General features: G+C 46.4%; 3 protein-coding genes and 1 long non-coding RNA gene across 10 annotated transcripts; 3 read left to right on the top strand and 1 right to left on the bottom strand.

Annotated features, from left to right (window-relative positions):
• The first annotated feature begins 3152 nt into the window (after nucleotides 1–3152).
• LOC114064180 lies at nucleotides 3153–5189 on the top strand. The gene is made up of 4 exons (XR_003572701.1): nucleotides 3153–3280; nucleotides 3809–3936; nucleotides 4393–4689; nucleotides 5155–5189. It is a non-coding gene; the product is annotated as an uncharacterized LOC114064180 (long non-coding RNA).
• A 13479-nt stretch (nucleotides 5190–18668) lies between these two features.
• On the top strand, nucleotides 18669–30587 carry SLC25A48 (solute carrier family 25 member 48). Of its 4 annotated transcripts, none has more exons than XM_027896986.1 (8): nucleotides 18671–18770; nucleotides 20124–20167; nucleotides 23828–23899; nucleotides 24497–24749; nucleotides 25713–25958; nucleotides 26832–26965; nucleotides 29214–29343; nucleotides 29901–30587. In XM_027896986.1, the coding sequence occupies exons 1-7, from the start codon at nucleotides 18725–18727 to the stop codon at nucleotides 29334–29336; spliced, it is 918 nt and encodes a 305-aa protein (XP_027752787.1). In that variant the 5' UTR covers nucleotides 18671–18724; the 3' UTR covers nucleotides 29337–29343; nucleotides 29901–30587. The 4 variants fall into 4 exon arrangements, with proteins under 4 accessions (XP_027752788.1, XP_027752787.1, XP_027752786.1 ...); XM_027896985.1 differs by having other exon boundaries at nucleotides 25710–25958; nucleotides 29898–30587; XM_027896984.1 differs by having other exon boundaries at nucleotides 18672–18770; nucleotides 25710–25958.
• A 21012-nt stretch (nucleotides 30588–51599) lies between these two features.
• LOC114064179 (F-box/LRR-repeat protein 21-like) lies at nucleotides 51600–63363 on the top strand. 3 transcript variants are annotated; one of them, XM_027896980.1, is made up of 7 exons: nucleotides 51600–51688; nucleotides 54904–54999; nucleotides 56394–56533; nucleotides 58921–59370; nucleotides 60031–60153; nucleotides 60482–60653; nucleotides 61455–63363. In XM_027896980.1, exons 3-7 carry the CDS (start codon nucleotides 56477–56479, stop codon nucleotides 62096–62098), a joined length of 1446 nt encoding a protein of 481 aa, XP_027752781.1. In that variant the 5' UTR covers nucleotides 51600–51688; nucleotides 54904–54999; nucleotides 56394–56476; the 3' UTR covers nucleotides 62099–63363. The 3 variants fall into 3 exon arrangements, with proteins under 3 accessions (XP_027752781.1, XP_027752782.1, XP_027752783.1); XM_027896981.1 differs by lacking the exon at nucleotides 51600–51688 and having other exon boundaries at nucleotides 54580–54999; XM_027896982.1 differs by lacking the exons at nucleotides 51600–51688; nucleotides 54904–54999; nucleotides 56394–56533 and adding an exon at nucleotides 57809–58162.
• A 415-nt stretch (nucleotides 63364–63778) lies between these two features.
• LECT2 (leukocyte cell derived chemotaxin 2) lies at nucleotides 63779–67624 on the bottom strand. Of its 2 annotated transcripts, none has more exons than XM_027896978.1 (7): nucleotides 67537–67624; nucleotides 66840–66972; nucleotides 66059–66210; nucleotides 65385–65555; nucleotides 64961–65078; nucleotides 64364–64515; nucleotides 63779–63999 (listed from the first exon to the last, which is right to left on the bottom strand). In XM_027896978.1, exons 1-7 carry the CDS (start codon nucleotides 67580–67582, stop codon nucleotides 63809–63811), a joined length of 963 nt encoding a protein of 320 aa, XP_027752779.1. In that variant the 5' UTR covers nucleotides 67583–67624; the 3' UTR covers nucleotides 63779–63808. The 2 variants fall into 2 exon arrangements, with proteins under 2 accessions (XP_027752779.1, XP_027752780.1); XM_027896979.1 differs by having other exon boundaries at nucleotides 66059–66204; nucleotides 67537–67621.
• Nucleotides 67625–69297: the final 1673 nt, after the last annotated feature.

Raw genomic sequence — 69297 nt, 5'->3', positions numbered from 1 at the left:
TAGAAAAACCCCTGGAAAGAAGCTGTGGAATTGCAGAGCCCCGTTCTCACAGGCCAAAGCAGCACAGCAGCACTTACTAACTGAGAAACAGTGGGAAATAAGAAACTGGAAGCCTTTAATGGAGCCCCAAAAGATTTTCTTTTCATGGTTCTTTATCTGGATATTGGTCTTCCACTTCAGATGTTACTCATTTTTCTGGCCCGTTATTACACCAAGTCCACCGTCAATACGAATGCAAACAAGCCACGGTCCATTAACCTGGACACCTCTTTGCAATTCTAAAGGGTCTGAAACACTTGGAAACAACCCACAAGCTTTTTACTGTTCCCCAGTTCAGGCCTGATCCCACAGAACCCCCTGAACTGTAATTCCAGCCGAGCTGCACCCCGGAGGGGGGATCCACATTTAGGAGCAGGTCCCCATTTTGGAGCACCTCATTAACAGCACCCAGAAGGGCTGTGGTGCACAGACTTTGCAGGTCTGTTCTGCAGAGCATGAACAATTAGGAGAAAGGGGGACAGCGAGTCCCACAGGCGTCCCCAGACGTGCTGTCGTGAGTGGCTGGACAAATTCTGCTCGGGGAAGGATTTATTTCCACTCATTTTGGTCTTGAGGCTGTGAGAGGCTTGTGAAACCTTTCACCTTCTTTCCCTGGAGTCATATATGTTTTATGAGAAATTTAAGAATTACCTCTTATTAAAATGGGGATAGTGTAATTACCAATAAGAAGCAGATGTTGTGGCATGACTAATGCTTGAAAATGTGTGTGCAGCAAGCGCAGCGTCCCGGCACATCCAGGCTTTTCACTGAGATAATAAACCTTGTTGGAACGGGCTGGCCGAGTCTCAGAGGTCTGAAGTCGCAGGGAAATGGCTGTGGAAAATGCTGAAAGGTTCCCCTAAAGGGCAGCTCTGCTCCCACTGATCCCAGCACCAAAATGTAACTCCAGAAGGCTGAGTGGGGGGGGACTCCCCATCCCTGTTCACCTCGACCGTGTCGGGAGGTGTCCTGCGAACGCTCCCTGACTGTGCTGAGAGCATCCTTCCCCTACAGGCTGCGATGGGCCATAATCAGTGAGCTCCCTGACACCTCCAGCGCCTCTCAAGGGTCCACAACCCACCTGCAACAGTCAAGATCATTCCCTTGGATCCCTCCCAAGGATTTTGGCAAGGCGTGCCGGGAGCGATCCGCGTAGGCTGACTTTTGAAACAGGAACGTGCAAATAGCACGTCAGTGGAGTTCAACAAATCTGCTCAGGCAATCCCAGGGTTCACAAACTTCTGCTCAGCTCAAAACTTCCTCTCTCTTCCTTTCCTGAAAATTGCACTTACTGCTCTCTACATCTACCTGAGAGGAGGTTGTGGCAAGCTGAGGGTCGGACTCTTCTCCTGGGGAAATGGCCTGCACCAGGGGAGGTTCAGGTTGGATAGCTGGAAAAAATTCTTCACTGAAAGAGTGGTTAAACACTGGAACAGGCTGCCCAGGGAAGTTTGGTGGAGTCACCATCCCTGGATGTGCTCCAAAACCAAGCAGACAAGTCCCTTTGCAGTGTGGTTCAGTGGGCCTGGGGGCGTTCAGTCGTAAATTGGACTTGATGATCTCCGAGGTCTTTTCCAGCCTTAACAATCCTATGACTCTGTTACTTCTTGGCATAAAAGAATCTTAAAAGACACGCTCGGTTTGCAAAAGGACCTTTGCATCTCAGGAGGAGTGTTTGGACGTCAGGGTGTGGGTGTAAATTTGGGGACACAGGGAGGATCTGTGCCTTGGATGGGAGAGGCTGCAGGGGCAGCAGGAGGGCCTGGGACACCACAACAGCCATGGGCTGGTGCTCAACCCTGCCTTCTCATCTTCAGATCCCAAGTTTTGGAGCCTTTGGGTCCTCCTCTGTCCCAAAAAGCCATTCCCTGCCCACAGCCTGGTGATTCAGGGTGTGCTGGAGGCAGTAGACACCCCACCACCACCATTTTTTCCTTAAATCCCTCCCACCCTGCCATTCTGTGGAATGAAACTGAGACCTGTGCATGAGCAGCCTTGACAGCAATTAGTGCTGGCAGACTCTCTGTGGCAATGAATTTCAATGATGCCGGGGTTTGGGGTGCCTGAACACTTCATTAGCTGCTGGTATATCACACTGATGCAGCTGAGAAATCACATTACAATAAACCACTTCTTACTGCAGGCAGCAACCAGGAGAATAAATGGGATGAATAATAATAATATAGTCCATTCAAAATTGTTCCTGTGCTTTAGAGCTCTGGAATTTCAGTAAATAGATCAAATACTATGCAGGAATGAATCTTATTCTGATATGATATTTATGAGCATTTTTAATGTATTGTCAGAGGAGCTGCTCCAATCTATTGCACTTGCCAGTTAAACTCTGAAACACATACATGTTGAGGCAGTAATAAGAAAAATTCTCCTTTGATTTAGCAAAAAAATTAAGTCTAAATAGAGGAAAACATGATGACTATTTCAGTGTGAAATATCACTGAGTCTGTTTCTATATATTTACAGGATACATTCTTTTTTTTTTAGAATGTGGAAAGACATTATTTAGAAAGCAACTTAAAAAGCACAACAATGCATCCCTTAAAAATACCTTAAAAGGCACAACTGAGGCATTCTCATGCTTTCTTCTATTTTTATAAACCAGAAATGCACTATTACACGGGCAGATAGTGGGACAGCAACTTCTTGCACAGGTTGATAGTGATAGGACAAGGGGGAATGGTGTTGAACAAAAAAAGGAGACATTTAGATCAGATGTTAGGAAGAAGTTGTTTGCTCAGAGGGTGGGGAGACCCTGGCACAGGTTGCCCAGAGAAGCTGTGGCTGCCCCTGGATCCCTGGAAGTGTCCAAGGCCAGGTTGGACGGGGCTTGGAGCAACCTGAGATAGAGGAAGGTGTCCCTGCCCATGGCAGGGGTGGAACTGGGTGATATTTAAGGTCCCTTCCAACCCAAACCATTCTGTGATTCTATGATTATGTCACAGTAAAATGGAGTGTTCCTTATCACTGTATTTGCAGGGATTAGTATGAAAATGAGAAAAAAACCATAAATCTGATGCTGTTTCTGTTAAAATCCCTCCTTTGGAATGTGCCCCTTTGGCTGCTGGTTGCTTGGTTGGGAGTCCATCTAACAGGGAGCTGGGGGGTGGGTGGGGTGTTCCCCCTTTGTGATGCTACCCCAGAACCCCATCCCCATGGCAGCCAGAGACATGGGATTATACTCTCCCCGCTGGCTTTCCCTCCTTGGATTCTTCTTGAGTGTTTGGTAACTATAAAAATGTCTTTTTTCTCACCCTGGTGTACGGGTGGGAGGCTGTTATCTCACCCAGTGGGGAGATTCAGGCCCATTTGAATGATATCCTTTAAATGCAAAAAAAAACCCCTTAGAGACAGGGTTTTAGATAAGGAAAAAAAAAAAAAAGCAGAAAAAAATAAATGTGGATGGGGAATTAACAGCACCAGAGTGGCAAACAGCCAAGAGCAGATGAATTTTCTAGTACAAAAATATTTGTGTGTGTTTATCTCCAACAGCAAGATGACCTTTTCTTCCCCAGTGAAATAGTGTCTTACAGCAGTGATGATCTGATAAATTAGCCTTTCAAATAAAGACAGACATAAAACTGGAGCTGATTTGGAACACCAAGTTCAAACTCTTTCAAAGACCTGAACTGCATCTTCCTGTTTTGGTTGTATGAAAAATCAAAAAAGAATATATCTGGAGGAGAGGAGGATTCTACAGATAATTTTTTTTTTTTCAGGCTTTACCCAAATTTTAATGCTCTTCCATTTCCAGAATGTTCACAAGCACTGCTGATCCACCAAGATTTTTCAGGAGACCATAAATCACCCTAAATAGCCCAAGCCTGTGGGAGTTCCTTGTCTTTGGCCTGGAATCTGCCAAGGCAGCTCATGAAAGCTGATGTAAGTTTAACCTCAAATGAGGTACGAACACTGTCTCTGTGGCCCGTGGTTTCATGCGGTGCCAAACTGGTAGTCTGGGGAAAATCAGGTAGCAGGGCATGGAGACTTTGTTTCTCAAGCTTTATTCTTGCTGCTTTTCATTAACACAGAGAAAAAACTTCAAATTCCCCAATTTTCCTGGCGTGAGCTACTTGAAGGAACAGGAACTGATTTGGTATTTACATTTAATTAAAACCCCTGCATGAGGAAACATTTTTAAGACTGAAGAAGAAAGGGATGAAATGTGAAATCCCTGTGATTCTTCTAAGTGGCCTTGTTCTCCCTCAGCAGTGGCTGAGGTGCCAGGCCCTGGGTGTAGAGCAGGACAGATTAACACTGGTGGTTGATTTTTCTTGTGGCTCTCACCCGTTGATAGCACCATTTTATCGTGCTTGATTAAACACAAACTCGTTTCAGGACCTTCCAGGAGATGCGGGGACAGAGGATAAAACCACGTCCCCGTCACCCAGCCCAGGAGCCTCAGAGCACGTCCTGCTGAGCACAGACAGCCCTGAAAGCTTCGGTGCCAACCCCCTGCTCTGCAATGAGCAGCCACTCCCAGATTCCCTGGTGCTGGATCTCGCATACCTGCCCTACTACAGAACACCTCACGTCTGTCTCAGCCCACCTTCCCGCCCTGCATCCTCACACACCCTCACAGGGGCAGAAGGAAGCACCAGGGAAGGCAAGGCTGACACCAAGCAGGATGAGAAAGTGAGTTATTCAGCCGCCTCCACGGGATGTTTTCTGTGCTGCAGAACATATGAGGAGCTTCTGGGCCAACCACCCACATGTGGATTACCTGTGTGGTTAAATCGGGTTAAATACCTGCAAACTGGGGGAGGTGAGCTCCCCTTTAATGTTTCTCAAGGGGGTAGGAAGGGAGGAGGAGAGGCAGGCACATCTCACACCACGCTGTTCCTCAAACTCAGGGCCTGGGGAACAAAGGGGTATCTTGTGCTCTGAAAACACGATGCAGGAGCAGAGCCATCTGCAAGGAGGAGACACCTAAGGCAGTCCCTGTCCCTTGAAGCAACCTGTGGACCCCCAGCCTCGTGCTGTGTGGGACGCTGCTGCTGTGATGGGACCTGTCCCCCTGCTGTGTCCCCAGGGGACACAGTGCAGTCCCCACCGTTGTGAGCCCTGAGCTCTTGGTCCTCTACCTATTTTTTTTTTCAGAGTGTCCCACCGAGGCTGGAGCTGAGCAAGAGGACAACCCATGAAAAGAAAGCATCCCCCCTGCTCCTGGGAGCCAGCAGCTCTGAGCTCTGCCTGCCCTGCACCCCCAGCAGGCTCCTACCCCTGAGCCAGCCCCTTCCCCACGGAGGGTACTTTCCTTACTACAGGACAGAGGGAGATCTGCACCAGCCAGCTCAGGGAAATGAGTCCTTCGCTGGCAGACAAGGTCTGGAGAGCAAAGACAGAAGGCAAAGGGGAGGAACGGGTTTTTGGGCTCTCAGTGCCCTCTGCTTGGTGTGCTGAGAGGAAAGCAGGGCGGTTGTGAATGCAGGTGTGAAGGAGGAGCTCTGGAAACTTATGACAGCGTGAAAATCTGCGTGAATATGAAATAGGAATATTCATAGATTGGATACGAAATAAATATATTCGTTCTCTCAAACAAAGCAACAAGGGATAAGCCAGACTGTGTAATGACAACAGAGCAGAGCAGGAACTGACTGATCTGGGGAAATCCAAATAAATTTGCTCTAGAGGTGAGGAAGAGAAGTGTTTTTCTGTGGCTAATCCCAAAGGAGAGACGCTCACTCAGGGGATGTGCAGTTCTTGGAAATGGCCAATGGGGGGGGGGGAAAGAAGAAAGAAAAGAATTATTTAAATCTAAGCTGCTTGGAGGAATTAAGCAGAGACATAATTTCCAGTAGGGATTGGGAAACACATTTCCTTTCCTCCTCACTACAATCCTTCCATTGTTTTACTGGCATCTGCTAGACCTGGTTACTGTGCACAACAGCCATACACAGGAGAAAAGAAACCCAAAACATTTTTATTTAAATTCTTTGTCAATAAGATTTTTTTGAACACATTTCCATTATGTCTGTCTTCATTTCACTTGCACAGTCAGTAATGAAAATCCTCCTGATTACTTTAATATGTGCAAACTATGAGCTTCTATAAACATCAGCTTTTGACTCTGGAAAACTGGGAAACAGCATCCAGAAACGATTTGGCTTTGGTAAATCTTGACTGATTTACACCAGATGAGGATCTGACCAAAAAAAGTTCAGCTTGGTGTTTCCTTTGCAGTTGTGAAATCTTGCAACATCCTCTCCTTGCTGCCAACTATGTCACCTCCTCGAGACACCACACCAGTTGATGAAACACGGCCCTTTCCCTTCCCTGTGCTGTGCACAGTCCATTTCTGCTCAAAATAGAGGAGTTTATTCCAACCATTCAGGAAATCTTGGAGTGCTGCTGTAAGGATTACACTGGTGTGATGGTGTGTGGATAGGCTGGATCTGAATGTACCAGCATCACTTACTCTCTCTTAAGGATCAGAGGAACAAAACTCATCCTATTTAGTTACTTCACATCTCCATAGTAAGACCAGTTTTCCCTGTGCTGAGAGTGACACTGAGACCAGGAATCCTACAGTACATGATGGTTGGAATAATAATTTCTGCCCACACTGCTCTTTTGTGGGTTTTGACCAGCTGGAAAGGGATTTTGGCTGGATGCTAAAAACCAGCAGAGCTCCCAGAGTGGAGCTTTGATCCCAGTCTCTCTGGGACTGCTCAGGATGAAGTGGTGCCTCACCTCCAGGTTTTAAAAAAACCTGGGTTCAGCCAAACTGGTGAAAATTCATCCCAGTGTCCTCACGAGATGCCCCAGCTGGAAATGGGAATGCCTTCTGCATCCCTGCATCCCCACAGCAGCTCAGCATCACCCTGCCACCTTCTCACTGGAAAACAGTCTGACTCTGGATGAAATCAGTCAGACTGTATGAAACAGCTTCTGGTTTTAAGCACAAAGAAAACTGACGTCTTGGGTGCGTTGTAAGAAAGCCATGCAAAATAGAGGGAGATTATCCAAACTCAAGGGATCAGGCAGAGGAGGGAAGGAATTCTGTCTGAAAAGCAGGTGCGGTTTGTTCTGAGAATATTAAATTCAGCATTTCCATAAATTGGGCATATTAAAATAGTTTCAGCTCCGTAGCATCAAATCCACAAATCTGCCTAACTTCTAGTAGATGGAAAATAGCTGCTTTCTATTGGCTGTACTTGATAATTTATGGGGACAGTGAACATCAGAAATCAAGGATTTGGGAGATGAGTATTACAAGCTTTGCGCTTATGGATCAGAGGAGCATAATTTTAATCAAAAGCCGGCAAAGTTCATATCATCTGTTGCCATCTTGAAGTTGAAGCCGAACAAAACTCACGACTTTAATACGTTTTCCATGCAGCCTCGCTCAGAGGTAAAAAGGAAAGGATGGAGGGCAGCGTTGGAAGCTCCTGGGTTTCTCTCTAAGGTTTATGCTGCTTTATTACTTTTCCACACAGTTAACATCCTGCACACAGGCAGCAAAGGATTTTTTGTCAAACTGCTGTGTGGCTCAGGTTGCTGCCTCAGTCAGGACATGGTGTACCCTCCCTCCAAGAGAGCTCCTCGTCAGCCCAAAGGGACAAACAGCTTGGTTCGGCCCCTTGTACTGATAATTTATTTCCTTTCATCTCTCTATTTGAAAAATCCATAATTATTGCTCTAAACCCTCAGTACTTCAATACCAGCAGCCCTCTGGAGTTCGAAAAACAATCTGCAATTACTTTGATGCCTGCTGTGTAGTCGTCATTGATCCCGTTTAAGCTTTTAATCTCATGAATTCACAAACTTAATTCATAAAACAAACCAAACAAACCACAGCAAAATATCCCCTTTAACAACAAAACTGGTGGGGATTGGAGATGTCTCTGGGGATTTCTTTTTAGGCAGGTTCTTCTTTCTCCACAGCTGACGTCAGATTGGAAAGGGGGGAAAGGACTTAGTCACACTGTTTGGTAATCTGTGTACCCCTAAGGAAAAGCCTACTTTAAAGTAAATAAAAAGACTCACAGAGACATGGCAGAGCATAGAATTTGTCTCTGAAATCACACAGAAGATACCTTCTTTAGCAAAGCTCTTCAGGCCTTAAGATCCAGACCCTGAGATTCCTAAAATCAGTAAGAAACCTCTTTCAGACTCAGCAAAGTGGATCTTGGGGCTCCAATCTCCCTATCTTGGATAGAGCAGCTGGCTGAAATACTCCTTTTATAAACCTGAACCCCAGCAAACGCTGTTTTAGGGAGAAAACAAGCTCCCCAATATTTCAATGTATTGGTGTGCACCCCAGGACTGTGGTTGGCTGAGCTCTCCTTTCTCTCCCAAATCCTCATTGCGTCAGTGTATTAATTAATAACTTTACTTTGAACTCTTGGAAACTAGAAATGAAGCTTTTGGCAAGTAGAGTTTATCTCAGAGCAGCAGAACTCAGCATTAAACAAAGAAGCTTAAACAGGTCCCTGCCCAGCAGCAGGATGGGGGGGGATGGAAGTGAGTCAATAATGTGAAACCACTCGGCTTCCTTTCAGGCCTGTGTTTATGGGGAGTGATTAGAGAATACCTTGAACATAAACCTCCATGCAGATTGCAGCACACACACAGGCCTGGGTAAGCCCCAGGGAGGGGGGAACCACAGGGCTCTCCTGCTGGGACAGCCTCATCCAGGATTCTGGGCTTTGCCAGTGCAATTTAGGAACCACATCAGGAACGAGGAACCGCGTTCTGCAGAGCAGGGATGGGTTGAAGGTAGTGCCTGAGGGCTGTGCTGAATGCTAATCATGAGCAGGAACACATGGAGATGCAAAGGCATGAAGAAGCAAGGGCTGCAAGCTCCAGGGATCCATGGGGAAGCTGCTGCAACAGGAGGGAAGCAGCTGTGCTTCTGCCACACCTGGACCCTGGAAGGGATCTGATTGTCTGTCCTGACACACAGACAGATACCTGGATCTACCTAGAGCTGTATCCTGATTAATGTGTTTGGAGCACAAGTGAGGCACCTGCCCAGGACAAATGACCCCCAAAACACGAAGGAAAGGGCTGGGCTGGGACAGGCTGGACCCATGTGAAATCCTTCCTTGGGTACAGGTGGGAAGGGATGATGAGAAAGCAAACAGCCCTCTGACCTCCACAGTCCCCCATAAACCCATCTGTCCCCACCCCAGTGCTACCAGTTCTCATCAGCTCCCTCCAGGTTCCCAGGCTGCTGGGGACACTCCTGCCTTTCCCAGGAAGGCGAGTGATGGGATTTGCAGGCGTGGGCAAGGCAGAAACGCCAGCACCTGATCCAAGTCATGCAGTCTTTGACTTCTGCAGCAGTCATTAGAGTCTCACACATGGAAAAATGCACGTGCTGTGTGTTTTAGTCAGCAGCCTTTTATCGAGGCTGGTGTCCTTGGGCTAGTTCCTGCTACTGGTGGATGTAAAGAGGGAAATGCATTTCCCCAGCACATCAGCTGTACACGAGGATCACCTGAGCTGTGCACTCCTCCAGAACCATGTTTGGAACACACACACTGTGCAGGGGGATGGCTGTGCTTCTGCTTTTCTGAGCACCCACTTCTGTGCAGGAGGAAGAACTTCTGTACTGGGAGGGTGGCTGAGAACTGGAACAGTGCTGGAAATACCCAAAGCCTCCTGGACACAGCCCTGGGAAATGTGGTCTAGGGGGTCCTGCTTGAGCAGGGAGGGTGGACTAGATGAGTTCCAGTGGTCCTTTCTGAGATTCTTGTGTTCCAGTCACTGCACCACCACCCCCTGTCCTCTGGGGGGAAACTGGGGCACCTTCTGCTCTTATTAGCAGAGAAAAAGAAGATGCCAAAGCCTAGGGGGGCACACAGCAGCTTCTGCTGCAACTGCATGGAGGAACAAGCACACTCCATGATGGCTTGCAGTGAGTAAAGTTAACAAAGGCAAGCACATAAAATGGAAATTCCTGTTGGAGCAAGACCTGAAGGAAACTGGTGACATGAGCAGTGCAAAGGGAGAGTGGGGGAGAGCGAGGAGTTAGGGGTGCCTGGCTGACCAGAGCTGTGAAAAGAGACACCAACCTGCCTGGGAGAGGAGGTAGTGGCCTCTTTCCAACTCCAAAGCTCTGCAATGGCTGAGACATCAAACCCCCAACACAATATAAAGCTGAACAATGGGGTCTGACAGCTGCAGAGTGTTTGAACAGCGCCTCAGATGGGGAAGCTCCTGAAATCCTCTGTACCCCACCAGAGCACGGGAGCTGCAGCTTTCCCTGGTTCCTGTGGCTTGTATATTCCCTGGACAGCAGAGTTACTGGCAGTGTGGGGGTGAGCTGGGTCCCATCAGCAGAGGGAAATCACCCAGCAACACCGAGACAGCAGCTGCACCTCCACCTCCTTAAACCAGAGATCTGCTCCTCCCTGGTCCCATCACGTCCTTCCAGGCACCCAACACACACCCACAGCCACCAAGCTCTGGGTTTGCCCCCTCAGCATGTCCCTCTGGCAGCAGGGTGCTGACTGCTCCCTTTGAAGAGCTCCTTCTCTCCTGGCATCCCTCACACACGGGGCCTCACTCCGAGCAGCTGCCCCGTGAGCACCTGAGGCTGCCTAATAATAATGATTAATGAATCTTAATCTTCCCATCACAACTCCCTTTCATTAATATTTATATCTGGCAGATGTACCCCCAAGGGGGAACTTGAGCTGCTAAGTATCAGCCTGCTCTGTACAGATGGTATTTTCTCCAGAAACTTTGAGGACATTCTTCTAAAGAGCGTATTATGTGCGATTTTACTCCCAATTGTTAATGCTGTCACATGTCAGCATAGAGAAGAATGTTTATTTTAGGCCTCCTCATCTGATAAAGTGAAAAAAACCCCTCTCTTAAATACCAACATTTTCAGGAAAAAAGAATCTGATGTAAAGGAATGATTACACACAAAAACCCAGGCATTATCAGGGGTCAAGCTCAGCTATGGATGCACCACTGAGCCTCCTAATTAAAGCAGGGTGTAATTTAAGGCATCTTATTCAATGATTTTAAACGTGTGCCATTTGCCAGTTAGATGTATGTGTTCAGCTGCTAAAAAAAAACTCTTGGGAAGCACTTTTGGAAGCAAAAACATTCAATTAAATGATCTGGTTGAGTCCTGATAATTGGGCTGAAGTCTGTTTATAACCAATTCATAACACAGCATCATTAGCCCAATGATTAATTGGTAATTACTCTATGAAAACAAATTAATCACAGTGTTTCCCCAGTCATGATCGTCTCTTTACACTGTTGCAACCACTTGGCTCTGGTCTATGATTGCCTTGATTTATTTCTAGTTATCCATCTACGTCCTGGTTATTAAATTTGCAGGAATCTCCTCCCAGCTCTCAGCAATGCACTGTCAGCTGCAGCAACAGGCAGCATCAAAACCATTTTCCTTCTGGTTTTTTTTTTTTTTTTTTTTGACCCTTTTATTACCCTCCCCAGACATGCCTGAACCTTGGCTGGCTGGCTGGGATTTCTTTGATGGAGCTCCCACTTGAAAGTAGGAACGTGAATCTCGAGGTTATGTTCGTGTAAAGACTAAGAAAATCAGCAGATGAGGATGTGAAATACAGGCAGAAACATTCCTCAGCCCACAGAGGCTTCAACCTTGGAGTCAGGAGTTTCCAAAATGATTTGTTAAACCGTCTGGGAGCAGGGAAAGCACGAGCAGGTTGTATCCAAAAAAAAAAAAAAAAAAAAAAAAAGGATCAAATAGCTGCCTCCACAGTTGGGAGTTTTCTTCAGGAACTGGTGGAAATGCCTCAGGAGCTGGGGAAATAGGGCTGGCTCCCCATGGGCAGCTTCTTCTGTCACTGGGAACGTTTTTCTCCCTCCTGTCTTTCTTTTCTGCTTTTTTACAATCAAAGTGCTGTGGTTTGAGAGGCAGGGCTGATGGGCTGGGTGCCACATGCCCTGTTGGAAAGGTGCTGAGCCTGGAAACAACAGCTTTCCCAGCCTGCCCTGGGCAGGATCCTCTCTCTCCAGTACCTCTTTCTCCCAACATCCTCACACAGAGCAGCATCAAAAGTTCCATCAGCTTTGGACTGACTCCTCTGATGTTACTCCTCCTGATAGAAAGCCAGAAAAATGATGCTGAAACTATTATTAAAAATAAAAACAAAAATAAAAACAAAAATAAAAATAAAGATAAAAATAAAAATAAAAATAAAAATAAAAATAAAAATAAAAATAAAAATAAAAATAAAATCCTGAGCAGGTAAAAATATTCCATCTGTAAAAATGCCTCAGCTCTAAAGGGCACCATCACCCTTGGCCTGTTCAGACCAGTCTGTTGGCTGCATCTGTCACCTGGCACCAGTGAGTTCTCACTGAATGGAAAATAATTGCAAAGGTGCTGAGCCAAACGCTGAAAATCACAGTCCTGAAGGTGGTCTGGAGGTGTGGGAGAGCTGCCACTAGAGAGGCAGGATTAGAGGGAACCCAAGAGTAGCCAGGAGCAAAACCCTGGCAGGAATTTCAAGGGAAGAAACCAGCTTTTAAAACCATTGTGTAGATGATGATGATGAGCAAGGCATATGCATTTAATGCCGAAATGAAGTGGATTTAAAAGCTATCAAGAAAAAATGATGTCAGCTGCTGAGTGCTGTGAAAGCTCCTCGTGGCTGGGGAGGGCACAAAGTCCCCACCATCACCTGCCACACACGCCCATGTCCTCATCTCTACCCCATCCTGGTGTCCCCTGCAAGCACCACAGTGCCTGAACTGACATCCTAGCAGGAAAATCCTTTAATATCCCCCTCTGAACAGCACAGGTTCTCTCCTGCTCTGCAGAGACCCGAGTACTGCAGGTGAACAGCACCCTCTGCAGCCACCCCGGCAACCAGGGCTGGGAAGAAACCCTGGGAAGCAGCATTTGAATCCATCATCCCCTGTCCAGGAAGACTCTTAGTTTTGGCTTCCCTTTAATTTAGGAGGACCGTGCAGTTGTGATATCACCCTGACATGAACCATGTCAGACATGGAGTCCTGACAGATCCAGGCTTCAGCTGGATCTCATCCAGGATGAGACCAGGATGCTCCAGCAGCTGTGGCCAGAGCCTGGCCCTGGCCCAGGACCAGAGCATCCTGGAGCAAAGGCAGCTACAGCAATCAGTACTGTAAAGATACAGGTAAACTCTAAAATGTTGGGGGTTTTTTTGTTTTTTTTTTCCCCTTTGGTAATGCCTGCTTGGAAACAAACTGATAAAAGTATTCCAAATAACCACAAGCAAATAAAGTGTTGTTTTGCAGGGTATAGGGAATATGTTATCCTAAAACAAAGAATACGATTTCTCTGTGTGAATTTAGCATTCAAGTAATTTTATAAGATTGCATAGAGCTGGAAAAATCTTCAGGTGCCAGGCTAAAAGAGACTCTACCTCAGCTGAAGGACTCAAACACTCATTTCTCTTCCCCAGTGCCTTAGGAGGGCGGTGGGTGCTTCAGATAGAGAAGGATGCACCGAGAGGGGAGTAAAGCAGAGATCTGGAGGAAGGACAGGCAGAGAACTGCTCCAAAAACACCGGCAAGAAGCATTTCGAGGCTGGGTAGTTTATCCCGTTTCCTTTTGGTGGCACTGTCTGCCCAAATATTACCACTCATCAGCTGCGGGTTGAAATCCCTCCTTGGTCTGGCTTCCAAAATCCTGCTCTTGCTGCCGGGAGAAATAAATTGTAGCAAATTGTTTCTGCTGCTCTGATTGTCCCTTTTCTGCAGCATCTTTGCTTTCCCTGTTGATCCAGGGGATGGACAACCCTTAATTGCACAGCCCCTCCCTGAGCACCAGGGCAGGTCCCACTCGTGTCCGAGGGAAGGGGCCACGTCAGTTCTGGAGGCGTTTCTCATCTTCAGCAGCTCGTGGAGCCAAAATGCACAAGGATACATCCAGCCCCAGCTGAAGGAGCAGCATTTTCCCCTCACTGGCCTCCAAGGAGCCTCCAGAAGGACCTTCCCAGGGTCCTGTCCATAATGTCAGGTAATTCCCATGCAGAGGTTTGCAAAAGGGTAAACTCCCAACCACCAACCAGCACACCCACACTCTGCTCCCCATTTTCCAGTCTTCACTCTGACGGTTTTTCCCATCCCAACCCTTCTCAGCTGCTGTCTTGTTTTTTATTCCCTTCACTACAGCGATGCTGTAGAGTCCTTCCAGCAAGGATGGACACAAAATTCTTCCTTATGGACTCCACAGCGAGTTAATGGAGCTTAAACAGGACATTGTGAGCAGGGCATGAGTGAGACTGAGCACGAACAAAAGATGCTCCTCCATCAGCACAAATGAGGAACTGCCTCGCTGTGCCCTTTAATCAAATCGTTGCCCACAAAGCAGTGGTGTTTGCTTCTCTCATGTAAATTTGCCTGCAGCTTTCAAGCACCCTGATTAGTATTTGTAGCTTCGAAGGTCTCCACTTAACTGTCCTGTTTGCCATTCTTCCTCCTGGTGTTCCTTGATGGTAGAGATGTTTCCATGTCAACAGGGTGATCACCTTGAAAAATTAACCACTGCCTGAGAAATAAAAACACAGAGAGCCTGGTGAACTTCCAAGGGTATTTTACAAGGACCTTTTTCCCATCAGGAGGTCACTGTCAGGGTGATAACATGTGATGGTCAGATTTGAAGCATTTTGAGGTTCAGAAAGAGAGTTTGGGCAGCCTGGGCAGAGGTTTTGCTTTCCATGACAGGCAGATTCGAGGGCAGCAAAGGCACCGCCTCCCCTGCAGGGCTCTGGTGGGGCTGTTCCAGATGCTTTGCTGATGGACTGTGGAGCTCCCTGAGCTTGCAACTTGCTTGTATCCTCCAGAGACATTCATGTTTAACCATGAAGAAACTCTTTTCACATTCTCCAGTTCCCTCTGTGAGAGTGTGGAGGGTTTTCCCATGACCATCACGTTGCTGTTTCAGCAGCACACCTTGGACTGTTAAATTCTGCTCTGGTTGAACATCAACCCGTCCCTTTGGCAGCTCTCACTGTTCTCTGCCTGTAATAAAACTAATATTCGATGGTGGTGCTGGTGAAAATGTCCCTGAAGTGTTCCTACAGAGAGCCTGCAAGAGAGATGGAGAGAAACTTCTTACAAGGGTGTGTTTTACGTGAGAATGACAGGATAGGTGAGGATGGCTTCAAACTGAGAGAGTGCAGCCTTAGATTATGTGTTAAGATGTTTTTTACCGTGAGGGTGGTGAGGCACTGGAACACATTGCCCAGAGAAATTGTGGCTGCACCATCCCTGGGAGTGTTCAAGGATGGAGCTCTGAGCAACCTGGGCTAGTGGAAGGTGTCCCTGCCCACATCAGGGGGTTGGCACTGGATGATCTTTAAGGTCCCTTCCAGCCCAAACCATTCTGCGATTCTGTGATATGACCACGAAGTCTGGTGGGGCTGAGCTGAGCACTGGGGGCTGGTGGCTCTTGATGGAACAGTCACAAGCTCAGAAACCTGTTCATGGCTTTGAGCAAAGTGCTCCACTCAGGCTCACTGGCACGTTTTACTCACCCAGCTGCCTCTGCCAGGGAAAATTATATTAAAAATATAGATAGACATGATAAAGATAGATACAGATTAGATATAGATGTAGATTAGATACAGATATAGATAAATAGATATGAAAAGACCGGAGGGTTCCCTTCACTGCCTAATTCTTCCTGGAATGCTGCTCCTCCAGTAAAACCTACCCAGGTCCTGGGCAAGGAAGGGCAAAGAGGAGCTTTTCAGCAGTTCATAGTGGGGCTCTCCAGGCCTGTTTCTGTTTCTCTAATTCATCTTCCCCACACATTCCTGCAGAGCAGCACTCACGTGTTGCTGCCCACAGAAACAGGCTGCTTTGGTAGCTCCTGGAGGGGAAAACTATTTCTGCTATGTGGCCCCTGACATGTCTTCCCACAGCCTGGGTGGATCTGTCTCTTTGCTGTAGCCATGAAGTTGACCTCTTATCACCACTCACCCATTGCTTCAGGCTGTTTGTACACTGCTTTTTAATTTATTGGGCTCTGCTCGTGTGACTCAGCCCCTCAAAGAGACACCAAGCATCAGACCCTGATGACCAGTGGCTCTGGCTGCAGCAGTGAGGTTTAATGTCCTTTTATTTGTCTCTTGTACAGCAGCTCAACCCATTATATGTCACTAACAGGTTAATATTTAAAGGAATTTTATCCCTGGATCAGCTGTATTTCCAGTGAAATGCATCCTAGCCCAGAAATCGTTTACATATGGGTAAGAAATTCATAACTCCTTTTTATCTCTAACATACTCTGTCCCTGCTGAGTTGATTCTTTAACTCCCAGAGTGGTTAATTGGGAATCTACCACGAGTTCCTGAGCCTGCCCCAATTCCTGTGTCGCAGTGATCTCCCAGAGAAAATGTAAAGCTCTTGGGGAATTTCTTCCCTCTTCTCAATAGCATTAAAAAACCTGTTGTGGGAAGGACGTAAATTGGTGAAAGGAGTGTGGTGCTGTGAAAAACAATGGGTTTCTTGGAGTGGAGGAGGCAGAACCAGGAGGGTCCAGAATGACACTATCTCCCTGTTCCCCTTCTTGGCAGGAGGAAGAGGATTCCTCATCCATAATCGAAACCACACTCATCTCCCTCTGACCAGCACTTGCGAGTGGCTGCAAGCCCAGGCTGGGATTCAGAGCAGCAGAAGGGATGGATCCCTTCCCAGCTGTCCATATGGCGCTGCTGCCTGATCCCCTGTCAGCTGGGAGGTGGAGGTGTTTGCACAGGTCTCCGCAAACAGCACTGACCTGACGGTGCCAGGTGGAGACGAGAGCCACGAGCCCCTCAGCCCGTGGGCAGGACGTGGCACGGGGCTGGAAACTGCTTTTGAGTGCAGAGATGCTCCTGCTTGTGCCACCGCCCCGAAGTAGCTTTGCTTTAGCGGTCCCAGCTCACTGCAGTGAAACAGCAGCTCGGTAAAATCACGTCCGGCATTCCCCCTGACTCGGCAGATGTTGGAATTTGGCATGGAAATGTGTTACTCCCAGTTAAAGAGAATGCATATGATTCACGGTTAATGCTGCTATCTGAAGAATTACCTCATTCAGACAGCTTTTCTTTGGGCTTTGCAAGAAAACGTGCATGAAAAATGAGCACATCCTTTCTCTGTGCCACTCTATGTGTGGAATAACATTTCTTCTAAAAAGGAGAAAGCGATTTTATTCAGGAAAACAAATGACTGACAAGTTTCCACGGTGCTTGTGCACACATGTTCTCTCCAACATTTATCCAGGACCACAGTCTCCCCCCCTCTCCCAAAATCCATTAGAGATCTGGTGCTTGAGGAAAACTCCCCCCATACGGAGAATGCACATTGTTGTATGCATTGAAAAATCTAAAGTTTCAGGTGTAGATTATCTGAGCTGATAGCCATGCAGGCAATATCAAATTTCTATAAGCAATTTCGAGACAAAAGCTCCCTTCAGCCAGCTCGGTGATCGGGTTTCCTGTGTGTTAAGTGCACGCACACAATGGAACATTGTTTTAAGGTCTTTTTGTGCAGCATATTAACTTATCAATGGAAATTAAAATACCAATTTTAAAATCTCAAATTTGAAGGAAAAAAATTAAATATTTATGTCTGCAACCAGTATTATGGCATTCAGGATTTCTTGCTCATGAACTAACCTTTTCTGTAGAAATGCATTTGAAATACATTTCCACAAAACCCAGTCAAGACGACTTTTCTGGAACTGGTGAGCACAAGGATATCCAGTTAAGGACCAGAAGGATGTTCTGCATGGAGTGACTGGGTGTTATCAAGGTATAAACCATTAGATTTGCTAATTAGAAAGTGCCACATAGGAGGCACAGCAGCCAAGCTGGGCTCAAGATCAGGTATTCACCAAGCCCAGCCTTCAGTGTCAATCAGAAAGGTGTGGTAGCAATTCCCAGAAAAGGGTTTGAGATCAAAACTGAAAGTGTATTTATGCTGCTGAGTGTCTGGTTCTTCCCTGTCACTTGTTGTCCTGGCTGTGCAGTTCAAAGACTTTACACAAAAATAATTGAGGAGGGTGAAAAGAAGCATCTTGCATGAAAGGGGAATAAAACAGAATTGGGGTCTTGACTCTGGGAAAGACAGGACAGAGGGAGAAGCAGGTAACAGATGTATAAGAAAATTGTGAATGCTACGTAGAGGTAATGGGGTGGGGGCAACTCTTCACTGCTTGCCAAAAAAAAAAAAAAATAAATGGGGGGGATCTCCTGAAATGAGAACAGAAATTGGGAGCATGTCCTGAAATGATGAAGCAGTGACTTCAACAAAGCAAACAGAGATGTTTTTCAGTTGATTACGGCTGTTACACTCTTTACCTCTGGACTTAACATCTTTAATTTGCGAGTTTGCACCGCAATCCTTGTGTGTTTTTCACACTGAACCCTCCCCGTCCCCCGCTGCCGGCCCGCGGAGCGATGCTGCCCCTGGGTGCGACCACCCCCGGAGGGACGAGCATCCCTCTCTGTGCCCTCATCCCTCTCTGCCCCCCCATCCCTCTCTGCCCCCGTTCCCGGCGCTGCCCCGCGGCCCCCCCGGGGCAGAGCGGTCCCTCCCCGCCCCGGCCGGGCGGTGTCTCCGCGTTGCCTTTAACTGCGCTCGGTGATGTCACAGCGGTGGAAGCCCCGGGCGGGCGCGGAGCTGCGGGACCGCGGGGATCCCGCACGGCGGAGACACCGCCGGGGACCCCCCCGAGCGCAGCATGGGCAGCCTCCAGCTGCAGGACTTCGTGGCCGGCTTGGTGGGCGGTGAGTGATGCCGCGGGCTCGGGGGTGCGGGCAGAGCGGGGGCACGGCGGTCGTGCCAAGGGATGCAGCCCCCCCGTGTCACCTACGGGCTGTGCCTTCTCCGCCCGGGGTCTCCCGCCCTTTGCTTTGCTTTGCTTTACTTTGCTTTGCTTTGCTTTGCTTTGCTTTGGCTCAGAAGCGCCGTTTTCGTCCCGTTTCCACGGGCGGGATACTTAAAATTGAATTTTCCGAGAGCGTGGTGCTGCGGTGCGGGGGCGACTTCCAGAGCCCCCCGCACACCCCCAGCCCCGGGAGGCTCTCCCGTCCGTGTCCCGTGTCACGGGTGAGCTGCCAGTCGAGGTTAATAAGTGAGCTGTCTCTGAAAAACCCAGAACCTCTGCCAAAGGCTTAGGTGAGCAGCTGATTTTTTCTTTTTTGGATCTCTGTGGCCTGTGTCAGTCTGCCCCACTGACCTGTGCTGTTGCTGCACATCCCCAGGAGTGGGACAGGATGTCCTGGGGGTTGAACAGCCACCAGCGCTCAGCAGTGGTGGCAGCTGACAGTTTTCATGTGTAGCACTGAACCACAGGTGGTCTCAGATCCAGGAGGAGAGGGGACATTTTAGAACAGATTTTTGAGTAAATCCATAATGTATTGAGTAAGGACATGATGCTCCTTTCAGTACTAGTCCAGTATGGGTGAGAATTTTCATGTAGTCTCCAAAGCACTCGTGGGCACTGGTTTGCACAGAGACTTGCTGATGAGGAAGCATCACAAATTACCCACCATCTCCACAAACCCTACAAACTGCCAGTGCTGTTTGCAATCATTCCCTGGGGAATGAGGCTGGATGGGACTCTAGGGATCTATACAGAGCAAGATCCTCTTTGTTTGAATCATTCCTGACAGATACCTCTACAAGCTTCTCTTAAAACAGCAAAGGAGGAGGGAGGGGCTCACAGGTCCCATTAGCAGTCAGCTCCAGGACATCTCTCTCTGAGCCAGGAGAAAGCATTTCCTTGTGTCTAACCAGAATCTCACCGTTCTGAGGCTAAAAATCTGTGTGAGCCTACAGGAATGCAAGAGGGGCTGGTCATGGGCAGGACAGACAAACACAACACCCCCTTCTCTTTCTCAGATGCCTTTGAGATGTAAAGCTGATGGAGTCCAGGAGAGTGGACACAGAAGGATGTGGAAGTGCCTCTGCTCTGCTTTTACCTGTTGTCAGGGACAGGGCACTCTGCTGGTCATTGCCCTGGTTGGGCCCCTTGCAGCTGTGCCCATGGAAATCTCTTCTGCAATAAACCCATCACAGCCTGTCCTGTCACAAAAGATTCTTCAGTGTTTTGTGTAATGCTTTGTTTCCATCCCCAGGAATCGCCAGTGTGGTTGTGGGCCATCCCCTGGACACGGTCAAGGTAAAACACTTTGAGCTGGGCTCTCCCCTCACCACTCACTCACTCTATCTCTAGATGATGCTTCCAAGGACCTTCCCTTACCCCAAGGGGGAGTTTTTAGCCAGGGTAGAAATGTTTTCATAGACTTTCCTCCTCTCCAGTGCTCATTTTGGAATGAGAAACTAAAAGAACTGGCTGATATGGGCGAGTTCCTGCGTGGAGGATTAGTGCTGAAAATTAAACCTGGCCCCACTTAATGTGTGGTTCACTGAACAGTTCTGCCAATGTTTTATTGAACTTTGCCACAGACAACCATTCAAAGGGCAATGAGGGAACTGTATTTGTTTTGCTGCAGGCCTGTTTTTGTGTGTTTTCCTGGTGCTGGCAACGCTGGAAGGAGGGAGTGCTGAAATTCTTATCCCAGGGCTGTGGCACAGTATTTACAATTCCTACAAGACAAGCCCATGCACACACCAGTGCATCATGACTCAACCACGCTGACCATCCCTACTGACACAGAGATAGAGAGGAAGATCCTGTTCCTTTCTTGTTTTGTACAGGCATTTCTGGGCAGCTTTCATCAATTCAGCTGCTCTGCCCATGTTCAGCCTGGGGAATAAAGAGATCTTATTGTGGCCTTCCAGTACTTGCAGGGGGCCTACAAGAAGGACACTTTTCAGCAGGGCATGTTGTGATAGGACAAGGGGTAATGCTTTTAAACTGAAAGAGGAAGGCTTTAGGTTATATATGAGGAAGGAGTTTTATACAGTGAGGGTTTTAAGACACTGGCACAGGTTGCCCTGAAAGGTGAGTGGATGCCCCACCCCTGGAAACATTCAAGGGCAGGTGGGACGGGGCTCTCAGTAACCTGGTCTGGTTGGAGATGTCCCTGCTCAGGCAGGGAGGTTGGACTAGATGACCTGAAAAGGTCCCTTCCACCCCCAGCTACTCTAGGGCTCCCTGATTCTCTATGCCCTGACCTGTTCCAGCCTGGTTGATGGCACCAGGCAGGGCTGCCAGCTGTGGCAAACCCAAAACCCACTTTTGGACCTCAAAGCCCTTTGGAGGGTGATGGGGACGAGGCAAGGTCCAGCACAGCCCACCCCACATCCCTTCCCCAGCCACCCCAGCCATCCCCTTGCACACAGCTGGCTCTCCTCGGGTCAGCTGGCCAGCCCTCCCTCCTTCCTGAGCTTTTAAGGTGACCCCAGCCCCAGGAGCATCCCTGTGCACAGATGGGTGCACAGACCCCACCCAGGAGGAGCCCTGAGGCTGCTCACACACCCCAGGCATGGGCAGGGCACAGGCAGCACAGGCAGGCTCTGCCCAGGGCTGCCAAGGCAATGCCCAGCTCAGGCTGGTGGTCAGGGGGTCATTGCCAGGTCTGGGGGAGTTTGACAACAAAGATCTTTCTGGGAAACACCGAGTTTCTGCGTGCCAAGAAAGAGCAAGCCCATCCTTCAAGTGCTTATAAAGGCAACTGTCAGGCTGCCCCCACCCCCTCGTCGCTTTGCCCTGGGAATACCAAGCAGGCAGACTTGCTGTCTTTCCAAATTTGAGGGAAGGAAAGTGGAAAGGAGAGTTTTTACACAGCACTAAGCCAGCAAAGGGACTGCTCAGTTGCATCTGCAGCCTCCAGGGGATGTGGGGGGTCCTTCCCCACCTGGGAGAGGAGGCAAGGCTAAATGTGAGGCTGGGTGGGGTACGTGGTACCCACACCAGTTCCCATCCAGCAGGCTTCCTCCTTCAGCCTCCCCTTCCCAGCTTTGCAGCTTCCATCAAACTCCAGGAGCTGTTTTTTCCCACAGTCTCACAACTTTCTGCAGCTTCTGGGTGTCAACCAAGAGCTCTATCAAATCAAATCTAAACATAACAAAAAGGAGAATTTTCCAGAGGAATATCTGTTCTGGTAGCAGTTGAGTTTATCAGAGATGCCAGCAGGGATTTCAGCACCGGGTGTTAACAGATTAGCTAAGGAGTTTGTGTGCAAGAAGCAGATTGTGAGGACACTCAGTTGCCCTCAGTTACTCAAAAAATATATTAACTTGAACCTCGAAATACCTGGTTACTGTGTAAGAGAAAAAAAAAACCAAGCCCATGGAGGCAAAATGGAAATGTCTAGGCTGAGCGTTCAGGTGAAGCCAGGATGGAGTTCAGGTCTGGGCACTTCAGTCACTCTGTCCTGGGCTGCCTGGGCTGCAGCCCCTCCCCACTGTTCCCCCCATCCCCCTAAACCCCCGTGTGAGTCACAGAGTGCACATTCTGCACCCGTGGCCTGGGCCTGCCTGTGTTGCACAACGTGTGCTGTGTGAGCTGGAGCAGCATCTTCATGTACCAGCTTGTTCCTGGGGGCTCAGAAAATACCCTGCTGCCTTCCCCGTGGCCTCTGGCCTTGCAGGAGCAGAGCAGTGATGCCCCACGTGTGCAAACAGCTGCATGGAACCACCCCAGGGTGAGGAGTCACCTCAGCCTCGTGTCCCTCCTGCTCCTGCCAGGGCCCCACCTCTGGCAGGGCTCTGGGCCAGATGACTGTGCCATTCAACCTGCTATTTGGCATGCAAAAGGTCTCCCCAGGCATGGACTCTGGAGGACACACTCTCCTTTGGGCTTTAAATTCCCTGATGATAATTTCCTGCTTCACCCTGGTGTAAGTCAGGGCTGAGGGGAATGGGCACTGTCCCTCCAGATTTCATCTCAGCATTGCAATTCTGATAGACATGGTCAGAAATGCTGTCCCCACTCCCTAAAAACATTCCTGACATAGCACTTGTGAGTGTCTTCCTATAAAAAATGAGCTCTGGCCTCAACCAAGATGAGTTGCTGAAGCCCCAGGTGCTGTGAAGTGAACAGTATTTCCATTTCCTTGCACACCTCTAAGGCCAAAAGATGCATCCTTCATTAGGATGTTTTCAGTGCAAACTTGGGAGCAGCTTAAAGGGAAGATGATCTAAATATATATATGTGTGTATATATATAAATATATATAAAAATATAAATAAATGTATATAAATATATAAATATAAATATAAATATATAAATATGTATGAGTATGAGGAGGGGAAAGTCTGTCAAATCCTTCAGGCTTTGGCCATTTCTTCCAGCTCTGGGAAGGCACATAACCAAACTGCTTTCCAGAAACAAGATGTCTTTGTTGGGAATGATATGGAAATGCATTTTTCGAGTGAAGCATGGAGAATTCCTGAGATGATGCTGAGTTATTTTGGCTCCATTTAGTATTTCGATGCCTTAAAATCCACCTTGGGCCAGAAGGGCCCCAGGGCTCTTCCAGTTGCTCTTCAGCAACACATGCCAGCCTTCCCTGAGAGCCTCCAAACGGAGGAGACCACCCCACTCTCCAATTTCCACATAAATCAGGCCCTTGCCAGTGACAGCCCTGCACACCAGCAGCCTGCTGTGCTGGCTCAGGGTGGCTGCTCCATTTGACAGTCATCGATTCCAGATGTTGCCGAGAGCTTCAGACCTGGGAGACCCCGCTTTAGCCTGGCTTCTGGCAAAGTTCAGGGGGGTTAATGCACATATATCTGATTTTATTGCTCTGTTCTCTTTATGACTAAGGAAGGACTTGCTCTCAAAGCAAAGTACACATTGTTTACAGAGCACGAGCTCTTGTTGGGCTGGAAACGGGGGATTTTAATGGCCTTTTATGAATGTCTTTTGCAGACTCGTTTGCAAGCTGGACAAGGATATGGAAATACACTCAAGTGTTTTCTCACTGTGTACAGAAATGAGTCTGTAAGTGCTTTATCTTACTTTAAATGTGCTGGTAGAAAGTGCAAGTCAATAAACAGATAAATACATAAAGCAATTACACAAAATCGCTGTTGGCACCAGCGAGTATGTGAAGACCAATAAAGTTGGTGCCATCGAGCCTGCAAATCCCTGCAGCCTTCTCTTGCTTAACTCTAAAGTAACCCTCTTGGATACTCCTATAGGGAAAAGACAGACCCCTGGCATGGCATGATCAGTGTCTCCACATGGATTTAACATGTGGATTTAAGTGGCTCTTTGGCCTGATCCTGCTGGAAAAGGTCTCCCAGAGGGATTTTGCTGACTCTGGTGAAGCCAGGACAAGAAGCTGTCCGTGAGAGGGACTTTTACATGGGTTCCTGTGCTGTCACCATATCCTGTATTCTGCACAATCTTCATAGGTCTTTAGCAGCATGAACTAATCTCCTTTGCCCAGCAAAGTTGGTTCCAGGAGACATCTGCTGCTTGGATATGCATTTCAGCCCCATCCACGCCAGGGGTTGGGAACGAGGCGACCTTCAAGGCCCCTTCCAACCCAAGCTGTTCCACGATTCCCTAAGCCCTGCTCCTTTCCCTGGCTAGGTGACTGGCTTCTTCAAGGGCATGTCCTTCCCCATGGCCACCACAGGGCTGTACAGCTCGGTGGTGTTCGGGGTGTTCAGCAGCACGCAGCGGTTCCTGAGCCAGCTCCGTCACGGGGACGCGGCCGCCGCGCCCTCGCTCGCCGACATGACCGTGGCCAGCTCGGTGGCAGGGTTCGTCTCCGTGGCCATTGGAACTCCCGTGGACCTGGTAAAGATAAGGCTACAGATGCAAACACAGCCCTACAGCAAAGGTAGGAAGCAGGAGTTTCCCCTTCCTTTCGCTGCCGGTCCGTGGTGCTTTGGGATGGCTTTGCTCCAGGGCCCGGCTCTCTGCGGTCCTTGGGCTGATGCGACCGGGCTAAAAATTCCCCCTTTTGTCTCTCATCCTGTTCACCTCAAGGTGAACAGGGGTATTTTTTTATATCAGTGGCATTTCCAGGAACGTGGGGCAGGTTTGCTCAGGACCAGGAGCCGCAGGAACTGTGAGTGCCTGGGCTGTCGGGTGCCCTGGAGGTGCCAGCAGTAATGCCAGCTCCCCAGCTGGGCATGCTCTCAGTCTCATAAACCCACAAACCCCTCCCTGGTACTCCACCTCAACAGCAAAATTTCCCCATGTGCATTTGCAAACCCCTGACTTTTTCGAGGCAGGGTGCCAGGCAGCCCAGGCGTGGGCAGGATGGGTCAGGAGGGGACACTAGTAGGATGGCAGGGGGTGGCTCTACCCTGTCCACCAGCTGCAGGCAGAAGGAGCTGATTCTGCTCTAGACAGCAGCTGAATACCACTGCAGGATGGAATGTCCATTTTTAAAGCCTCCATGCAGCTTAGCAACCCAGTGCCTTTTACAGAAGCAACTTGCTCTGCCTGGGAAGGGCCAGACTCTGAAGATATCAAGGCTTTCAGTGAGGCAACCTGGCATCAGGTGTGGTTAAAATCCATGGAAAAAGGGCACATAGTCTTAAAATAATTTGGAACTCTCTCTGGGCACATACCTATGCCACACATCTGAGAAAAATCTGACCTGAGGTGTCCAAACACCTTTTGAAAATGGACTTAAGTACTCTTCCCAAAAACTTTTTTCCTGTGCTACACATTGATCCCAGGATTAAAAAATGGGATGGCAGCAACTCCTAATCAAAGGCAGTGGGCTCTGGGGATGGGTTCTGTGGCCATGTGTCTCTTCTGACAGTTGTATCTTTTTTCTTCTTTACAGCAAACGTTAAACTAAAGCCCACAGCTCCTGGATCTCCCATGTACCGAGGCCCCATCCACTGCTTTTGGACAATCCTACGGAAAGAGGGGGTAGCAGGAGTGTACCGAGGCATGGTGGCGATGCTGCTGAGGGATGTTCCCGGGTACTGCGTCTACTTCATCCCTTACGCAGTTTTCCTTGACTGGGCGACTCCCGAGGGGTGCATTTCTCCCAGTCCCTTCTCTGTCTGGCTGGCAGGGGGTGTAGCAGGTAAGCACCTTTCCTTCCTCACACCACCAGCAAAGCAAGGACGCAGGAAGGTTCTTGGAGCGATTCCGAGAGCGACTCAGGGGCCGCCGCATCCTCCTGAACGCCAGGAGAGGACACGGGACCGAGCGACCTTCCTCCCCAGGGCCAGGTCCCCTGGCACCACAGCTGCACTTTATGGCTTGGCAAACTTTATGGAAGTGTTATCAGACCTCCATCGGCCTCAATGTCAGTGAGGAGGAAAAAAAAAAAAGAACGGTGCCCTCATCTCCCCGGATGCCTCCGGGCAGCCTGGCTGGGACACTGCCAGTGGTGTGGCAGCCAAGATGCCACCAGAAGAGGACTTCAACCTGTTGGCTGCCCACCAGGAGGGTGTGCACCTACCCACACGTGGCAGAAGCCAAGTTGACTGTTACTGGTCGTCTTCTTTTCCCTTTTTTCCGTGTGTACACCTGCCAGTAAGACTGGCTTGTTTGTCCCCCACCGAGTGGGGGGTCACCCCCACACCCACTCCCCACTTCTTGGCCATTTCTAAATTGCAGAACCACAAAGGCAAGTCAGTCCTTAGCTCAGGTAATGATAACAAAACACCTTCTCCATTTCTCCTGGCCCATCTGGACAGCTCTTCTAGAGTGCCCCAGCACTCATATAGGTCCAAACAAACTCTTGCCTGTCCAGCTGGTCATGGATTGCTGATCTTTCCAGAGGCAAACCATCCCAGAAATGCTGTGTCTGTGCCTGAGCAGGGTGAATGCCCTGAAATGAAAATTGCATGAATATGATGTTGTAGATGAGAGGTGAATTTTGTGAGTTCACTGACCTGCAGCCAAGCAAATATAGAGAAGGAATGATTCAAATACTTCTGCATTTTTCTAGGAGCCATTTCCTGGGGATTATGCACTCCAATGGATGTTGTGAAGAGTCGACTTCAGGCAGATGGAGTTTATTTAAACCAGTACAAAGGAACCCTTGACTGCATCTTGCAGAGCTACCAGAATGAGGGCTTAAAAGTAAGTGATATTTGAAGTAAAATCTGGTTATCAGGCATTCAGTTGTCAATTGGAAAATGCAATGGCTGTTACAAACCTATCTGCAGGGTTGAGAGACAGCTAAACCCAGTTACTGCTAAATTATTTTAATGGCAGTAGGTAATTTTAGTGCAGATTCTTTCAAAGTCAAAATAGTGAGTAATGAGGGTAATAGTGTGCCTTACACAATGAAGAAATAAATGACTGGGGGTCACACACTGCTGGTGCAATTAACCTCAAATAACACTCCATGTCAGCGCACTTAATCATGAAATCTGATTTGACTTATCAGAAATCAGAGGTAGCAAATCTTACCTCGGTGTTTGCCTCTGCAGAATGCAGAGGTCAAACGTTTCTGGTGCCAATGAACCCATCCTGGTGGGGCTGTGCTGGCACCCTGGGGTGTGTGGTCACCGTGGGCAATGCCTTGGTGGAACTTTGGTTTTGCACAGCTCGCCCTCGTTTTTGCACCAAGACAGAGCTGATTGGAAACGTTCTTAGACCAGAGTTGCTTTGGTTTCAAACAGGAAGGAGGGCTGTGTGCCAAAAAAACTTATCTCCTCTTTCTGACTTTGTCTGTTGGTGTAATAAAAGATATCTGTTCTACCAGCAAACTTTGCTTCAGTTAAATGTGAGTGGCACAGAACGAGGATCTGCAATTTTATTGAGTTGCTGATAGAAACATCATCTTCTGACACTGAAATCAATCTGTGTTTGTCATCAGGACATCATGTGGCCTCTTAGCTCCAAAGTGCTGATTTTCACGTTCTGAGAGGGGCGTAACAACCTACAGACAGAAAAATAACCTGCAAAATCACAAGTCAGTGTGATTTCAATATTTGCCAGCGTGCCTCTGTGTTATGCCAGCTGTCACAGGAGCCTGTGCTCTGGTTCATTTTTTGCCCCTGCCTGAAGAAAGTCACACTGATGTGAAGCAAAAACACCTGGAGAGATGCTGAGGGCAGTCCAAGGAGGGACAGGGTGCCCAGGCTCTTCATTCCATTTGGTGTGCACTTACACAGCAAAACATGGGGTGGCTGAAAAGGGCCTTTCCACGTGTTTTCCCTTCTCTCTCCATCCTCATCACCTCCTTGTCCTGCCTGAATATGAACAGCCCCGGTGCTTGGGGGTTTTGGTTGGAGGTCTGAGCTGCCTGCAGATTTTGTGTTGTCCCACCTGGCACCCGCATCAAAGCCAGCAACAGGATTGAGTAATAGCTGATGGCAAGACTGGATCCTGCTCTCGTGAGGAAAATCTTTTGAAACGTTGGGAGCCACACCACTGACAAACAGCCAAAGCAGGGCTGGATGTTTTCATTCTGGGACAAAGGAACAGCACTCACAGTGCTGGAAATAATTGCCTGATGCACACAAAGAAATGTAAATATAACCCTTATCTTTTTCCACAGCCAGGTGTGTTCATTCTGAGGAGAGAAATGTATGCCTCTGGGCTTTTCATCCTAAATCTTCATTATTATTTAACTCGGTTCTCTTTTGTTACTTTATGGATAATTCAAAAAAATTGGTACAGAGTAAGCCTAGTTTTCTGCTGATTGAGAAATTCCTTCTGTGCTCAAAGGTGAAAGCTGAAAACCAGTCCCCGTGGCTCAGTGCCCACGGTCACACCGCTCCCTCTCCACCTGCCAAACACCTTCTGTGCCCACAGACCCAGCCCTGGGGGTCAGGAAAGTAACAGCCTTCCTGAACCCTGGGCTTTGCAGGATTGATCCCTACAGGCAAAGGGAAGGAGGGCCAGGCTGCACAAGGCTTGGAGCAACGTGGTCTAGTGGAAGGTGTCCCTGACCATGGCAGAGGGGTAGGGATATGATAAGGTTTAAGGTAGGTCCCTTCCAACCCAAACCAGTCTATGGTTCTGTCATTCTGTGATGGTACCAAGGTAGGACAACACTGGAAGACATTTTAGACTTCTTGCTTTCTGTTCTACACCAGTGGCATTTTTTCACCCTTTCCCACTTGTAGACCTTGCTGGTATGCACAGATGGGGGTCTGCAGGGAGCACAGAGCACAGTGACACCAAACCAGGGGCTTTTGCCGTTGCGTTTCCGCTCTCCAGTGCAGACCTCAGCCAAGAGCAGCAGTGAGAGCACATCTTCCAAGCAAACCAAGATGTGGTGCTTCGGAATCCCACCACAGCTTCATTCAGTGTTTTCTTCCCCTTCTTAAAAGAACCAGTATATTCCCATGCTCTAACCTTTCTTCATCCCCAACAGGTGTTTTTTAGGGGCCTCACGGTCAATACAGTGCGAGGATTCCCATCGAGCGCAGCCATGTTTCTTGGCTATGAACTTTCCCTCAAAGCAATGAAAAGAGGCCAAACTGAGACCAATCCCTGACTTCCAGGTCAGCACATAAAGACCCTTTAGCTTTGTTAAACTGAAAGGATTAACCTTTGAATCAAATAGAGTTGCAATTGCAATTGGGTACCTACACCTGAATAGCCAAACACTTTTCCATCTTGGGTCTGTTCAGAGCAGACGACGGATGTGCTGATAGGTTTTAGTTTCAGTCCAGCTCCCCTGGAACTTCACTGCAATATGTTCTGATTGTTGTGATTGCTTTGATTAATGTCAATCAGAAATGAAAATTTGAAAGGAGGTTTTTTCTCTAACGTTTTATTAGTTTTGAAATATTCTCACTAAGGTCCCTGAACAGTGTTCTTTCCTCCCTTGTTCCATCCACAAAGACCTGAAGTTAAGCCCTTTTAAAATGTCCTGACTGTCAAGTCACTGTGTCACTCTTTCCCTCATTAACCTAGGGTTGAACAAATATCTGATTAAAGAAACTTTTTTAGCAGATTAAAAGTAATTAAAGAACCTTTTTTTACTCATGATTATTCTTGGCCATCTTTGCTGTTTTCTGCAGTACTTCATAAATCTCCCTCTTTCTTGTTTCAAAAGTGTTGCCAAGAAGAACCAGAAAGTCCCCAACTTTCCTGAGCCAAATCAGCAGTGTGGTGTTGGTGTGGGCTCAGCTGCTCTGACCGAAGACTCCCCTTCTGCACCCACAGCACCTGCTGGGACTGAGTCTGGGACTGAAAATGGCACCAGCTCACTCAAACCCAAAGACCATTTTCTTATCAAATCCTTCACTCTCTTGACCAAGAACACCTCAGTAATTGGTGGGCTTTTTCACCAATGACATTTTTTCCTGTTGAGCCAGGAAAACAACTCACCTCCTTGTCCCAGGGGATGTATCCAAACCCAGCCTGTCTGACATCACCGAGGGAGCATCTTTTGTACAACGCTGCAGATAATGCTCATCTTTCGTGTGAACAAGGAGAGGAGGAGATGTGGTGGGTACACAGGTGCTTTTCCTGTAGGAAAAAGGGCTGGATTCCTATCAAATCCTGGCTTGTTTTCAGGTTTAAAGACACAGATGACTCCTCCTGTATAAACACACACTCGTGTTTTCCGTCACAGTTTGCCACAATGCAACACATTATTATGAAAAAACGTGAAGGGCTTCAACAACTTCAGTCTGTTATCCAAGTTTATGTATTAAACTGGGACACAGGAGGATGTTAAATTCTAGAGAACTAAGCTGCATTTTTATTCAGGAAACAATAAATCAAGTCTGCATTTCATGTAGAAGGCTGACTATTGACTCACACAGCTTGCCTGGTGCAGGCCTCCAGGGACCTGCTGGAGTTATCCCAAAAGACCTTCTGAGCTCCCTGACACGATGGTCCAGCTTGTCAGCTGCCAAATCCTGCAGACATCCCTTCCCAGCCTTGAAGAGACCCTCACCAAAGGAAGAGACTTTAATATACAGAACAACTTCAGACCTCCTGCCCTTCACTGCAGTCCCACTGAGAGCACTGGGGCAGAGCCAGGTCTCTCTTTGGTCTACCTCAGCCTTTCCGTTATTCCAAGATCTTTTCCACCGGGATTATTGCTGTTTGTGCTGTCGAATATCTCCGTGATTTATTTTCTAACCGTGGAGTTTTTGATGCCAAACCCCAAGAAGAACCAGCTGTGCTGGGAGAAGAGGGCTCTGGTGGCACTGGCAGGAGAAGCTGAGGGTCACATGCAGAGGGACACATGGCATGGGGGAACAATCAAGGACATCACTGTCCTCTGGAAAGTGTTCTGGAGGGACAGCTCTTCCTCTGGAGAAGGACCCTGGGGGAAAAGCCCATCGACCCTTCAATAAAGGTTTCTGAAGATAAATATGGAGCAGCCATCCAGCTTTCCTCCATAAAAGGAGGAGAAGGAAAGAGAAACTCCTCCGTCCTCTTCCCTGGATGAATGGAGGAATTGGAGACCAGACTTGAAGATCTCAGCAGAAAGTGCCTTAAACCTTGGATTTGGAGCAGTGCTCAGAAATGGAGTCACCTACTTTGGGCTTGTCAAATAAGAAACAGAGTGTGGGTGCCCCCAGAACTGGCCTTAAAAATTGGAAGAACCAGCAACAGCTGGTGTTGCTTCATCTCAGGGCTCACAGGCAAGGAGGCTCACAGTGCCTTTGACCCTGGTGAGAGCACAAGGAACTGTTTTTGATAAACAGTATGGATAAAAATTGATGAGCCTTCACACAAGTATTTGTTGCTGGCTGCACTTAAGGTTTCACCCTTTCCACGTTGCCTATTTTTGTGCATGTATGTAAAACATGTTTTTTAGATGGATAATATCATGTGTCTCCAGGGATAACACTGTTTTTTTCAATGCAAATAAATGGTGTTGTTTATGTGCCTGCATTATGTAAAAATGGCCTGTGAATCGATTAAACTGATCAGGTTCACAACAAGCTGTGCATCTGCACAATCCTGCCCTCCTGGTGCCCAGGGTCAGCCTGTTCAGTGCCCCCTGGGCATAAAGCCCCGAGATCCACGTTGGAGTTGCATGGTGATTTTTCCTGTTATTATTCATCCAGTTAAACCAGTTTTGAGATGGGTGCCCAGGATTTTTTGGTGGGCAAAGCTCTTGTGTGACACACACCTGCCAGAAGGAGCTGTCAGGGCGAGCTGTGGGTAACCTGGTGTGGAAAGGGAGCAGAGGGCAGAAAGCTATTTGATATAATATAAGTATGTATGAGAGAATATCGTATAAAAAACACGAAGAACAACTGGGAATTGGATATAAAGCTTTGGCCACTTGATGGCATCCTCGTCCCTGTCAGGGCATGGCGTGTGCTGCTCAAAGGAGCTGCCCGGCAGGACTCGGTGTCTTGCTCTGTTCAACTGGCAGACCAGCACACACTCCCTTCCCCCTGGGCACCCTGGACGTCCTCTGAGTGATTTTGGGGTGTCTCTGCCCTGCCAGTGGCTGCCCTGGTCCAGCAGCACGGGAGATAAGCCTTGGACACCCCGGTTAATCAGTGCATCAGCCCATCGGTGTTCACAGAGTGAGCAAAGCAGCACCAGGCTGGAGCATGAGGGTTTCAAGGGGGATGGCAGCCCTGGCCACTGTGCAGGAGGTTGGGCCGCCTCTGGGTCACTGCTGGGGACCAGGGACACCTTAGGGTTGGGCCAAGCAGCTTTTGGGGCACAGCACTTTGTGGTTCCCATCGCTGTGACCGATCCCATCCCTGGCAGGCAGGCAGGCAGACATACAGACAGCTGATTCAGTGGGGCACTGAGTGCCTGTATTGGTGATTTTGTCCCTGAGTGACACAAAATACAATTCCCCCATGTCAGGATATGGATCAGCTCCTCTGCCAGTGCTGTGTCCGCAGTGACCTGCCATCAGTGACACATTCCACCCACATGCTGGACTGGGTGGAGCCACCTGCTTGACAGCTTGTTCGAGGTCCTTACAGAGCCATTCGTTTCTAAGATAAAAGCAGTAAATCCTGGAACTGTCAAAAAATGAGAAGGGGAACCAGAAGGCCCAGGGATACCCACTTCTGTTTTTGTTGCCTGGATTATGAAAGCATACTCAGACCTGTCATTGCTCTAATACATTTGTAATTGCCCAACTTGCATGTCTCTGGTGGCATTCCAGCTCTTACAACAGCTCTTACTTAATGAGATGCTGGCTGTGTAGCTGTTTTTTTACAGTTTATACACTATTTAGTGCCATGGAAGATAAAAAAAAAGGTAACAGCAGCTGATTTCCCCATTTAAAATAAACTGACCAAACAGCAACCAAGGGAAAAGCTGTTTTTCTAGAAAAACATCCCTGACTTGGAGGGAGGTTTTGGGGTCTGGGAGAAGCTTCATGATGCCCATGGGGCATGGGGTGGGAGAAGGCTGGGGCTGCCCAGCAGTTTTAGCACTGACCCTGGAAAGGTCTTTTCCAACCTAAATGATTTTAGGATGGCTCTGAGCCAGGCTGAGATTTCCTTATGCCCTGGGAGTCCCTGCCTGGTGCGTCCCCACCACAGGGGAAGGCAAGATCAGAGTCCCCATCTCGGTTTCTCTTTTTCTGTTGCACTCTGGGACAGAGGAGTAGGGCGACATCTTCACAGGCATTAAGATGCATCTCCTCGGTTTATCTGAAGTTCTTGCTTTGTCACAGGGGCTGCTGAAGTAGAGATTTCTCTTCTACACAGGCCAGTCATGTCAGCCAAGAAGGCCAAAGCCTGTCTTGTACCTGGGAAGGAAAAAGGTGAAGTGTGGAGTCAGTGAGATCCAAGGAGACAAGTGGGAAGAAGTTCAAGTGCTCAGATGAATGTAAACTGCACAACAGCTCCCTCCCTCTAAAGACATCTTCTTCCTATATATGATCCCTTAGTGATGCAGAGACTGCCAACTTAGATAAGCAGTACACAGAGTATCCTTCCAGAGACAGGCCCCAAAAGGAATGAAGCCACGCAGAGAGAGGAAATTTAAACAGTCACACTGATTTTCAAGGCAGTTCCTTTAAACTGTAGAACCTGTGACAGTCCCAGAATCAGACCCCAGTGGAACAACCAGCCTGTTAGGAGCCATAAGTGCAGAAGGAGAGTGTCTTTTTAGGGAGGTCTCAGAGGTTCCATATGGAGTTTCAGTGTAAGATATGAAATGCTGGTTACATCAAGAAAGCCTTTCTTAGTATGGGTGAAATTCTAAGGCTGCTGGCCTGTAGAACACCCAGACCCTGAAAAGAAGCTCCTCTTGGATGATGGAGAAAGCAATGGATCCCAAGCAGAAACGTCTGGAGAAGCCAGAACCTTTGCCAGTGTGGAAGAACACGCTGAGAGTGCCCTGCCACCAACACCTGCCCTGTCAAACGGGCACCCGCGCGGCCTCACCTGCCGCAAAACACCGGCGCTTACGTAGCTCATCTCCCGTGTTTCAAAACATTTTAGCGCTAATGGAGCCTCCTTCACACACAGAATGGAAAACCCTGCCAATTCTCATGGAAAAGGGCCAGCCTGTTCTTACTCATACAGCCAGGTGGGAACCGACTTCATTATCGAGTGACGACTGCCGTGTTCCTCGCAAGCACTCTGCAGGTGGACTGTCAGTGCTTCCAGCAGCAGAAGCGAGCTGTGGAGCAGGGCTGGCTGGTGAAGAGCTCTAGCACAGCCACAGAGTGAATGCCTTGTGCTGTCTGGGTGTCCTGAGCGTTCAGCCTCTCTCTCCGAGCCGTGCTGAGTGGGAAATCCAGCCCGCGGGGTCATCGGGACAAGCAAGGAAGGGTGAGTGGACCTGTGATGTGAGAGGGCTCAGTGTTTCTCTTTCCTGGTACAAAAGCAATCAGGACACAAAAGAAGACACTGAAGTGAGAGCAATGGCATCAGGAGAAAACTTAAAAACACAGGAGAGCTGGTGACCTTTGTAGTCAACTCCTGCCTTCTCGTGCCTGCTTGTGGAGATGGTCGGCTGTGGGAAGCACTTGCACTGTGCATGACACCCAGCACGGCTGGAATGTTGCTGTCAGGGCTTTTCTGTTTCAGATGCCTCAGCTCTTGCTAAATATCATTGCAACATGGAGAGCCTGGGACAACCCAGGAGAGCTGCAGTGACTGTACTATTGCATGAAACAAGGAGGACTTGCAGCTTGGAAGGTCTCTCTCCTGTGTGCTCTCCCCTCTCCTGAGGGCCACTAGTTTTTGTTAGTAAGCTCAAATGGTGTCAAATTAATTAATACTTCTGAAAACAATGAGAGCTCCATTATCTACAGTCCTGAGGACATCCCCTGGTCCATCAGCTAGGGCAGAGCACAGTGTGTGTGGCTCTCAGGGGGTGCCACTACCCTTCTTCAAGCTGGCATGTGAAATGTTCCCTGAGTTCATCAGGATTTGATGCCTTTCTGTCACAGGCAATATTGGCATTGCTTTGCTGTGGTTTACCCTTTCACAAAGGAATTAGAATGCCTCTCCTTTCCTTCTATTCTGCATTAGTATAATCATCTTTATCTAAAAGAAAGGGGAAAAAAAATACTCCAAGCCACCTTATCTCTGGAAAATGAAACTATGAATAGCATCTCTTCATTTGTGGTCTTTGGAGCTCTTCTATCTTGATCAGTGCACACAGAAAACGTAAAGCAGGCTGGTCTGGTATGTCATCTGGGTGTTTTTCCTCTACAGGGAGTCTTTTTTTCTACATTAGAAAACCCAAACTGTGCAGAGTTTCCTGGAAACTCTACACTGGAATGCAAATTCTCTTGTGAGAAGTCAGATCTGGAGGTTTAGGCCAACCAGGTTAAAATATCGATCTGCAAACTGGATGTTTGTACAGCATATTCTGTCATTCAACCTATCTTCAAAGTGAGTGCACTGAAAGAAAATATATCCCAAAGTATTTACACATAAAGCAAAAATCTATAGAACACTGGATGAGGATTTCCAAAGGAGCCTGAGCAAACTGCCTGTAAGAGATCATAGAAATACACTGGCAAGTTTTGTGTGTTCACCTTTTCCAAATATCCTTTCTGGGTTAAAAGCCTGTCACTTGAAGGTTGCTGGGCTGCCCTGGTGATGGAGCTCTCTGCCCCTTCCTTATTCTGCTCCTCCACTGCACCCTGTGCACTGCATCCTTCAGTGGGTGGGGAAGCAGCAGGACATTTGGGGATACACCATTATTTCCTCTCCACATTTTGGTCTGTTTTGCTGAAAGAGAGATTAAGGGAGCAGAACAATGGGTGATCAGCCACCTAGACATGAGGACAGAAAAACAGCCCACAAATGACAACCTACTTGTGAAAATACCTTGCTGTAGCTCGTCATCAGAATGAAGAGTTTTAAAATACCAAAGCTAAGTGTTTGAAGATTCCATTAAAAAGTTGGTCTTCCTGCCGGGATGGCATCAAATATTAATCTCTACACTCTTTGGATCAGCCTCTAAATGCCAGAACAGAGCCTAAGCTCTCTAAAGAGAAGCTGTAACTGGTGCCGCTCTCTCCTGCGCCTCATCCACCGCTGCTCTAACCAAGACATGGAAAGTTCTTTCGCTGCCAGTTTGGCTTCTGGTGATTTCTGTTTCACTCTACATTGAGTGCAGCTTCTCCAATGACCCACTTGCCCTGCAGCAACAACAGTGTGAGTCGGATCTCAGAGGGCAATCAAAGAGAAAGGCAGAGATGAGGAGATAGCGCTGGCACCGCTGGCACTGAGTGACTGCGAGGAGGAACCGCGGGCTGGTAGCAGCTTGGGAGAAGCTCTGGAAACTCTGCCACTCTGATTTTCAGCTGGGAACAAAACCACAGATCTTGCCTTTTGGGCTGTAGGCCTGGGAAGAAGTTATCTGATTTGCTCACTGCCCATAATTACACTGTTGGTAATTACATCTCATTACACCTCTCGGTTGTTATGAAGAGCCTCTTGCCCCTCTTTGCCATTGTTACCATACCCCTTGCACAGCCTTGGCTAAATCAAAGATACTTGTGAATTCTTTCCTTTAAAATAATGTCAATTCATTTTTTTTCCCAATTATTTGAGAGAAAAAAAAAAAGTGTCTCACAAATGTTACACGTCATTTATTTCCTTCGGGGATTTGTGCTTTGGACTAATTGCTCGCACTCTTGCCATGATTTTACTGCAGAAACAGAGAGCAGCCTGCCCATTGCTTTGAGCAAATTTCCTCGAGGGAGATGCACCTGTAAGTGAAGTCTCTCTATTGCTTTTCAGTCTCAATCACTGATCAATGGTTTTAGTCCTTCTCTAACCATCCAGTGCCTTGAAACATGCCCCTGCCCTGCTCGTGGATGCCAGCCATCTCCAGGGTGTATTTGTGCATCTGTTGATCACAACACAGCCTGCTGCCATCAGCTTTAGCTGCCAAGGGAGGGTCTCTGGCTTTCTCTAGGTATTCCCTGTGTGTGAGCTGTACCTGCCTAATGGGATGTGTACACTTTCCACACCAAATCCCCTAAGGGCAAATTTCAACAAAAAGGCAGGAAACATCCAGTCCAACCCAGAGGTGATGCTGGGTGTGCTGGCAGGCAGGTCCTCCTCCATTCCCTGCTCTGGCAAGCAAAGCCACTCTCAGCCAGATGAATCCCTTGCTGGCAGACAAACACCAGAGAAAAAACAGCTAACTGCAACTCAATGTTTTATCTTTCCAGAACAGCTTCCAGATGGATTGCACCCATCCTTCAGCCAGACTGACCAGAAGAAGGCTTAAGCTTTTGGAGAAGACCCTTGAGGCATAATGGGACTTAAGGCGAACAGGAGGGAAGCTGAGAAGTCAACACGGGCGATTTAAAAGGAATCTGGAGGGCTACCACCTGCTTTGCCAAGGCGTGCAGGTTGACAAAAGGAAACCTCTGTGGCCAGGGAGGGCTCTAGCCAGCATTCACCTCGTTTGGAGACGCCATCTGGGAGGATTTCCACGTTAATCCCATTTTGGTTACCTAGGACCGCTTTCACATCCCGTCCTCTCTGCTCAGGAGGGAGCAGGTGGGATGTGCCACCTGCTCTCAGCAGAGGTGGGGTCACACTCGAGGGCTGTGGCATCACTCCTGGGATGCAGCAGCTGCGATTCAGTGTGACAACTCGTGCAGGCACTGCCCCACCGCTGTCCATCCGTCTGTCTGTCTGTCTGCCCCACAGAGCCCTGCAGTGCCACCTGCTTTGTCTCAAGGAGGTCCTGCCCTGAGCCCGGGGGGAATCCACCCTGCAGCACAGCAGCTGGCTTTCTCAGGAACTCTGGCGATGCTGAACATTGTCATCTCTTTGCTTTCATGGAACTGTAACTTAACAAGAGTGCAGGGGACAAAACCCACGTCTGAAAAAAAAAAAAAAATGCTTTCGTAGATTTTTTTTAACCATTGTTTCCTGCTGGGGTGTGATATCACAATGTTCAAATTAATCATTTCTGAGGAGCACTTGTGAATTTCCACAGCACTCAAGAAAAGTCACTGCAGTAGGTGACTCAATTCCACGTTTGATTTCACTAAAAATGCTGTCCGAGATAGCGGGAAAAAACAGTGGGCACCTGGTATCAGTTTTATAATTGGGTTTTTCCATATTAGAATGGGAATTTCGTGAAGACTCAATTAAAAGGAGCGTCCTCCCCGTTCTCCTGTCACCCATCAGACTGAGTTGACATGAGTGCCAGCACGCTGTCATCCCTGCTCCTCTCTGCCCTGCTGCTCTCGGTGCAGGCAGAGCAGGCAGAGCAGTATTGCGGGGCCCGGGAGATTCTCCGCTACACGATGCTCCTGCTCGTAAGTGGCTCTTTTAGCACCTTCGTTCTAACAAGCTGCATGTTTGCGCAGGGCAGGGTCATAAATCCTGATGTCTCACTTGCTGTTCTTCCAGGGTGATGGTTCTCTGAGTTGCCCCTGTAGGCAGGCAGCTGGCAGGGTGAGTACTTGGCTTTTGAGAACACCAGACTTGAACAAATCTGTGTTTGTACACCGAACGCTGGATTTTAACCCTCGCTCTTTTCATTTTCAGTCATGTTCCTGTCTTCCCATTCCTGAGGTGAGTATATTTTTTTTTGTAGCTTTTGTAGACGTCGAAGAAGTTTGGTATTTAACTGAGTTTGTTAGGTTTGCTCACTTTGCTCCTTAGGTGACTTCTACTTTCAGTTATGAGGTAGATTTTAAATGCACCAATAGCAGCAAAACTGACCTTGATGGACAGTGGTGGGGAGGGAACCAGAAGCCCTCCCAGCACAGTGCAATCAGAAGCAAACTCAGAGTCAGGCAAAACTCCTCTGTGGGCTTGATTTACATATCAAGAGATACAGGCTCCTGCTTTGAAAACCTCTGCAAGCCTTTTTTTCATGGTTGGGTGCCTCCATTAAGAGAACCTGGGCCAGAGATGTCACCCTCAGACTTAGCTCTAGGTGTACCCAGCCCTTCTGAATTCCTTTAAGCCTCCTCAGATAGTGAAGTGGTGAAGTGGTGAAGCCCCAGCACCAGCTGAAATCATACTTCAAAGAGGTTCCTTTTGCAGTTTGAGATTTTCTGAGGGATAGGGCAGATGTTTCTTGTGGCACAGATGAGGATTCAATGTTTTACAATCCCCCCAGAGTTCTCGTAGCAGTTTTCAACACGCCGCAAAATCACTGCACTGATCCGTGACGCGCTGCCACATTGAGGAATACACACTTCTTCTGTCTGCAGATAAACATGAAATGCACTCTGGCTTTTTCTAACACCTTCTTCTTCATTTACCAGCCTGGCCACGAGCTGGCATGCTTTGTGGAAGGAACCCAACACATGCTGAATACCAGCGTGCCTTCCAACAGGCTTACAAGGCTTCACCGGACCTTCCAGGCTCAACTGGACAGAAACCTCTGTGAAGTAAGACTTCCTTGCTTTTCTGCAGTTCTTTGTCTACCTAATTTCAGATGTCTTTTCAACACCCATTTTGTGCAGGAGCCAAGTGTGATAACTGCAACCGTAAAGAGCTGTTAAAGTTGGCAGAGGAAGGATGCTGGGTTGGAACAGTCTATTTTAAATTACTTCAGCTACAAGGATGTGATAATCCAACTTGTCACCAAGTCTTAAAGAATTGCTTTTTAAATCCTCATGTAGCTTCAAATAACGTATATCTTTACTGTTGCATCAGAACTCTTTGTTTTATCAGAAAATCTTTGCTAACCCAATCTTTGTTCTTCCTATCCCAGAGACTGTCACGTGGGGATCAATGCCAGTACAAGACCAAGGGAACTGTGAAAGAATTTCTGCATAAAATCAAGACAACCTATCAAGAAATGAATAAATCCAGCCCTTAATTTTTTTAATTTTTTTTTTTAAAAAGCTTTAAAAAAACCCCAAACCCTTTAAAAAAGAAGGGGGAACAGAAAAGTTATTTATTGTATTTATTGTCCACCTGAAATATAGAAGTTGGAAAAAGCAGCTGATAAACCAATAAAATTATAATTTACCTAAGCACCAAAAGTATTTAAGAGTCTTCATTTTATGTTTTGTACTTGGTGAAATATTTGAACATCTGTTTTCATACCAGTAGGTATCAAAATGCTTCTGCAAAGCTCCAGTCTAAAAAATATCACTCACATGAGATACTACAGCAAAATTCACATTCTGCCCGCTGTGCAGAAATATTTATGGACTTGAGATGCAACCCAAAATCTCTGTTTTCTTTCTGCATCACTCATTTTTTGATGATATCTCCACACCAGGAATAAGCCACTTGGCTTTTTTCCTGCCCACAGCCACATTTTTTTTTTTCCTCTTCTAAATATTCAGTAGTAAAGAATTCGTGAACATCTTAACATACGAAAGCAAGACCAAAACCCAGCATTAATTAGAAAATACTGGTGTGTTTGGAGCATGTTGTGGACAACTGTTTCTTTCTCAGGACATTTTTAATGCTGGATTTGAAGTTCTTTTTATGGTGCCCTGAGCTGCTTCTCTGTCTCTTCTCCACTCAGCTCAGAAGAGTCAAAAAATCCCAGCCAGGTACAGATCTCACCTCCTTTGTGGCTCAGAGAGGAACAAAAGAGATGAGGTCTTTGAGGTGGAACATCTTAGACACCTCCAGGGACTCACATCTTCACCGTCTCCACTAGAGCAGGCTGGACTTTTCAGGCTTCGAGCATAGAATTCCATTTCTTGTCCTCACTGGTGGGATGAGCAGGTTTCTGGGATCGAAAGCACGACAGAAATGCTCGATTTTTGTTTTTAACTTTTGCATTTGGATGGGCTTGGGGGGGGGAAAGACAGAACTAGAGTATAGAAAATGCATCTGATACAATGATATAACGGGAGTGAGACTCATGTGATGTATCAAAAGCATTTCCTCCTGTGTTTCTGCCACCTGATTAAAATATGATAAGGAAATAATAAATATTAAAATAGAAAAGACTATGTCTGTGGTAACACCTACGACGATGAAACCAAGAAATAAAACAACTATTTCACCTTTCTCACATTTTCGTATCTTCCTACATTTCCTACTCCACATTCAGCTCTGACAGCTCTCTCCTAAATAGCCTTTTTTTTGGTGTTCCAGTGCAAATTTCTGACAAATCAGCAGAATGCTCACACATTCTGATCTCATATTTCTAAACATCAACTCGCCAAATTGATATTCAGCCTTGTTAATATTTTCCAAGTGCAAATCCAAGCTATTTCAGTCTTTCCACGATGTATTGCTCCTCTCATCTTTGTGTGTGCAGCTCATCAGCACTGTGTCCAGCCATAACCTGTAGCAGGTGTAAAATCTGAAAAAAAAAATATTAATTTTTTTAGATAAGCAAAAGATTTCTTAGGTCATAGGACTGCAGACAGCAAGGAGAAAGAAAATTCTTTGTCTAATAGTTTTATTCCCAAAAATTACTTCATGAATTTTATGAAACAAAGCAATGGTGAATTCGTGACATGAGCAGAAGACACACCATAAATGCAGTTTTGCCCAACAGAAGCTGGCAAGTGAAATGCAGTCAGTCAGCTTCCAGTCAAATCACTTCTGCAAGACAGCAATAGGAAACTCTTGCAGAATAAACAAGCAAAGTTAGTAAACAGGTCTGCAAAATATCTCCTCATCTGATGCCTCGATTTGCATCTGCGTGAGAGGAACGATGGTTTGCGTGCTCAAACCATCCAGTGCAGGGCTGTGCAACCCCAAAGAAGTGCCTCCACTGCTGCCTGCCATCCAGCCCTTGCATCTGTGAGCTGATGCAAAGTGTTTGCTTGCAGGGGTGACCTCCCCAAACCCTTCAGGAGTGTGGCAGCCCCTCCACAGGCACATCCAGATCTTCTCCAGGGCACTCTCCTGCCTTTGCAAGCGCCAGGGCAGCCTTTGGCAAGGGCTGGCTGCCTCTTGGCAGGCCAGAACATCCCTTCAGCCAAGCCCTGGGCCTGTCCCTGAGCAGATGTGGCAGTTTGGTTCACTGCAGGATTGTCAGATGAAAACAAAAGGTAACTAATTTATGGAGTTACTTAATTACCGTAACAAGTACCTTGTTCTGTTATCTCAATTATCTTTTTCTAGATGTGTCATCTCACCCTGATGGGGAGGATGTGGAGGACAGGGGAGGTCAGATGTTCAGGGTACAGGATAACTCGTCTGCACAAGTCAGTTAGACTGTGGAACAGATTTACAAGCACAAATCGATAATCAGCAGTGACTTTAGGAAAATTCCTGTCTTTCAGCCATCCAAACCAACCCAGGAGTCCACAGCAAGGTGCATGTTTGTTTTCAAGTACACCCAGTCCCACACTTGCCTTGCTCCTACACCTCACATCAGGAGGCTTGAACACCCTCTGCTTTATGATTTCAGGAACAGAAACCCTCCCTAGCTGGGGATGCAGGGCAGGAGTGGCTGTTTCTGCCACTGAAAGGTTTTGCTGCTGACAGCAGCCAGCCAGAAACCTGTTCAGAAAATCTGTGGCTCCACAGTAGAATTTTCTGAGTTCAGGCATCCACTGTGCAGTGTGGATGTTACAAAACTTGCAGTGTTGTCTTCAGAAACCTGGCTAGGACAGCCTCATGTTGGAGTCTTTACTGCATTACTTACCAGAGCAGAAGTAGAGCAGCAGAGTCAAAGCTCTTGTGCTCCAGTCTGTTATCTTTGATTTTACCTTGGACAAACCAAGCCCTAAGCAGTGCCAATGCTCTAATAAGAAGCTGTCTGACGTGACAAACAAGTGAACACTCTTTTTGAAGATATTTTTGAGGGACAAGAACTGCCCCAGTGCATCCAGGATGTTGTTGTTGTTCCCTTAATCTCTTGCCCCCCTGTAAGAACAAATCTGGTGTATGCCAAGCTATGGGAAGGAGAGGCACAGTCCAAATGCTTCCCAGACATAAATCACGCTGGGTATATAAATGCAGCTTTATGTGCTCATTAAAGAAAGCTGATTTTATCTGGCTAATGCTCACAACACCCTCCTGAGGCATGTGGACAAGCCTCACTCTCCTAGTTTTACAGGAAAGTAAGGAAACAAGAGTTTGGGGGGATGCAGAACTCATTTCTCCCAAAGCTCTGGGTTTTACAATTGTCTGAAGACTGATAGCACAAACCAGGGGTTGACATTGCCAAGAGTCAATAATGTCACATGAATAATATCATATTAATGCTACCAGGTGGTGCTACTGGGAATCCTAAAGCCAAAGTAACCACCATTTCCAGTCCCAGATGAGCCTACACCTGCCCATATCTGGTTACAGCTCCCTCCCCATCCTCTCTTGGTCTCACGCTTTTGATTTAATCCACTAAAAAATCTCCAAAAGTTAGAACTAAAGATTCCCAGGACTTGCATGTGCAATCTCTCGTGGAAGCAACCAGGGTGGTCTATAAATCACGGCATCTTCATGGACACACATTCCATAGCATGAGTTGGACACGTTCAAACAGTAAATCTTTTGTTGTCTTACATGAACTTGTGTAAACAATCCTGAATGTTTACACCACTGTTCTGAGATACAAGATAACGCCTGTCTTCTTCTTGCTGAGGCACAGAGTGGATTTTACTCAGCAGCAGCAAAACTCAGGCAACAAAGGAGAGAAAGGGCTGGAGAGAGAAGGCAAAAAGCTTCACTGACACAATGCTGGGACTGCCATAATTTTTGTTTGTTTGTTTGTTTGTTTTTTCATGAATCACATACGAAAAATCAAATGAGCAATGTGTCTGAATTGCTTCTGCTATCTTAAATCTAGTAGTGAAGTAATACATGAAACAATCCTAAGTTTTTATCAGGTTGTAATCTAGAAAAAGTATCAATGAGTAAGAAATTACATAAAGACTTTTTTACCATATAAAATACCAGTGAGATTTCTTTCTACTCAGGTCAGAAACAGCATCATCAAGAGATGAAAACAGATGCCCTTGATTTGTTTTTTGCATTCACATTGCTAGTTTTTAACTTGATAACTTTCAGACTAAATTTTTCCCAGTAAGTCAACAAAAAGCCCAGGAGTGAGGGGAGTTTCCCCCTGACTCCCCACCAAATTGGAATTGTAAAAGAGCAAAATAAGAGGGAAATCATGACTTAAGAGATGCAGATAATGATCAGCCTAGTTCTGACTCCACAAGCAGCCTGTGGGAGAGAAGAGAGATGTTCTGTCTGACATCAACTTCAGGCAGGATATAAATCAGCCATTGAGATATAAGATTGTTCCACAGTGGCAGAAAGTTTCTCACTCTCATTTTGCCATGCTTCCCTACCCCTGACATCCTGTGGGTAAGTAAAAATGCAACAGAAAGGAAAGCACAAAGACTGAAGATCCTTACTGAGCAAAAGGTATTTTCAGCAATACAGTGCAGTCAGAAGTCGAGGCTGTGGCATTCACAGGGAAGGAAAAGTGGAAAAAATACATTTAATTGTTATCACTTATTTAGAAGCAAGCACCCTCAAGACTAATTGCTCTAGGACATCTCACAGGGGCTCAGGAGAACAGGCATTTAGGGCCCAATGAACCCTTCAGTGGTGGCTGAGTGAGGTAGCAAAAGTTGTACAACACATTTGGGGAAGAGGGAATGGAGATTTAAGAGTTTTAAAGTGCAGTCTCCCTGCTCCTTGCAAACTCTGTGATATTGGTGGGCCACAGAGGACAAGATGGGCTGGTGAAAAGCAGTTTAATGCAGCTCTCACCATTTTAATAATCCTCTGCTGCCAACCTCCCACTGCAGACAGCAAGGCAATACCAGCCACAGGAATTAACAGAGAATTTCATCCTACTCTTATTTTATATTTATTTAATATAAGGAAGAGGAATCATTACAAAATCAATGAGGAAAACCTCTGTCTGGATGGACACGAGAGATGCATCAAGGAGGCATAAGGAACCCTAGTCTGGTGCTGGTTTGACACTAGAGATATTTATCAGAATGACATGTCCTAGCAGAGGTCAATCTCTTGAATACAAGTGCCTTATGAAGTCATTTGGAATTTACTCAGTCCAAATACAGACATGGATGAACAACTGTCCCACTTAAAAGTAATTCTTCATGTTCCATCCAACTCTTCATACAGGTGGGAGAGAGCAAAGAAGAAAGAGACTGCACCCTCCCTGGGTGCCCTTAGTCAATTAAACACATTTTGAAATTAATTTAGACATATCACGAAATTCTACTTGCACAAGTTGTTGATTTTTCTGTTCACAAAGAACAGAAGGGGCCAACTCCCCCCTCCCCACCAAAAGTATATTCATTAAGGGTATCTCTTCAATCAGCACCCAGGTAAGTACTTGTGGCAACAGGTTTTATCTATTCAGATTTATCAGTAGTGACAGGAAACCTGGCAGAATTATGACTCTTTAAAGTCTTGTCTGACATGATAAATATAATGGATGAATCAATGCTGAATATTCTCATGCTAAATGTGTGTGCCCTCAAAACAAAACTATTCCCAAGCGGTATCTGTCCATTTATATTCTCACTGGAAAGCTTTCAGAAACGTTTGTCATTTTCAGCAATTGAAAAATCAGGAAAAACTCCTGGTTTTGACTGAGATGTTCTGAGAAAACCTTAGGAAAATCAATAATGAAGACTACAGGTTTTTTTTTTTCCCACTCAACTTTTCCTCCAAGTTTCTTGGAATCGAGCAAACCCTGCCACGTGGTTCTACAGCTGGCACTCTCCTGGCTCCAAGTTGAACTGAAGCTCAGTTGTTGCTGTGCTCTGCTTTTACTTCACACTTTGGTCACTACATGTTTGCAGTCACCACTACCAAAACTCCTGATCATGCTGGAAAGCCAATTTATTGTCCATTAATCCACAAGGATTAGATTGGCCAGAGCCCAGACTCATAGAAGAACTATCTGATCACACGCTCTTTGCCAAGGAGGACCATCCTGTAATTTGGAGAGAGATATATATATACATAAAAACCAAAAAGATACACCAGTAAAGGGCATCGAAAAGTGTATCAAGACACAAACCAACTCTAGAATCAGCACCACCAAACAAAAATCTAGCAGTTAAAAGAAACAGCCTTGGGAGGGCCTTCCCCTTTCTGGCAGTGTGTTTGTGCCTACAGTCCAGGCTGTGGTACCACCCACAGGATCACAGAATCAGAGATGCTGGAAAAGACCTCTGAGATCATCGAGTCCAACCTGTGACCCAACACCACCTTGTCACCCAGACCATGGCACTGAGTGCCACGTCCATGTTTTCCTTAAACACCTCCAGGGATGGTGACTCCACTGTCAGTGTCTGATCACTTCTCCTGGGAAGAAATTCCACCTGATGTTCAACCTGAACCTCTCCTGGAACAGCTTAAGACTATGAACTCTTGTCCTATCGCTGGCTCCCTGGGAGAAGCTGCTGCTCCTCACCTGGTTACAACCTCCTTTCAGGTAGTTGTAGGGAGCAATAAGGTCACCCCTGAGCCTCCTTTTCTCCAGGCTAAAAAATGGGTTAAGTCCTAACAGCGTGAGACATGTTCTAGACGGTAACACCTGGCTTGAGGTCTAACCTCATTAGTTCTCATTTTCTTGGACTAATCCCAGACTCTCAAGATCTACAGAATTAGGTTGTGCAAACTCTGTTATCCCACAAAGTCGAAGAAAGAGGATGATGATATGCAGGTGTGGTGCAGTTAAATGAATAATTAAATTGTTTAATAAATCTGATGTGCAGATTATAGATAATGATTAGTTATACAACCCTGTCCTGGGGGGCACCAGGCCCAGCATCACCAGCTGGGCGAGGGGGGTGGTTGAACAGATTTCAAGCACTGTTATGCTCTGGCTGGCAATGACTCTCGTTTCTGTGGATGGTTTCTCTTCTTTGGCAGCTAAAAGGCATGGGTATATACATAAATATAGATTTATTATGCACACTCACGTATCTGGCTCACATGCATATACTAATATCTCTTCATTAGTCTGCAGAGTCCTCAGAGCCGTATTTTATTTTATAAAAATAAATCAGAGACTGGTGTGTGAGTTCCCTCTGGTGACCGAGTGATGTTACAGCAACACCTGAAAGTACACACACAAACTATGTGTTTACAAAAACAGACCTTTAGGGAGCTAAGAAACAATTCAAATTGTAGAGAACCTGTCAGTTTTGCATTTTTTTCTTCACTGTTCTGAAATCTTCCAAAGAGGGTTCTGGAGGTTCCATAGGCAGACTTTCCAAGCCACAACTCAGCTACAAAACTACAAAGCTTCTTCCAGTACTAAAACTCAAAAATGTTTGCTCCTACTTCAGGTGCTAACATGTTATCAGGTATTTCTATTACCAGCTATTTTTTCTGATCAAATCAAATCAAATCAAATCTTCAGCTGCCTGCTTTAGACAGCCTGACCCCTCTAAGGTTTGTGTTTTCTCAGTGTGGAGGGCACTACTTGTTAAAGCAAGAAAGCAAACCCAAAAGTTATTACAGATGGCATCTTGTTGTGTGCTCAACTCCAAGACACATCTCAGAACCTGAGTGGATACGGCCATTTCAGAGGACTTCATTACCCAGGTCAGCCCCACTGTGATCTACACATCACCACCAGTAAACAGAAGCTGGATTAGCTGGCAAGTTATTTTTAACTCTGCTCAGATAATATTGAGTCAGAGGATCAAATAACCCATATTTTAGGGATTAGTGGGCAGGGTTACCTATCGAAAGTGTCAGGGCACTAAGACATTAATAACCTAATAGGCATTAACAGCCCTGAGCAGCCTGGGGTCTCACCCCCACCCCAGCCCCAGGGCCCCAGGTGCCCCTTTAAGCTCAGCCCTGGTCTGGCAAACCCTCCCTGAGCAAAGCAGGAGCTGTGCTGGACGGCAGCCACCGCCACCCCCGAGCCTGGCCTGGCATCACCTGGGACCTGCCTCATCCCCGGGGAGCTGCCCCGTGCCCTGGGCTCGGGGTTGAACCCGGCTGCCCATCCTGGGGCTCCCTGGCTGAGCTGGGTGCTGACTCCTGCCCAGCCAGGGCAGCATCTGCTTGCCCCCAGCCAGCCCTGTGTGCCCTCATCAAATCTTATTGTGGAAGTTAATGGCTGAGAAACTGCTCTTGGCCAGGTAGAAATGTATATATTTCAATTAGAGATGAAAACACGCTGGCCCAACAGGGTTTGAGTAACATGCCAACAGGAATACAGCATCTCCACACAGTTTATTTTCAAGTTATAAACTATTAATATAGTCTCTACTATAAAGTACAAAGAGCACCTGTATTGGTAATTTTTCATATCCTTGTTTTGCAGTTTGATGGGCGCTGTTACCTGTACCTATTAACAATTTTGTCTAAAATATACATGTCTAGCATAGATATAAAACAACTGCAATATACCTTCTTATAGAATCACAGAACTAAACAAAGGGATTGGATTGCAGCATACTTGGAGTTACTTCCTTTAGTGATTCATGCTTATTTCTGGAGAGACAACATTAGACTGTTTTTGCACCTCTAAAAGCTCATCTCGTAAAGATTTGTCCATTTAAACCCATGTTTTGACTCATATAGGTCCAAACAGGATGTGAATAAGCCATTTTTTTTGCCTTATTGTATTTCAGATTCAGTGTGGGCACTAGAAGCTTTCACAAAGGGATTTGGGTGATTTCTGTTCCCAGGACAGGTTGTTTCCTGCTGCCTGCCCGTGCAGCAGCTGGTGTCTAACAGAGCAGCCCACGAGCCTCCAGCTCACATGACATACTAACCCACTTTCTGGGCACGAGGGTCATTCACTGCTCCAGCCTGCTCAGTTGAGTTTAAATTGTTAAAGCTGCAGAGTTTGATCACAAAGTTTGGGGTTTAATTTTAGATTGACAATTCAGTTTTTAAAATGAGAGGCTACAACGTTGGACGCCCCTGGAGTAGCACATGGATACAAATGCAACACCAGATTGACCCAGAATATCCTTCAGCTTGGAAATGGTGGTGCCTGTGTGGAATTCCAGCCAAAGTCCAGCACCATGGCCTCCACTGGGATCTTTCAGGAGTTCAGGACAGCAAACACGCAACCGAGAGTATCCTCTGCTTCAAGGAAATTTGGATTTCCTGAAAGCCTTTTGATTCTAATTAACTCATGGTTTTACTCAAAGTGTTTTTCTCGATTACTTCTTCAAAGCCCAATGATAAAAAAAAATTTAAATATCACACTTGATCAAAGTGCAGAAGGAGCACGTTACGAAATCTATGTGAAATATTATGCAAAATATTCCTGTAATCAGCATAAACACGAGAAATGAGTAATATATCTTTCTGTAAATCTGGGTCCAGGAGAGACAACCACGGTGGGGGGGGGAAGGCTAAGCGTGACTTTGAGTGGCTGGATGACGTGGGAGTGGCTGGATGACGTGGGCAGCAGTGGCTTGGATAAGCAGGGGCTGTATCCAGCACCCTGGCCTGTATCAAGGCCAAGCTGGATGGGGCTCTGGGTGACGCGGTCTAGTGGAAGGTGTCCCTGTCCGTGGCAGGGGGGTTGGAACAAGATGACCTTTAAGGTCCTTTCCAACCCAAAGCATCCTGTGATTCCATGATCCAGTGCAGCAGTTTGCTTTCATCGCTCCATCTTGTGTGTGAGGGGAAGGATTTAGAGGCATGAGCAGCAGCTCTGTGCCAGGCACCTGGAAGATGAGTAGAAAACAGAATCACCTGTGTGTGCTCATGTTTGTGCCTTTTTCTCTCCAGTACTGTCAAATCTACAACTGGTTTTTCTTTTATTCACATACACCTGTAAGTATTTGAGCAATAATGAGCTATAAAATGCATAGGATCCTTCTATACTATTCTGTATTTGCCCACTTTAAGCTAGGTATAAAATATGCCTCTGCTACACTGGGTCAAAACAGGAAACTCTTCTCTACAGAGATTAGCCTTTATGAATCTTTCTAAAGTACATCTGAACCTGCTCCTCCACAGCAGCCCAAAGGTTATTGGCAATGCACCAAAGAAACCCATGACTGGAGGATTTAGACACTAGCTGCAAATCTGCATTAATCTCTGTTTACAATCTATCCTCTGTTACCATCTGCAGAGTGTAACTCCCACGTTAAAGATGCTTTTTGCAGCAGTATTGACTGAAAAAAAAAATCAGTTTAAAACAATATCCTACGAAAAAAATGCTTGAAAAATATACTTGGAATTTAATCTCCTATTTCCTGTAAGCTCTGAATAAAGCAGTCGAGAACCACATAGGTAAGAGTGATTGTGGTAGGTTTTCTAAATTATATTGCAGTGTACTTTGTCTGTCTTTCTGAGGAAACTGTGCACTTTGAAGACGTCACGGTCACTGTGTGATAAATACTCCTTCCATTAGCCCTTCAACATGCTAATTTTCCATTTTTTTTTTCAGATGGGTGTGCAGAAACTGTATTTTGACATCACACAAATACTCAGTTCGTTTTGTCAGCTTTGGTTTTATGTAGGGCAGATGCAATCTATCTCGGAAATGCTGCTCATGTTGAGCATTACCTCTTGATAAAAAGACGCCATAAAGGCTTGTTGTTGGTTAATAATTGCTGCATATCAAAGCCAGGAAATCGGTGGCTGCAAGTGTTTTGTAGCAGCTGGTAATAAAAACTCCGGCGTTCAGACATAACCGGAATAACAACAAAGCAGCACTGACTAGTGATGAGCAGTGAGTTTGCATAGATAAAATCTGCATGTTTTTTTAAAAAATTATGCTTTTGGCGGTAAATTGAAAGATTATAGTTTTGGCATCTGCGGTTTGGGACACGATGCAGCGCTCAGCCCTCTCTCCTTGGCGGGGTGCCTTGGGGAGGCAGGCAGTGAAGGATACACACAGCAAGCAGGGAAAGCCTCGCTGTTCAGCATTTTTGGCCAACAGACAGCTAAAAATCAGTAACAGCTGCTTGTACCCCATCTTCTTTTGAGGTGTCAGCTGGGGGCTGAGCAGCCCGGGCTGGCTGGGGCTGCCCTTGAGGGGGGCAGGAATGCAAGGGCACCGAGAGGATGCTGCTCCTGCATCAGTTCCGAGCCTCCTGTCCGAAGGGACAGGGTTCCTTCAGTGCAGGGCCACTGAGCTGCTTCCCAGAGGCCTTTCTCATCCTCAGCACCAGGAGAACGGGGACCTGTTAGAGCAGGCCAAGAGAAGGCCATGAGGATGCTCAGGGCTGGAGACACGCTAAGAGATCCGGGGGTGTGCTCCGGGGAGACTTCAGAGCCCCTTCCAGGAGAGCAAAGGCAGGTCCCGTCCCTGAGTGCCGGGGTGGGGGGTCCCGGCCGGCCCCACATCCCCCACATCCCCCACACGCCCCATTTTCTCCGCGGCCCCAGCGCCGCCCGGCGCGAAATGGCGCCCCCGTCACGTGCGGCCGCCCCGGGGCGCTCCCGGCGCCTGCGCTGGCCCGGCGGGGCCGCGGCTGCGGCTCCTCCCTCGGACGAGTCCGGGAAGAGTCCGGGGCGGCGGAGCCTCAGCGCGGTCCTGCCTCTGCTCTGCTCTGCCCCTGCTCTGCGCTGGACTCTGCCACGGAGCCGCGCCGAGGCGGCGGTGAGCGAGGGGACCCGGCCGGGGGTGGTGGTGGGGGGAGCGGCTGCAGGGGGCGGCCTGGGCTGCGGGACCCGCACAGGGACAGACCAGACAGACAGACAGACAGACAACACCCTCCGCGCCTGCAGTCTCCATTCCCCCCACTCTGTGCTCCGAGCCTCGGGAGGGGCTCAAACCCCCGAGAGCTGGAGGGGGTGGGGGGGGGAGTGTGCACCCTGCAGTCGATTTTGTAGCGCCAGGAGCTTTTAAACGGCTCGTTAAAACCGAGTTGGGACGTTTCCGGAGAAGCTGGAGGAATAACGATTTTATTTGTTTATTTATCTATCTATCTATTTATTTATTTATTTATTTTCCCCTTGGTGCGTGGGGGGAACAACCCTCGAGAGAGCTTTTTCCGCGCAGCTTCAGATGTGCCCCTGGGTAGAACGAGGGGTCCCTCCTGTCGGTTTAAAGCCTTGTTCCCTTCTAAAAACACCGCCTCGGTAGAGCACCCGTATCGAAATTTTCATCCCTGAAAGCGCAGTGCGTTTGTGTTAAGTTAAAACTAAAACGCGACTTATTTTTAGGTCTCTCGAGGATGTGTCATAAACGTGCTAAAAAAAAATGTGACAGATCCCTTGAGAGGGAGGCTCAGGGGCGCATTTTTTGGGAAAAATGAGGACCGGTGAAAATAAAACAATAATCCCCTTTCGGAAGCGCAAAAAAATGCCACCCAGTAGAAATCTGCTGTGTCCTAGATGAAGAAAAAGCTTAATCTTGGAGCTCGTCGTTCGGAAGGACGAGATCTGCTGAGATTTAAGCTTAAAATGTGGGGTTTACCTGCTTTTTGGAACGTGGTGGTGGTAGCAGCTTTCCAGGGCTGCCTGCCCTGTGTGCAGGATGTGCTGCTCCTGTTCCCCAGACAGACCGAATTCTGAATTTCCGAATTCCCCAACGTGGCCTCAAGTGCTGTCCCCGGACCGGGATTGCTTAAAGACGCTGCGATTAATGGGACCGGTCCTTCAGCTGTTAAAAGGCGCCTCCGTAAACATTTCATTTCCAAGTGTTAGAAAGTTAAAGCTCAATTACCAAGATGCCTGCTTTATCCCAAGGGGTTTCCCAGCTTGGTTGTTCGAAAGGGTTTTTGTATCTCAGGAATCGCATTTGGTTTTGCTTGTGTTACTTCAGTGTGTTTTGGTTTTTTTTTTTTAACTGGAAACCTGATTTTATGGTGTTTTATAAATTCCTGCTGAGTCCTGCTGTTGAGAAACAAAAGGGAAATCAAGAAGTAGGAGGAAGCAGTTATTTCTTTGCGGCTTGAATCTGTGATATGTTGGGTTATAGTAGTAAAACCTCTTTTTTTTTGAACTGATACTGTAGCATGGGAAGAGGTGAACAGCTGCTTGCTTAACAGAGCCACTGCTGACAAATTCTAACATCCCCTCTGCCACGGGAGAGGTTTTTAATGGCTTCATTTTAGCAGAAGTTTGTGGTTCTATTACCAGGAGAAGTTGCAGAGTTATTTAACCTGATTTTTTTTTTCCTGAATCCCTGTTGTTTGTGGATTCGAGGTGGTTTGAGTAGGATAAGGTGTGGCTGTGCAAAATACCTGATCACAGGACATGGAGGTCAAAGAGCTTGTAGAGGAAAAGAGCTGGATGGATAAAACCTTTGATACTTTGCTTTACACTCATGAGGATGTGAATAGATTTGATGAACCTCATCAGTCATTGAAGGGTTTCATTTCAATGACAGCGTTGCTGCTGTTTATCTTCGATAGTAGTTTGGATAACTATCTTAGATAACATTTCACTGTCATTTGCATTACAAGCTTGTATTTGATTGCATCTCTGATAACTAGGGCTTTTTTTATTTAAAAAAATACTGCTTACATAAATTAACATGATTTAAGGTGCTTTGGATAGTGCTTGTGGCCTGGGACACTCAGATGTAAATTAAATGTACATCTGATTATATATATATTTTTTTTTTTTTTGCTAACAAGAATTTTTCAGTAACTTTCTTTTTAATGTAGCATCTGAAATTGCTACTCTTTATCTGCTTTGTAAAAGTATGAACTTCTTTCTGTGCTGAGGGTTTTAGGACAGGTCTCTGCAAGAAGAGCTCCCTTCCTCAGGGGGTAGTCTGTGGTTTTTCAGCTGTTACAGGTAAACAGTCCAACACTTGTGACATCCAGAAGCCTGCTGAGCATTGTGGGCAGTCTTTATTGACTATCTGTATTTGATACATTTATTACTATAAATGGATATCACAGTCCTTTTCTTAATTTTCAGGTGTGACTTTACTATTAATAATCACTTTTGCTTCCAGCCACGCTGAGAAGTGTTGGGAGGTTTAGGACAGGTGGAAGGGTTCCCCCACTCCTGTGACAGGCATGTAAAGTTTATCACAACAAAGATTTCGGTTATTTGGTGTGTTTTTGTAAAAGGAAACTTAGTGATACGTTTGAGGTTAAAGCTGTGAACGATTGCTTATGCTGGAAGACAGTGAGATACAAATTTATTTGTAATGTAATATTGAAATAGTGCAGAGGGACGTGGGGGGGTTTAACGTGAAGCCCTTGGTGTGGTGCCGTGGGATCCTCCTTCCCAGATGGCTCTGGCCGTTCAGGGAGCTCGTAAACAGGGAGGAGGCTGCGGTGGGTGGTTGTTGTTGCAGCTCCTGCCGTGTGACTGCGCCCAGGGCCGGGGCAGGTGCTGTGGCACGTTTGGTGGCAGCAGCCTGTGCCATGTGGCCTCTGTGTGCTCCTCATCTCTCACAGCTCCCCAGGCCAAAGGGAAAAACATTGCTGGTGGTTTTTTTTTTGTTTGTTTGTTTTTTTCCTTTTAATATTAAGTTTTTCATTACTCTGAGATTCCATCAGTACTTACAGTGTCCTTTACCAGACTTCCCCACTAGTGGTGATGATAATGTAAATACCGAAGAACTTAACTGTTTGCATTGGGCTGTTGGCCAGTGCAATGTAAATGCTGTTGCAACACTTGTTTCCCATCAGTTTTATGCTTAATCTGACCTCACGTTTCTCTCAGTGCCAGAATTTGCAGTGTGGGAGGAGCTGCCTTGTGTTCAGATGGTGCCCTTGAGCTCCTCGAATAAAACAAGAAAATATATAAATTGATGCCAATGTATTTTCCTATAATTTTTGTGTTGTATGTAGCGCGAGGTTTATTTTTTTCAAAACTAATAAAGGTTTTTGTGGCATTTTACCTGGACAGGAGGGGAAAGCAGACAGATGCATGTGAGTGCCCCATGGCTGCAGCTGCCTCAGTTCATTCACTTACTGCCAAGTGTAACCTGGAAGCATTCTTTAGGTAAGGAAATTGCTTCAAAATACGTGGTTTGTAAACTTAATACACTTCTGTGTTGGGTCTTTAAATTGCATCTCAGTGTTTTGCACTCTCAGTCATAATGTTATTTATGTACTCTGTTTATATGTGTCATAAAGCTATCTTCTATTTATTAGACACTGACAGTACCTGTGAAAATGAGTTGTGTGTGCTGTACAGACTGTGCTCCCCTTACAGGAGAGAGAACACGTGGCCCTTGTGGACTGTGCAGGGCAAGGCCACCATAAATGACAGATTTCTTCAGGTGCCACCCACAAACAGAGTTGCTCCTGAATATCAACTTTCTCATTAGAGACAAGCATGACTGTTCAGCTCTTAAATCTGCTGGTGTGTGAGCTGAGCAGCAGCATTCCTGGCACAGGCTGCAGTGCTTGAGTTGGATTTTGCAGAGGAGGTGGGGGCTGCTCCTCCTGTGTTCATAAATAACACATGTACTCCACCAGTGTTAAACTTTACAGCTGTAAAGCTGATTTTATCTGACTAGTTTTCCATAAGGTGATGGTATGATCTGGGAGAATCTAAAGCCTCGTGGCCCATCTTTTAAAGATAAACAAAGGAGTTCAGCATTGGAAGGTTTCTAAAGATGTTATTACTGGTCGAACACAATGCCTTGTAAATATCTTACATTTCTAAATCTTCTTTTAAAATCTGTCATGATTTAGTGAGGTGTGTGTTGCTGTTCCTGTAGCTTTCCATTAAAACATCTTCAGTAATGTAAAATGGGGAACTGATTGTGGAGGTTTTGGGTTGTATTTTCTTACAGCAGACCAAGATACTCTTTCACAGTAAGATACAGGGCAGTTTTTTTCATATTAGTGTATGGGAGGATATTCATATGTATTGGTACCTTTTTTCCGGAAACAGTTTAATTGGCCAAAGTATTTTTTTCACTGTCAAGATTATCATGATGCAGCAAACATACTACTGGAGTAAGACTGAGTAAAGTTGAAAGCCAAGAGTCTTTACATTTCAAAGTATTAGAACTCATATCTTTAACTCTTCTGATTTATGTGGCTTTGGTATACAGCAAGGTGAAAAAAATAAACACTTCTTACCCAGGTTTGTAATTTTATTAGGTAATATTCAAGAATCCAGAGGTGTATCTGTGTTGCGTAAGAGTGCTCATGTGACTAAAACTGCAGTCCAAAACTAGATTTTTTTTGCTGACAATTACACCTTCCCAGTAGTAGGGCTGTTTTTCAGACAGTGTTTGGTAAAACTAATTTGCTTGGCACATGTTGTTGTTGCCCTGCGGAGCTGTGTATCCCGCTCATCTCTGCTCCAGAGTTGGTTTTAGTCCTTCCTAGGGGTTTCCCAGACACCGCAGAACAGTTTTAATTTGGTTGATGGCTTCACAGGTCGGTTCATCTTCTGGGACCCGTCCCTGCCTTCTGGTTAAGGACTCCATGCACACACACAGGATGACTCAACAGTGGGATGGATGTTCAGATACCAGAAAGGTGCTGGTAACTTGACAGGAACCTCCACATTCTTTGGGGTATGTGTGCCTGTAAACCTCTCAGTGAATAGTGCCTGGATTGTATCACGTGGAACTGTAATTTAGTGAACTTCAGTTGTGTTTTCAAATAGATGCTGTTTATAGTTTCAGTATTCAGAAGGAAATAAGAATTCATATTTTCACAGTAAATACTGGGGCTTCATGTTTGGTAAAAAAAACTTTGATACATAACCAATGGAACCTTCTTCTGGCTTTGCATCCCACAGCAGATAATAATGAACTCATTTTGGTAGTATAAAATATTAAACATAAAAGTTCTGGACACAAGCAGTTTCTAAAGGATGTGGCAACAAGAACAAGTTCTGGCCATGTTCCATCAGCTCTTCATACGTCTGCAGTGGATGTGCTGCTTGTGGTCTGTAACCTGACCTGTGGTTTAGGGCAATTCCCTTTCTGGTTGTTCTCAGATGCCAGAACTTTGTGGGAGCCAAATCAGCACCCAAGTAAGTTTCGAATAAGATAGCAAAAATTTCCATTTTTATCAGAAATTTATCTTTAACTAAGATGTTGCAGATCTTCATGAGAGCAGCAATAGCAAAGAGAAGCTTCTCAGCCAGCAGAATTTGTTAAATTTCGTTTGTTGTTGTGGACTTCAGTTTTAGCAAACAGCTAAATTTGTAGTTCCTTCCAAGGAGGGAGGAGGAAAAACGAACAACAGGTATTTAACTCAAAAGGTATTTAGCCTTTTCTAAATTTAGCAAGGCTGTGAGCAACTGTAAGAGTTGTGCAATGCTTAATTACTACATCCACACTTAATGCCTTGGAATGCCCATTCATTGTGTGACACAAAGCACTCAAAAGTCATAAAACATTGGTTGTGTGCATGATAATTTGATGGTCTAGTAGCAAAATGTTTATTCATGCTGAGAATGCATCTTCATTCCATTAGTAACACTGTTAATGTAAGCCACGTGTCTATTCAGGGAAGGAAACCTGTTCTTTGATATCATTTAAAGAGTGTCTGTAGCTTATCTTCATATATTGCTGATTCCAGTCATTAATGGAGCTTTGAATAGACTGAGTGAAGATTTATAACAACTGCTAAAATAAATTTCTCGGTGGTTGAGATAATTTGTCAGGAGGTTAAACAGTAGTGAAGCTGGTCATGTGAACAGCTTTTAATTAATTGGGTAGGTTGTTCTTTCCCACTTCCCAAAGAATGCACATGCTTTCTTTTCATGAAAATCAGGGTTCTGTGTCAGACATCAGCCAGGCAGGTCAGGTTTTATAAGCTGGGGAAAATGCCAGGGAAGTTTTTGGCAGCTGTTTCTGTAATATTGGGGATTGGGAGGGAGTGTTTTTTTTTTTCCCCCCCATAATGAGGATCGTGTGGAAAATTTTCAGTCCAGAAAAAGCATGCTGCGAGGGTTTCCATGGAAGTTTGTTCAGGAAAAAACTAGATAGTGTGCTCTGTTTGTTCTTGAAAAATGCATTGGAAAATACTTCAGACTGGTTGGGATGGTTGGGAAGAGGGAAGGTCTGGCTGAACAACTGATTAGTGGGGCATTGGAGGAGGGGCCTCAGCCTGCTGTGAAATAAAGTGGCATTTGAAACAAAGGTTGTTGCTGAGAATTGAGTGAATCACAGAGTCAGTCCAGAATGTCTTGGGGAGGCTGCGCTGCTTCAGCCTGGGAGAGCAGAGCTTGTCCTTAGGCTGCTCTTCCCTGAGCTCTGGCTCGTGTGGCAGTTGTCCCTCAGTGAAGCAGATCCAGTTTGCTGAATTCCGAGGTCACTGTCCTTTCTCCTGCTGAAAACCAGCATGTGGACCTCACTCACTTTGCCCTGCTTTGATAAGTGGCTTCTGAAGTTTTCTGTTGTTAGTTCTGCAAATATTTTTTTTCCTGCCTGGCATGATTTAAAAGAGAAAAAGAAAAAAAAGGCAAATGGAATGTGGGCAAAACTTTTCAATCTGACTCTGACATGCCTGTTCCAGGTTTATCTGTTTAAATAGAGTTAATGAATTAGGTTCTGTAGTTGATAAACTCTTTAGACATCATTAGTAGATTCCGTAGTTTGACTGCTGAGTTTAAATTCAAACTGAAACGGTTTTTTCCTACTAAATTAAATTGCTGTTACGCTTCTTTTTCCCTACAAAATGCTTTATGTACTGTGAATTACTGACAGATGAAACTACACTTGGTGAATTAACAAACCCCAGGTTCTCCAGATTCAGACCAAGTTGTACAAAATAAAAGGCACTGAGAGAGAAGGTCCTTGCCAACATCTGTGCGCTGGATATGGACATATGGCCATGCTTCTTTTCAGGAGTAACACTCTATATTTAAACTTTATTACCTTGTTATCTCTTCCTGTGTGTCCACTGCCTTGTCTCCCTTCCTCCCCCCTAATCTCCTGTGTTTTTGTAGAGACCTGCTGAGCGTGAGCCCTTCCAGGAAGCTGCGGTTCCAACCCCTCGGATCGGTGCAGCCCCTGCAGTTTCCACGATGAAGAGAGCTGGGCAGAGACTTGCGGCTGCAGCTGAAGCTCCTCACACCTCACAGCCCAGCAAAAAACAGAAGACTGGTTTCCATGGCTCAGTGTTTGGTGACTCTGCCCTGTGCACCTCGATGGACTGGGGCAGCCTCCCCCACCACGTGATCCTGCGTGTTTTCCAGTTCCTGACTCTGGTGGATCGAGCCAGGGCGTCCTCTGTTTGCCGGAGGTGGAACGAGGTGTTTCACATCCCAGATCTCTGGAGGAGGTTTGAATTTGAACTCAGCCAGCCAGCCACTTCGTACTTAAAGTCCACGCACCCAGATCTCATTCAGCAGATTATCAAGAGGCACGCTGACCATCTGCAGTACGTCAGCTTCAAGGTAAGCTGTGAGCTGTGGCTGCTGTGTCACGTTCCTGTGTGCAGGGGATGCAGCTGCTCTGTGCCAGCTGGATTGAGGGATGGACCTGGGAAGTTTAATGTTTAAAAATGCAGGCAGCTTCCTTCAATTTTCCACACTCTGAAACCTCTACAAAGTAAAGAAAGAGCTGTTGTCGTGCAAAGCAGAGGAGGAAGGTGAGAGCAAACAGAGATTTATCCAAGGTTACTCTTTCAGGCTAATGAATTGAGAACCAGTTCGTTATTTAAGATGCAAAGGTGTTGTCCATGCAGATAAAATGGAATAAATTTAGACTTTGTCAAGTCATTTTTGGGCTCCAAGAATTGGCATTTAAAAAAAATATCTATCGCTGCCTATTGTAGCACCAGTAGTGTTACAGTATTGTAATAACATGAAGTTATTTGAAGAGAAGACTTAGATTTAAGGTCTCTGTTCATACAGAAATGCTCAGTAGTCATACTCAAAACTTTCCTGAACTCTTTCTCATCTTGAAAAATTCCAGTTGATGCTGCACTTTGTCCCTGTGGTGATTGCAGGCTGTACAGCTGAGTGGGTGTGGAACTTGCAGTCTTGGGTATCCATGGTGCTGTCTGCTAAGTAACACTGAAGGATGACTTCATTATTTTAAAATTGCTTTTATAGGTTGATAGCAGTACTGAGTCAGCAGAAGCAGCTTGTGACATCCTTTCTCAGCTGGTGAATTGTTCAATCAAGACACTGGGTTTGATCTCTACAGCAAGGCCAAGCTTCATGAATGTCTCTAAGGTAATGTTCTACAGACTGTAACCAGGTACTTTGGGCTCATCACTGTGTCCACTTATCCCTGTTTTATTACAGTGAAACAATAAATCGGAGTGGATGAGTTAATTACTGAGTATAAAGTTAACTTCTGTCATGTGCAACAGCGTGTTTTTAAACCAAGATGCCCTATGCTCATGTTCAAATAAGCCTTTCTTTGTTGCACAAGAAAGGGAATGACTGAGAAGTGATTATTTTTCTACCTCCTGTGTGTGCAGAATGTGAGGTTGAGAAGCTGAAGTTCTGCCCATCTTTTCATAAGACTTTTTTTCCTTCCTTCCATTTCTCCAAACAGGCTCATTTTGCTTCAGCACTGACAGTAGTTTTTGTAAACTCCAAGTCATTATCATCAATCAAGGTAGATGACACGCCACTTGATGATCCTTCCCTGAAGGTTCTCGTTGCTAACAACAGTGACACTCTAAAACTGCTAAAAATGAGCAGCTGTCCTCACGTTTCACCTGCTGGTGAGTAGTGAATATTTGTGAAAAATGGAGTAGTAAAGTATCAAAACAACAACGGGAACACACACACACAAAATCCCTGATCCGTGAATCAACTCCTGCTTGGTGGGATAAAGGAGATTAAAGCAGTTGTCAGTAATGGCTTTGCAAGGTTGAGACTGGGAGTGGTTTCCCTTTCTGGAGTGCCCTCGTGTGTCCAGATCTGGACCTGAACCCACTGCTTGGTGAAGGGCTCGCTGCCTTCAGAATACTCCCTTGCTGGAAGGTTCAGGGGGCTTTTGGGTGCCACTTGCCTTTCTCCCGAAACCTTAATGCCAGGGAAAGGGAATCTTATTTCCTGTATTCTTTGCTGGAGTCCACAAAAGGTGACTTAATTTGTGTACTTTGTATTCCAGCAGATGAACAGCAGTTACTTTATTTATGTCTTAATTCATGGATGGCTCTGTTTTAATGGGTAAACAAGGTTGCTGGTGGTGATTTAAATAGTGTCAACTTCAGCTGAATCTGAGCTAATTTTAGTTGCTCCTTCAGAGCTGACAGAATTCTGCATAGGGAAGGACAAAGAGGGAGATGTGCAGATCCAATATGAGTGTTACTAGTTAGACTTGGGTCTTTTACTGATAAATGTTAATGGCCAAAAGCCTGTAAAATGTTGTGGGTATCTAGAACTTGGATATTTCAGGGGTTTTGGATATAGGCATGAAAACTGAAGCCAATAGAATTAGAATTTGCATGAGCTTTACAGCGAATAGCTGTGCTTTTATTTGCTTTTCATTTCACAGAGCAATTTTTCTTGCTCCTCAGGCATTCTCTGTGTTGCTGATCAGTGCCACGGACTGAAGGAGCTGGCTTTGAACTACTACATCCTCAGTGACGAGCTCCTGCTGGCCCTGTCGAGCGAGAAGCACGTCGACCTCGAGCACCTCCGCATCGACGTCGTGAGCGAGAACCCCGGGCAGGTGGAATTCCACGCCATCAAAAAGCAGAGCTGGGACGCTCTCGTCAAGCACTCCCCCAAAGTCAACATCGTGATGTATTTCTTCCTGTACGAGGAGGAGTTCGACGTTTTCTTCCGGGAGGAGACGCCGGTGACCCACCTGTACTTCGGCCGCGCCGTCAGCAAGGCGCTGCTGGGCCGCGTCGGCGCCAACTGCCCGCGCCTCGTCGAGCTGGTCGTGTGCGCCAACGGGCTCCAGCCCCTGGACGATGAGCTCATCCAGATCGCCCAGCGCTGCAAGAACCTCACGGCCATGGGCCTGGGGGAGTGCGAAGTGACCTGCAGGGGCTTCCTGGAGTTCGTCAAGATGTGCGGGGGCAGGCTCACCCAGCTGTCCATCATGGAGGAGGTGCTGATCCCGGACAGCGATTACAGCTTGGATCGGCTCCACATGGAAGTCTCCAAGCACCTGGGCAGGATGTGGTTTCCCGACATGATGCCGACCTGGTGAATTCTCTGCGCGTTCGTGGATGAGGCGGTGGGATCAGGGTGTTGCTTTCTATGCAAGTAAGGAATTTAAACGGGAAACGTGAAAACTTTGCTTCCAGATTTGAGGTTTTCTACCTCGAGAACCTCTGGTGGACCTAACAGCAAAACACTCTAGAATATTAATTGTATATTGAAATAGAAAATAGATTAAAGTGTACTTACCACTTCTGAAAGTATGTCTGTGGTTTACAGGTGCTGCAAACCTCAGTGAACTTGGGCTTCTCTGAGCTTCAGTTTAAATGTTCCATTCACTTTATAGTGGTTTTGGGGTTTTTTTTCATGTCTTTGTTTAATCTTTCTGATGTAGTCAGAAGAGGAATAGAGTAACTTCTTTCCTTTAGGAAATCTATCTTTATGGAAAGCTGTATACAACTTGGAGTACAGTATTATTTGTCATGATGTTTTATATAGCTTTTTTTATAAATATTCATGTTTTGATTGTAAAAGCTTGTACATTAAAATATCCTGGCCTGGGTTAATCGGCTGTAATCCAGTTTAAACTGATGGTATTATATTAAAATGTTCATAAGCTGAAACTGTAAAGTTTTTTTGTAAGCATTAAATTGCACTTTAAATAATTCTGTCACAGTAGTGAAGCTGTTGAGACTGCATTGTACAGTATGTTGGTCTTGTCCTATGCATTGAAAGGGTTGGAAAGAGACTTGGTTAAAATTAATGAATGTAAAAGTTTTTAGCTGGATTGATTGCTGGAGCAAGTAATAAAGCACTTTGGAAACGGTGGGATATAAGGAATAGCTTTGGATTTGGGTTCAAGTCTTTGTGGTCAAAGACTGATGTCTGGATGTTGTTCCATGCTTTCATTACTGGGAGATGAGAAGGATTTCATAAACGTGGCTGGTGAGAAGGAAGGAACAAATGGAATACAGTTGTCTTTGATCCCTGTCAATCTGGAATCCAGGATTTAGAGCACTTAAATCGCTCGTCACTGACAGGTCAGGGTGACCTGTAGTGATCTTGGCTGTGCTGTAAGCCCTGATTTCTAGAGAAAGGATTGCTGGAGATGATCCTGAAATATTTAATTCCGGACTGTTTAATACTTGTTGCTATCAATTGTTTTTTAAGAAAAAAGATTTTAATATATTTATTTTCTTAAAAGGGGAGAGGCACGATGAGTTGATGTAAATTAGAGTCTGTATTTTTGTGTTGACATTTTGCTCACTGGAAACTAAAACTCACTGTATATAAATTTTGCTGTAATCACTTTCACGCTGTACTTGTCCTGTCTTCCTGTTGATAATGAGAATTCTACATTAATTAGCTGGTGGTGATTGTCACTGTCATGTGATTTTTGATGCGCTAATTTTTTTGGAGCGTTTGCTCTGCTGGCTGATCTTAACAAGTGAGGCCAGCTGGTACTCGAGGGGGGAAGCTGGCAGTCATGCACCTTCTCTACCACATGGGGGGATAGCTAGTTTGCATTTTAGCTGGTTTTTCAGACTCTTTGAGAAAGCTTATAACTAATCAGTGCTAATTTCCCAACTCTCTCCAATGAAAACTCAAAGCATTTTCCCTTGTGTGAGCCTCCACTAGAGACACTGCTTGTGTACCACTCAAAGTAGTGAATCAATGATAGCACAGACCTTCTCACGAGCAGAAAAAACAACTTTTGGATGCTGAGATGAATTTATTTAGAATTTACTGCATTTCCACTTCACTCTCTTTGCCCCTTCCCCCCTTCGAGGTTGCTGGTGGGATCCGAGTGGTCGCAGTTCTCGATGTGGATGTGAGATGTGATGCCGGGAAATACTCTTTGCATTGGCAACATTTTCCCAAGGACTTGCCCCTTGGAAATGGCACCGTTGTATCTTATGGGATGGATACAGAGTAGTTTTACACAGAACCCTGGTGAAAACGAGGAGGGACAACGTCAGGTGACTGGTGAAGCCTTCTGTACTGTATTTCAGAAATATTAACAATTTCTGTCGTATCCTTTCCACTGAGATAGCAACAGTGAAAATACCAAAAGAGCAAAGCCACTGTGGTCATAAAAAATAAGTAGTGGTTGGAGTAACTGGCTTGGTGGAAGAGGGAAGATGGAAGGCGGGGAAAAGGTGGGAATTCCTGCTTTAGTAAAGGGAATGGTTCAGAGCCACTCTGGCACTCTAACAGGAGCAAAAGGCTTTGCAAGTAGGTAGATAGAAGAAAACATTTACCTTGCTTACGTACTTTCTAGCTGCAAGGTAATAATTGAAGAGTAGCTGTTTACCTGAGCCTCGGATTTGGACTCCATCGTCGATGGCATTTCCGTTGTGGAAGAATTTGACGGGCCCGGAGAGCTGCCCGGAGAAGGGGGCGTACACGGTGGCTCCATCAGCACAGATCACATCCACTCCCCTGTGCTTCCCTTTGCCACTGCGCCTGCAGACAAGGATGGAATTGGGGACATCTCCAGTCAGGCCCTCTGTTACAGAGGCAGCACGTGGTGATACCTGGAGATGAGTTGTTAGAATGGAAATAGTGCTAGGCTGGCTGAAGGATCAGTAAAGGTTTTTTGGTGTAGGTGGTTTAATAGGGTGGGTGACCTGTTAGGGCTGGAGAAAAAAATCCCTTCTTCCAAGTCTTAAGTTTGGTTATTTGAAAGACATCAAGTCCAACTTTCCCCTCAAGTCAGGACTGTTCCCGACACCATGGCTTAGTCAGAGCAATAGAAAGCTCCAAGCAGAGAGGCGTTATCAGCAATGTGAGCAGCCTAAAAGTTTCCTCCTGTCCAACCCAAACCCTCAAAGCTGTGATTCTTAAAGTAACTTAAACAGAGTTCAACTCTTATTTCAGTGGAGGAACAACAAACCCCTCCCCGTGGTACCTGGGAGCTCCGTAGTATCCGCAGCCGTACTTATCGCAGCCCCTGATCTCGTTGGTGGGATTCCCAGCACACACCGTGGCCCAGCGGCCACTGCTTTGTTGTGGCAGTGGTGGGACATCTTTGAAACACAGAAACACAGCACATCAAAGTTAGCTGGTTGATTGTTTTAAGCCTTGCGTGTTTGTGACTGCCGTGTTTCCATATGCTTGGGAAATTCCATCCCACGTGTGTGGTTGGATTTTCCTCCCCGAGATTTGTCATCTTTGTAGGAAATGTAAATAGAATGTGCAACTGAGCTGGATAGTAATATCTCATACAAGAAACATACTTTAAAGACAGAAATTCAAAGAGAGAATCACAGGTCCTTGAGTGCAACTCTACCCCCAATCTGGGCTGCTTTTTTTATTATTCGGGGTTTTTTTACCGGGCGTAAGGAGGTGGGTGGGATCGGAGTGGTCGCAATTCTCGACGTGGATATGGGAAGTAATGCCAGGAAATACTTTCTGCATGGGCAGCATTCTCCCAAGCTGTTGGCCCCTGCGGATGTGGCCGTGGTACCGGATGGGGTGAATGCAGACGAGCTTCACGCAGTAACCTGGGGGAGACGGGAGAGGAAGCGAGGTCAGGAAGCGTCAGCTGCCTCTGCTCCTTGGGAAAGCAAGAAGCATTCCCTGCCAGCCTCTTACTGGAGACTGTAAGGGTGAAGCAGAAACGTCATCAAGGTACCAACCATTGTGAAATCAAAATTACTGGATTTGCCGTGGGAAGGACGTAAAAAGAGTTGGAAAACAGGGACAGGAAAATATCCTCTCATCAAAACTGAAGGCGTATTTCCGATACTTTTATTTTTACTGTTTCCTTTTTTTTTTAATTATTATTTGGGGTTGTTGTTGTTTTCCTGCTACCTGTTTTTCAACTCCTTTCTTCCCTCCTCTCCAGGAAAAGCATAGGAAAGGACTACATCCTGCCGCTGCTGCCTTCCCAAATTTCAGCGTGCTAGAGAGGGCGTGACACTAATCAGCACCGTGCTTGAACTGAAGAAACCTTACTCAAGGAAATGGAGTGATCATCTGTGGACCCCTGCTGCTCATTACTTGCCTGATCCCCTGATTTGGACTCCATCATCGATGGCATTCCCGTTATGGAAGAAGCGGATGGGCCCGGAGAGCTGCCCGCTGAACGGCGCGTACACCGTCGCCCCGTCCCGGCAGATGACATCCACACCCACGTGCTTTTCTTTGCCACTGTGCCTGGAAGCATAAATCCATCATCAGAGCCATCTGTCAGGGTTAATGTCACGTGTCAGTATCAGAAACACGTCTCTCAGGGTTGATGTTGTGTATCCTTATCGGATACCTGAAGCTCGTCTAACAAAATTGCTGTACCTGCAATCAAATTAGAAAACAGCTTTGGCCTTTTTGTGTAACTGCAAGATGTTCACATTACTCTGGCCTTCTTTAAAGGGGGGGTGAAATACCAAATGTAAGCTTATTTTTAATTTTCCCAAGTTCATGGGGTATTTCAAGGTGTTACAGTGAAGTACCCTTGTTCTACCCCAAAATGCCCATGGGAAATGTAATCTTGTGTTTGGCATTTTCTCATTTAGAAGTTTGGAGGTGACATGATGAGGATGGAAACTTCTCATAGAGCCTGGGGAGAGGAGACAACAGGAAAATGCAGGAGAAGGCAGGAGGCATTCTACTTATAAAAGCATTTTTTCGGGGAAATATGACTTGCTGTTTTATGAGGTCCCTCTTTAAATACAACAGATATTCTCTCATTCTGAGTGTCAGCTCTATTTAGCGTACTCTCTCCTGCCTGAGAATGTCATTTGGGAAAGCAGCAGTGAATCCCAGACTCGCAGTGCCCACCCTGTTACCTGTCAGCACCGAAATTCCCGCAGCCGTATCTGTCGCAGCCCCGGATTTGGTTGGTGGGATTCCCGCTGCAGATGGGGGCCCAGTGCCTGTGCTGCTGTTGGGGTGGGTGTCCATCCAGCTGCTTGGCAAATACTTCATGTGGAAAAGAGGAAAATTCAGGGAAAATTCAACCTTGTTCTGTCCGGGGCAACAGAAAATGTTAAAATAGGGTGTTTAAAGGGGAAGACCTGAACTCACAGGAGTTTGGAATCTCAGAAACTGTAGGTAAAAGGATATTATACAGCCTGATGTATAGATTTGATCCTTTTTTCCTTGAGGTCTTACTTTAAGCTATGTATTCTAAAAACTAAGCAAAGCTATAGATAAAGATTTAAAAAGATAGTTTGGGAAAGAAATCAAACCAGTGGTGCCTGGTTGATGGTTGGACTTGATGATCTTAGAGGTCTTTTCCAGCCTTAACAATTCTATGATTCTTCATGACACCTCTAATCACTTCAATATATGACTCTTAACAGCCACCTTATATTTTATAATAGTCATAACTGTGCCAATTACCATAATTCTTCATACCACCAGACTGAAAAAAAATTAACCATTATTTGCTTTGGAGTGAATTTCAGTAATTCAGTAATTTCAGTAATCAGTGTCTGCCTAACCCCAGTCAAGACAAAGTGTAACATTGCAATCCCAACTCACCAGTGGACACCAAGCTGACCAGAGCCACCAGACTGAGGGCTGGCATTTTGGGGCTGTGTCACCCGTGTTCTTCGATCCAGTCAAAGACGTTGCACAGAAGCCACCCGGGCTATTTATGTGGTTTTGAACAAGCCTCTTGTCTTGGCCAATCAGTCTTGAGCAAAGTGTTACATCTCTGGGCTGGTGGTGTTGCCATACTCAGCCCTGGGGGCGTGCACGGGCTCTGCAGTCGTTGGAGGTGGTTGGGAAAGGCAGATAAAATAAAATAGTGGGGCTCTTGGCACACAGGAACAGAGGGAAACGGGCAATCCCGCATTGCAGGAAACTCGGGTTGGACCGTTTCTTAGAACACCTTTTCTTCCCCTTCCTGAAGTAAGGGGCACACTTGGGCCAAAAATGGTGTTGGGCATAGCAGGAGCATTCACTTGGGCTAAGAAATACAGATGCTTTTGCATGGAAACATGCCTTTTTTTTTTTTTAATTTTTTTTTTTTTTTATTCAGCTGAAGTTGTCAATTCTGTCACTCAAATCCATGAAGTCTTTTCACTGAAACCCCGATGTTTGACAGGAAAGTTCTTATTAAAACATCTTCAAGTTGCAAACACGAAGTTCCATGGGCAACACCGAGATGGAGTTCAGAAATACTGGGTTTTAAGGTGATTCATTTAATACCTGCTTGGTTTCAGCTGTTGGCCTGTAAATCAGGCTCCTTAGTGGAGCCTGGTAATCAAACCCATTGGAAAATAAAGACTCTTCTGGGTGGTGCCTGGCCATTCCCAGCTGAGGGGGTCTCCAGCAGGATTTCTGCAATAATGATCTCAGCCAGATGTTATTTCTGATTTATTCCTGACTGCCAGTTTGCACTAGCACAGTTTTAAATATCTCACTAGGTAACTTTTGCCTGAGGAAGACCTGAAAAACTGATGATTTTTATAGATTTCTGTGAACTCATACGCTCCGAATTTTACCAAGCAAGGAATTGCAGCCCTTCAATCCACTCCATAAAGTCTTGGGAAGGAAAAGCTCAGTGTAAAGCCAAGCTGGTGGGCACGAGAAGGGAGGAACAACCATATCACAGCTGCACAGACACTGAAGAAACTTTTCCTTGAGTCCTGTTTTGCAGTCTGGCACTTGTAAGATGGCTCCAAGCTACCTATTTATTCTCTGCATTTTTTTTTTCCCCATCTCATCTGTGTGCAGAGCTGACTCCAAATTGCTCATAGCTGTGTACATCTATTTATTTTTACTTTTTTTTTTTTCCTTTCCCTCTATAAGAGATCTTAACAGCCCTGTTCTTTGTGAAACACATCAAAATGCCCTTGCTACTGTGATGTAACTTGTGGGAAAGCACTCTTAAGAAATCATTTTTCAGTGTTTGATAATGCAGTTGTCTCAGTGTGTCCCCCACCTCTCCAGGGTGAGCTGGAAGCTGCAGACCCTCCCCCTGGGGCAGGAGGAAGCTCTGGAACCAAAGCTGGTGGGACTCCTGTGTTGGGCAACGAGCTGTGAATGGACAGTTGGGAGGTGCAGTTGTGAAAGTCCCGGAGTGGCTGCTTGGCACAGGCCACCAGAAGGATATGGAACAACCCCCCTGGCATTGCAGGCCCGGGAGCTGCAGTTGCACCATTTCCTTCCCTGCAGAGGGGTCAGGCTGAGCACATGAGAGCAGGGGGGCTGAGCTGGGAACTGCTGGCTCCCTGTGCCAGGGGCTTCCCACCCTCACAGGGAAGAATTCCTTCCCAGTATTCCATCTAACCCCAC

The sequence above is a fragment of the Empidonax traillii genome, unplaced genomic scaffold (assembly GCF_003031625.1).
Source record: "Empidonax traillii isolate 1590-97213 ecotype Southwest subspecies unplaced genomic scaffold, ASM303162v1 scaffold523:size469459, whole genome shotgun sequence".
NCBI classification, from domain to species: domain Eukaryota; kingdom Metazoa; phylum Chordata; class Aves; order Passeriformes; family Tyrannidae; genus Empidonax; species Empidonax traillii.
Note: the sequence above shows the minus strand (reverse complement) of the source record. Positions and strands in the feature narration are given on the sequence as shown.

Excerpts from the sequence above, each read along its gene's own strand:
- LECT2 (XM_027896978.1), bottom strand. The coding sequence starts at position 67,582 with ATGCCAGCCCTCAGTCTGGTGGCTCTGGTCAGCTTGGTGTCCACTG. Across the intron at positions 66,973-67,536 it reads GGTCAGCTTGGTGTCCACTG|TATTTGCCAAGCAGCTGGAT; the intron begins GTGAGTTGGGAT and ends TTCCACATGAAG. Across the intron at positions 65,079-65,384 it reads CACCCACCTCCTTACGCCCG|ATGTCCCACCACTGCCACAA; the intron begins GTAAAAAAACCC and ends TGTGTTTCAAAG.
- SLC25A48 (XM_027896985.1), top strand. The coding sequence starts at position 18,725 with ATGGGCAGCCTCCAGCTGCAGGACTTCGTGGCCGGCTTGGTGGGCG. Across the intron at positions 20,168-23,827 it reads ATCCCCTGGACACGGTCAAG|ACTCGTTTGCAAGCTGGACA; the intron begins GTAAAACACTTT and ends TGTCTTTTGCAG. Across the intron at positions 25,959-26,831 it reads GCTGGCAGGGGGTGTAGCAG|GAGCCATTTCCTGGGGATTA; the intron begins GTAAGCACCTTT and ends GCATTTTTCTAG.
- LOC114064179 (XM_027896980.1), top strand. The coding sequence starts at position 56,477 with ATGTTCAGATACCAGAAAGGTGCTGGTAACTTGACAGGAACCTCCACA. Across the intron at positions 56,534-58,920 it reads GAACCTCCACATTCTTTGGG|AGACCTGCTGAGCGTGAGCC; the intron begins GTATGTGTGCCT and ends GTGTTTTTGTAG. Across the intron at positions 59,371-60,030 it reads TGCAGTACGTCAGCTTCAAG|GTTGATAGCAGTACTGAGTC; the intron begins GTAAGCTGTGAG and ends TTGCTTTTATAG.